This window comes from Helianthus annuus, chromosome 9 (genome assembly GCF_002127325.2).
Source record: "Helianthus annuus cultivar XRQ/B chromosome 9, HanXRQr2.0-SUNRISE, whole genome shotgun sequence".
In the NCBI taxonomy this organism is placed as follows: Eukaryota; Viridiplantae; Streptophyta; class Magnoliopsida; order Asterales; family Asteraceae; genus Helianthus; species Helianthus annuus.
This window is the reverse complement of record NC_035441.2, coordinates 181,112,142-181,180,301: the sequence shown is the minus strand read 5'-3', so window position 1 is coordinate 181,180,301 and position 68,160 is coordinate 181,112,142. Positions and strand designations below refer to the sequence as shown.

Below are 68,160 nucleotides of genomic sequence, written 5' to 3'. Positions count from 1 at the left end.
GGTGGGGGGAGTTGCGGCCGTGTTCCTGTGGAAATAGCCGAACCTGTGAGCCCATCTAGAGAACGCCCCCTCCACCCAAATTTGAGCAATCTTTTTTTTTAACAGCAAGAAACGTGCCAACCACCGTGACACCGACGCTGTGGCCAAGGTCGACTACTCGACCGCTGCCAGCCCCTTGACTCCCCCAGATGCGCAGAAACCCGACCTCCACCCGCCCGAAGGCACATCAGTGGAATAATCAATAAAACCTCGCCTCTCATCCAAGACGAACCGGCGCCATCCATATTCGCCCTTCACCTGGATGCCGCAGGAAATAATGGGGAGAGTGGGATTTAAACCTGAGGCACAAGAAACATCAAGTCTTTCCCCAGCCACTCCATCACTACTTCATTGGCAAATTTGAGCAATCATATTTCAAAAATCAAGATATGCATATATAGTGGTTTCTTAAAATTATCCATATTCACAGTGATTTTACATCTTGATGCATATCTATTGTAGGACTCATGTGGTTTTCTTTTTATTGGGCTTATTATTTTTGCACAGTGAACCTAGGCCCATTCTTTTAAAGCACGGTTCAAAGTCCTGTTAAGCCAACCCAAAATAAATCCTACATTCGCGTAAGCCCGAATCTTGAAAAGCCCAGAAATCCTGTTTCTAATATCATCACAAAATATGATCACATAAAATAAATTTTCTTTTATTTCCTCTTAAATAATACAAGAATTTCTAAACTATTGTCACTTCTCTTGAAATTTAAACTACTACAATCATAAGATTGTGACGTCAGAATTCAATAGTTGAGCCCTTCAATTGGGCAAAAAGGGCGGCAGGGTAATAGTGCCAGGCATCCCCTATTGGCCCAACAAAATTACGATTTTATCCTGTTTTAAAATAACGATTTTGCCATGATTTTAAATTTATGTTTTCGCCCCGCTTAAAAATAAATTTACGCTTTTGCTCCCAGCTAAATATTTCAATTTTGTCCCCCGGTAACAAATTACGATTTTGCCCCGTTCCAACCATTAAAAATACAATTTTCCCATCAGTTCAAAAGTATGTTTTTACCCCCATTTAAAAATTAACCTATGCTTTTCCTCCTGCCTAAAAATTCCAATTTTGCACTCGGTTCAAAATTACGATTTTACCCCGTATAAATTTATAGTTTTTGCCATTGGTTTTTTTTCTCCCAGCCAAGTTACGATTTTACCCTCAACTTAACTTTAGATTTTCCCATCGTTTTTGTTTGTTTTCCTGTTGACATTACAATTTTGCCCCCAGTGTAAAATTACAGTCGTGCCGGCAACTTCCTAGCACTCCCCCGTTGGTCCATTTAGTTTACAATTTATCCCCGAATTAAAATTATGATTTGGCCCTCAGTTAAAAATTACGTTTTTCCCATCGATTTAGTTTTTTTACCAAAACTATAAAGGTTTTTTGTTTTAATTGGTTTACTCGATTTAATTTTTTTCGTCTCAAGGAGTTGCCTAACACTAACTCATTAGTCCTTAAAAATTACACTTTTGCCCCGAGCCCAAAATTACGGTCTTATCATCGTTTTTGTTTTTTTTTCCCTAGAAAAATTATAGTAGTATTTTTTTAATTGGTTGAGAATTATTCGGCTATCGCCCCGCAACGCGGGCGGGGCATCTACTAGTTAGTAACAAACTCAACATAAGGGATTTATTTTCAACCCCAAACATGATTATAAATTAATTAACTCTATTTAGCTATGACATATTAATATCTCAGTATAGTCTCATTATAAATTGACGGTTTATGTCATAATTAATAGTATTGTATATTAGGCATGATTATATTGTGATTATTGTAATTATTCTATATTCATATATAGCCTGTATCTCTGTATTATATATTGTCAAGGATATCAATGAGAAGGATCAAGGGTTCACATTATTTCATGGTATCACGAGTCTGGGTCTCCCTCCTCTAAACCCTACTCGCCGCCTTCCCCCCTCTCCTGCTTCCTCGATCTCTCCTTCTCGGTTACTATCACCATGGGGGACGATGATCTCACTACTTCCAACACCCCTCCCATCACCATAAAATCAGAAATCCACCCCGCCACCACCGTCACAAACATCAAAACCCTAATCCCCTTCACCTTAGAAATCGAATCCAGTCAATACTCCTCCTGGGCAACCTTGTTCACCCTCCACTGCCGTGCTCACTTAGTCGAAGACCACCTCAAAGCCAAACCCGAAACTACCACACCCGAATCATCCGCTGCCTCGGCTACCTGGAATCGCTTGGACGCCATCGTGTTGCAATGGCTCTATAGCACGATCTCCAACGACCTCCTCCATACCATAATCGACAAAACTTCCACCGCTCATGACGCGTGGGTGGCTATCGAGAACCTGTTTCACGACAACAAGGCATCTCGAGCCATCTACCTCATGCAAAAATTAGCTAACACCCGACTGGACGGTTTCCCCAATATCTCGGCTTACTATCAAGCCCTTAAAACACTCTCCGATCAACTTGCTAATGTTGATGCCGCAGTGACTGATGAGCGGCTCGTACTCCAACTCATCGCCGGTTTGAATGACCAATATGAGGGCATTGGCACCATCATAACTCAACAGCGTCCCCTACCCTCGTTTTACAATGCCCGTTCTCAGCTTATTCAGGTTGAAACCCGCAAGAATGAGCAAGCACTTTTAGCCTCCAAAGCCGCCTCCACCGCTCTCACCGCACAAGCAAGCCGGTCCAACACCGATTATTCCCGGTCACCCGCTGAATCCTCCCATGGCCGCGGACGTTCTGGCCGTAGAGGTCGTGGCCGCGGACGTTTTGGCCGTAGAGGCCGTGGCCGAGGAACATATGGTCGTGGACACTCTTTCCATTCAGCTTACTACCCACCCCAATCACACTACCCATGGCCCCCCTATTGGCCCAACCCTCCACCACACCCCTCGGCACAAAACTATTCCTACGGCCCACCTCAGCAGCCCAACACTTGGCCTGCTCCACCTTGCCCTTACCCTTCAACTAACTGGCCCAACCTTCACACTTCACCACAGTCGCAAGCCGGCCTCCTTGGCCCACGTCCTCATCAGGCCCACACTGCATACAGCCCGACTGACATCGAGCAGGCTTTATACACCATGTCGTTACAGCAACTGGACCCCACTCAGTATATGGATACCGGCGCCACTGGCAACATGTCTAACGAGCAAGGTGACTTTCATGCTTTTTCTAATTCTTGCATTGCTCATAATATCATTGTAGGTAATGGTGACACTATACCGGTTCTTGGTCAAGGCACTAAATACCTACCCAAACCATACCCACCCTTTGTCCTTAAAAATGTTCTTTATTCACCCAAGCTCGTTAAAAACCTTATTTACGTCCGTCGATTTACAACGGACAATTCTGTTTCTATGGAATTTGACCCGTTTGGTTTTCTTGTGAAGGATCTCAAGACCAAGATGCCGCTCCTTCGATGCAACAGCAGCGGTGATCTCTACCCTCTGGTGCTCGGGTCTCCTACCACTCAACCTACTGCTTTTGCTGCCATATCGTCTCAACTCTGGCATCACCGTCTTGGCCACCCAGGACGGCCTGCTATGAATAAATTAAAAACTTCTAGCTCTATTTCTTTTGATAAACCTTTGAATAATATTTGCAAGTCTTGTATTTTTGGTAAGAGTATACGTTTGCCGTTTTTTGCTTCTAATAATATGACTTTCAAACCCTTTGATATTGTGCATAGCGATGTTTGGACTTCACCAATCATTAGCTCTTCGGGCCATAAATACTATGTGTTATTTCTCGATGACCTAACTAATTTCTTGTGGACATACCCTCTCACTCATAAATCTCATGTCTTCTCCTCTTTTTCTCACTTTGCTTCTATTATTAAAACTCAATTTGAATCTACCATTAAAACCTTCCAATGTGACAATGGTCGTGAATATGTTAATTCTACTTTCCAAAACTTTTTTACCACCAACGGCATTTTATACTGACTTTCTTGCCCTTATACATCTTCCCAAAACGGCAAGGCCGAACGTAAAATACGCACAATCAATAATATGATTCGGACCTTACTCGCCCATGCGTCGATCCCCTCCCATTTTTGGCACTTCGCACTCGAAACCGCCACCTATTTACTAAATATATTGCCATATCAAAAAACTAAAAATCACACTCCCACCGAATTACTCTACAACACCACCCCAACCTACGACCACCTTCGTGTTTTCTCGGATGCCTTTGTTATCCGCTAACACCGTCCACCACTATTCACAAGTTTGAGCACCGCTCTAAACCATGCGTCTTTCTAGGCTACCCGCCTACCCACCGAGGCTACCGTTGCCTCGACCTTGCCACTAGCCAAATATTCATATCCCGTCATGTTGCTTTTGACGAGACTACATTCCCATTCCAACAATCTATCGCCCCTGTTCCCACCTATAACTTTCTCGATGCACCCTTCCCTCACCACTTATGTCTGCATATCACCCCCTCATCCCCACCTTGTCCGCCGCCTGCCCCCAATGCATCTCCACTTAACCAACGAAACAATAGCCCAGCCCAACCCAACCCACAAAACACTACCCCAGCCCAACCGACCACTCCTATCACTACCCCAGCCCAACCGCCTCATCCAACTCCTACACCAGCCCACCCCGATACCCTTATCAGCCCTCCAGCCCACACCGTTACCGACCCCTCACCCCCTATACCACCCGTACCTCCTGCTCCGTCCTCCCAACCCGCTCGCATAGTCCACACCCGTTCCATGAGCGGGATCTATAAGCCTAAACAACACTTCAACTTAACCACCACCTCCACCCACTCTCCCATTCGACCCATACCTAAGAACCCAACTGATGCCTTGCGAGACCCGGTATGGTTGTCTGCTATGACTACTGAGTTTAATGAACTAATTAGAAATGGTACATGGGAGTTAGTACCTCGTTCAGCTAACATGAATATTGTCAGGTGTATGTGGTTGTTTAAGCATAAATACAGGTCGGACGGAACATTAGAGCGGTACAAAGCCCGATTGGTGTGCGATGGGCGGTCGCAACAGGTGGGCATCAATTGTGGTGAGACATTCAGTCCGGTGGTAAAACCCGCAACCATTCGGACTGTTCTGTCACTTGCATTATCTAAGGGTTGGGCGGTTCATCAGCTTGATGTAACCAATGCATTTCTACACGGGAACTTAAACGAAACAGTCTACATGTATCAGCCTATGGGGTTTCGTGATAAAAATTTTCCTGACCATGTTTGCCTTTTACACAAATCTCTATATGGGCTTAAGCAGGCACCTCGGGCTTGGTACCAACGTTTCACAGATCATGTTCTCAGCATGGGGTTTCATCACAGCAAGTGCGATGCGTCTCTATTTACGTACAGTCATGGTTGTGACACAGCTTACTTACTATTATATGTTGATGATATTCTGCTTGTCACCTCTTCCGATGCTCTCCGCCATCGTCTCTTGGCTAGTCTTGCAGCCGAATTCGCCATGAAAGATCTCGGCCCTCTCAGTTATTTCTTGGGTATCTCTGTTTCTCGGCATGCAAACTCCATGTTTTTGTCTCAGCAGGCCTATGCTACTGATATTATTGCTCGTGCAGGGATGCAATCTTGCAACCCGGTGGCAACTCCGGTTGACACACACACCAAACTTAGTGCCACGTCCAGTGAACAATTTCATGATCCTACTTTGTACCGCAGCTTAGCCGGAGCTCTCCAATATCTTACCTTTACCCGACCCGACATCACCTATGCGGTTCAACAGGTGTGCATGCATATGCATGCTCCGTGTCTCGACCACTGGCATGCGCTCAAGAGAATTCTACGATATGTGAAGGGCACTTCATCGTTTGGTATAACACTCGGCCCTTCACGTGCCACCTCATTAGTGGCCTACACTGACGCTGATTGGGCTGGCTGCCCTGACACTAGGCGTTCTACTAGTGGCTACTGCGTCTATCTTGGTGACAATCTCATCTCATGGTCGTCCAAACGACAAGCCACCGTATCTCGCTCCAGTGCTGAGGCCGAGTATCGAGGGGTGGCTAACGTTGTTGCTGAGATTTGCTGGCTACGGAACCTGCTTCTCGAGCTCTCATTACCACTTACACGAGCTACCATGGTTTACTGCGACAATGTCAGCGCCATTTACCTTTCCGGCAATCCGGTTCAACATCAACGAACCAAACACATCGAGTTAGACATACACTTTGTGCGAGAGCAGGTTCAGCGCGGCAATGTTCGCATTCTTCACGTACCATCCCGATACCAGATTGCGGATATATTTACCAAAGGTTTACCACGAGTTTTGTTTGACGACTTCAGGTCCAGTCTCAGCATTCGGTCACCTCCCGCTTCGACTGCGGGGGTGTAATAGCAGTCGTATATTAGGCATGATTATATTGTGATTATTGTAATTATTCTATATCCATATATAGCCTGTATCTCTGTATTATATATTGTCAAGGATATCAATGAGAAGGATCATGGGTTCACATTATTTCAATAATGATAATAAAGGTTAACGTAATATGCTAGAAAACATAAAAAGAAATAAAGTTTAATTTTGTCATGAGAAATTATAAAGATCTAGAATCTTAAGAAATGTCTCCATGAAATATAATATGGTCGTAAGATATCTCTCATTTATCCAATAATATGATTCATATCCTATATATACTTATCACGTTAAGGTAAAGATTCAAATCCTATATATACTTGTTGTATTAAGTTAAGGTAGCGGCGCAGTTTGTTGTATGTTTACCAACTATCTCGATCTAAATTCATATGCTTTTATATATATTAGATATGCTAGTTAAGGTAATAAATGGATGAAAACGTAAGAAGGATTAATTACGAGAATATGACTCCACGTGCGGGTTTTTTTATTTATTTAGGTTTTAAAATTTAATTGGTTTCCACAACCCGTTTTCTGACCAAAAGGCTAACTAGACTATTTCTTTTCTATTTTTTTTTTTTTTTTTTGGCTACCCCACCATCATAAAAATCCGGTTGACAAATCCATTTTAGCTAGCCTAAAGTCACATTCCAGAAATTCGACTTAACTTTTTTCTAGGCCCACTTCATAAAATCATTTGGTTTACAATTTTGAAAATTACAAAATCAGGGTACCAAGTTACCAACCACGATAATAGATATATAAAACTATTAAGTAACAGAAATTGAATAAACTACCCTTAATTGCTCTTCAAAATGCAACATTTTTCAAAAAAAAATAAAAAATAAATCTCTATTGTTTCTTTCCAATATGAAAATGTGAACACATTAAACATCTTAATTACATTAGTATTCGTTTTCATGTACAAAAGTTATATGAGCAATCATATATTAAAAAGCAAGATATGCATATATAGTAGTTTCAAAGCAATTATTCATAGCATTGATTTGATGCATACTATTGCAGTGTACACTAATGGACTCATGTGGTTTTAAATGGGCTAATTTTGTAGGCGTATAAGAAAGCCCGAATCATGAAAAGCCCCGATATCCTGGTTCTCTAATGGACCAATTCATCATCACAAAAATATCATCACAAAATTCCATTCTATTTTAAGACACCAATTCATCAATATAAGAAAGTTTAAATTCCATTAATATGAAATTAGAAAGCTAACAGCTAACTTTACATAACAAGGCACTCTCATCAGTGTTTCTTTCAGCTCTAATCATCCCATTTACATATGTCTAGAAGAATTAAAAAATTGCATTTTCAGCCCTTCTAATTGAAGTCCAGTTTCATCCTGAACACTAAATCCAACACTTTTTAAAATCTAAATAGCACCAATCCGGCATCTTAAATTATAAATTCTAAGAAACCATATGATGCTTTATGGAAACCGGACTCATAACCGAAGGGCATAAAATGCAATTCCCCAAACAAAAATGACTAATGCATATCTCTCTTTCTATACGTGGATTAATCGTTGTCCAGATTAGCCATATGATCAGCAGACGACCGAGGAAATGGAAAGAGGGTAAGCGAAGGTATTGGCATACTGAAAAGATATCGTATGACCATTAATCAACGGCTTGCCATCGTTAACAAGGCAGTCATTATAACGAAGACGTTTAAAAAGGCGCGGGTTGATGAGGCGAGCAGAGCTGAACCATCCACAAGACACGTGGATACCGGATATGTCACCGCCAGTTGCGCAAACGTTCATGATCTCCACCGTGTAAGTAGGGATGCCATTCGGCAGAGGCGAAGTGGGGCCCTGGTTGATCACAATGTCGGCTTTTGAACATCTGTCCCCCCAAATTCTGTTCGGCTGCACCATTACTTGTCCAGCTGCTGCAGCAGAAAGTGCACATATGACAAAAACAAATATAAAACAAAAAAGTCAGAAATTAATCAATTATAGAGCTGCTTTAAGTAAATTAAAATTTTAAATGAAAAACTTTTTTGACCTTGAATTGTTTCAATATTTCATTAAATTGTATTTGTCGTTTACAAAAAAAATGAAAAATACATAATGTATACGTGTGTGGGGGTAAACGACAAAAAGCAGTGAATGATCCACTGGAATCTAACATACGTGCACCACCAGCACCATACACACAACAGAAACCGTACCCAATTATCCCGGCATATCTGAACGACGCCGTTCTGTTCCGTGGTGGTGGAGCACGGTGGAGTCGTGGAGACAAATCACAAATGACAGCTATACAATTTTAATTCACGGTTATTGAAATAATATTTCTACAGAGGTAAAAACTAAAAAGATAGAATTTAAATTTACCGTCACGATGAAGAAGAAGCCTGCGGTTGTGACCAAAAGGTTCAGTGCTTTTGAGGATTGTACGCTCTGCATTGACAGTTGTACGTCCAAATTGCGTTACGCCTATAGCAAACAATAAACATAATGAAGTTTCCATAATCGAATAATGCATCAAATATTGGAATCTGACTTATTGATATTGATTATTGAGCAAAATTAATCACAAGTTCAATGAATAACAAACCTGAAAAGAACGCAATCATTAAAATCATGAGAATTAATGCAGAAATTGCCGCCATTGCCAATGCAAAATGCTGAGTAGATGATCGTGCTGACGTCATCTAACTACCGATTACACCAGAGACGACGATATTCAATAGAAACTTCCAGAAATTGAAATAGATCTACGTTTAACCGGTGACGTCGATTTTAAACGGCAACATTCACCGTTTAACGTGATTCCGGTAAGATGTTAACAGATCTGGAGGATTTGACGGAGATCGAGAATCAATTTTTGACTGTAGATTGAACTGATGGAGTACACTCGTGCCGTACGATTAAATCACTGCATATTATGTAATAATAAGATAGTAAGAAGCATAAACATCAAATCAAATTTCAAATGCTTAAAATCAAAAGCTCTACCGCCGAATCTGAGCATAAAACTTGCTATAGTTTGACTATAATAACTCTATAAGGTCATTTCTACTGTTTTCCTAATTATTATTGCAAATATGAAGATTTTTTTATATGTAAACAGAAGTGAAACATTCATCTCTGCTATAAAACCGAGGCGGATCAAAACGGAAAGTTTTCCGACAACTAAATCACTGCAGTCTCCATGAAAACCGCCGTTTGAGATATTTTTTCATGGAAATGAACATACAGAAAAAGCATTCAAAGTTTGAAACACATACTGAATCCTGAAGAGCTGAATCAGTAAAGAGTAAGCACAAAAGCATGCAATCACAGTACATTAATAAATGTATAGAGTAACAAATATGGCAGTGTAGATTGCTGAAAGCCAGAAATTAAGGTATAAAAAATAAGGAGAATTAAAAGCTGAATGAAACCTGCTGCAAATAGTAAGTTGTGAGATTCATGGCACTTTTGAGTTTTCTGGCGATTGTGAGATAATCAGCTCCGGTAAGTGTGCGTTTGTATGGAAGTTAGAGAGAGAAACTTTTTTTAGAGAGAGGGAATGTGAAGATTAGGGTTTGAAAATCTTGTAGCGTTGTGGACGTGGGTGTTATTCTGTGTGTGTAGGAGGGAACATTTTATATGTATTAGAGGTTTTTAAATTTTAATCATAGTTTGTTTTTCTTTGCATTTTAATAAGAGTTACTAAATATAAATACTACAAAAAAAAAAAAAAAGAATAGATAAAGAATAACGATATTTCATTTTAGATAATGTACCATGTTAAAATTATCATTAAAAATATAAAACTTTATATCCTTGTTTATCTAGTTTTAGTAATTATGACAAAATAACAGTAAACTAGTAATTAGAACCCGTGTGTTGCCGGAATAAAAAATAGATGTAAAAACGATGAACTACAAAATTTATACAAAAACGTAAAACGAAAAAGAATTTCACGCGTTATAGCAAAGACGTGGCAATACTTGAAATCTTATATAAAAAGTGAAGTGCGTTGCACCGGTACCAATAAACCGAACAAAAACTAGATGTAAAAACTTTAAACAATGCACGCATGTTGCGGCGTGTTAACTTGCAAGTCAAGCGGATTTGAATTTATAAAATAATAATACTAATAACAATAGTTAAATAAGTTTATAAAGTATAGGGTTTATTAAAACTAAAAGTAAACCATAAGGGTTATATGGTACTTATACGTTACTTTGAGGGAAGATTTTACTTTTAAAAGTAGTTCAAGAGAGAAAACATAAATATTATACAATAGATACTTGTACACATAACTTCACTTGTATATATAAATAAAAACATAAATAAAATAAAATAGTGGATGTCAAATCCACTAAATGGTCTATAAATTTCACCAACCAATCAAAACACTCAAAAATTGAAAAGTAACTGTAATAATATTTGATAAATAATCATAAGAGAAAAGTTGGTACACATACATACCCAACTTAGGGGGTCTAAGAAATGGAGAAAAGTTGTGTTCACGGTTATTAGTCCATTTGATACTATTTCTACTACTTTCTAGTTTTAGAAGACAATTTATTTGAACACAACCTATTATCATCTTATTTATATGTATTAAAAAGCATTGATTGATAAATGATGAATAATAACTACGACTCCTTTAAAATGCATACACATTTTTAATTTATTAGTTTACTTAAAGCGTATGGTATCTATTCTTGCGCCAACTACACGAGGCAAACTCAGATCGCACGCAGGGACTATACCCAAAATAGACAAAACCTAACATTTAGTCCATTTTACAAACGAAATGGCGCAGGCCTAAGAAGCGCAAGCTTCTCTGCTCCAGCAGGATGATTTTGGAAAGTACATATGGTACGAATGTTAGAGCAGATAGCCAATGTGCGCACGATAGGCTGTTTCCAGCAATGCTGCACGAGGAACAATCATGCAGGAGACAAAAAGTATACAAGGATACCTACGTGTCACCAATCATTGTGTGACGATCACTGCTCCACAATCTCCATTAAACTGCTGGTGGCGGACCAGACAACAAGGACAACTACCCGGCCACGTGGATCCACTCAATGTGCGCCAATTCTTCTTTTGCCTGTAATTACAAACGGTCGTGCTCGAGGAGGCAAAGAGGATATTCCTTGTTGTCGATGTCAGGCCCAAGGCCCATCAGCTCATCTCCTTCACAACTCCCTCCTGCTATAAATAGAGAACTTCATCTCTATGTTTAAGGATCGCTCTTTTATTCTCTCACTTAATCCACACACTTTTATCATCAAAACAAGTTTTTATTCTCACGCCGGAGGATGGTTACAAGGAGAACCCCCTCTATTCTCTGCCTTGTAATGAGCTTCACGGTGTTGTGGTTGTTTTGCAGGATCGTTGCGGTAATTGAACAAGGAAGAAAAAAGATTAACCTTATTTAGACGAGACACAAATCAGAAGTTAACCCTCGAATTAACTTGGTGTTTCTTTATTTACCGTTCATTATGTTTGGAAATTTGATTGTTCGTTCTTTTTTACATAACAAAACTACATGTAGTTTTGAAATTTTCAATAAATAAATATTTGTTTACAAAATGTATTATAGATTAGCAAATCAACTTTTCCCATTAAAGTTTACTAGGAATTTTTTTTCAAATGTTATAGTATCCCAAAACATCCGAAGTAATTGAAATCTATACAAAGATTGAGACGATGAGGGAGTGATTGATGGGTAATGCATCTAATGACCGCATGCTCGTATTAAAAAGCAGGATCTGGGACCATACCCTTTCAGGACAGGAATACAGGACTCGAGAAGTTATCCAGGGATAGGAGAATGATTAATAAGTCTAGAAATTCGTATAATGAAGACTTTGATGAAAATAAAAAAGAAATAAAAGAAAATAAAAACTCACAAAAAACCATGAAAATAAATGACAACATGAAAATAATATTTGAAAGAGACCATCATATTATGGTCCTCCTGAAGTTGAATTGTATATGAGAGTTCAGATATTGTACAAATAGTGCCAACTATAAGAATCGTAGGAACAGATATGAGTTATTGATAGTTTAAATCAAAGGTTGCTGTTGATTACAAATAAAATCCTTACAAATATTAATTAGTACTAACAAGTTAGGGGTAATTTTGTAAAATTGCTAATTTATATTAAATAATATGATCTTTTATTAATGAGTATTTTAGTCATTTAGCCATTTTCCATTAAATACTAATTTCACCAAGGTTTTTTTGAACTAAAATAATTTTTATATACTTCATAATTTTTTTTAAATTATAATATAAAATCAAATATTTTTTTATCTTTAATATGAGTACAATATTGTTATACCGTTTTTATCTATAAAAGTGGCTTTTAAAAAAATGTGTTTTATAATTGTGCTAGTTATGTAGTTGGAATATGTTAATATGAAAAATGTAATGTGTTGATTTTAAATCTATACGCATGTTCTTATTTTGTTGTGTAATTCTTATGAGGATCAATATCAAAACAACTCACCCACATTAATCCCTTTTGTGCGATAAGTTCAATTCCATATAAAACCCTGTTATGCTATCAACCTCGAAGAGGAACAATAAATTGAATGCGAACAAGCTAAACAAGTTGGTGTGCGTTCAGCCTCGAAGCAAACGTCCAGTGATAATCAACAATCAGCATCATCACCACATATTTGGTAGGTAAAATATGTTATAATGCGTTTTTGTATGGGTGTATAATGTTTGAGGGTTTTTGTGTTGGGTCGGATTGTGGGTTTTGTGCTGATAAATTGTTAATTACCATAGGGTTTTGTAATGTTTGATATATTGGGAATTTTTGGTGGTCTGTGTGTTTTTCTGATGGATTTAATGTTGGTTTTGTGTTGTTAAAGTGTAAATTACCATAGATATGGGATAGATGTGTTGGTTGTTCATGTGGTGACATAGTACATGGGTGTTTGCTGATTATGTGTTAATTACAATAAAGTACAAACAAACACCAAAAGTAAATATAATCAACACATCTGTGTTAAATCTGAAAACCAAAAGTAGATTTAATCAGCACATCTGGTTGGGTGTTTGCTTCTTTTATAAGGTAAAGAGATTAATTAATTTAATTATTTTAATTAATAATTTGTTAAAATAATACTTGTAATGACCAAATTACCCCTGAGTAAAAGGACAAAACATCAATAATTTGAGGAATTTGAGCCGATTTCACTTTTGGACCAAAATGGCAACAAAACTGAAACCACAGGAACCCAGATGCAAAAGGTTTGAGATTTGGATTAAAGTGACAAAACTGCCCAAACCTCAGGGACCAAAAGGTTTGAGGTTTGAAATTTACTCATTATTTTTGATGAGTTATAAAAGGGTCAAAGGTCTAAATTACCCATAAACTAATTTTTTATTGAGGGACATTTGTCAATTATGTGTTGGTTCTTACAGTTCTTACAAACATAAGACCGTCCGTAATGGGGCGGTATGTACCGCCGGAATGCTTGATCGCGCCCCATAGCGCCCGGCCACACCGCTATGGCCGGCACTATGGGTTGGTTTTGTTGTCTCCGCGCGAAATACATAACGCTGCACAATGTTCCTCCCCCACTCACACACATATATGTATGTATAATTGAAGGGGTTATATAACCCCCTTACCACTACACTCTCTTTTGATATAAAACCACATAAAGCCCCCTCTTCACTTTTCGTGCTTTATGACTAAACATGGTGTTTGTATTTGATCTCATTCCTTGTACATGATATGATCATTAAGTTCACCTGTATGTTAATCATATTATCAGATAAACATGATAAAACGGTCTGATCCGAACCAAATGCTTACCCGACCTGCATATAACCTGGATGGACCCAAGACCAACCTCCTCTTTCCGGATCTGGTCCTAGGGCTCCAGATTTACAGTTATACAGACTCGGTCCCGGGCCAGTGTTGACCCGTTTATCACCTCTTATATTCTTTGTTGTCCCAAATAAGTTTACACTATCAACAAATAGAGCACGTGCCATAACCATGTGAAGAAATCCCAAAGATTCATATTTTTGATTAAAAAAAACAGTTTTAACCGTTTCCTTCAAGAGGGTCTAAATCTTTAGCACTTGTCAAACGAGCAGTTATCAGCTTCTGAATATAAACAAACTACTTATAGGTAAAATAGGTTGTTTGAAAGTTGTTTATCAATTTGTATACGTCAAAACACTCGAATAAATACTTATTACTTGTCTGCTTTATGTTTTTTTTGTTTCAGTTCAAAGCAATTCTAGACAATCTCTCTCTGGTTTTAAGTTTTGTTAGAGCTGACGCAAACCCGAACCCGAAAATCATGTCATACACATGAACCCGAACACGACCCGAATATTCGCGGGTTGACCCGAAGACTCCCCCGTTCAACCCGATTTTTTTATTTTTTAAACTTTTTTTTTTCCACAAATTAATATATTATAGTTAAGTTTTACTACAAAAAACATAAAGAGTAAATTGCCATTTTGGTCCCTGTGGTTTGGTCACTTTTGCAACTTTAGTCCAAAACTCAAACTTTTTGCATCTGGGTCCCTGTGGTTTCAGTTTTATTGCCATTTTGGTCCAAAAATAAAATCAGGTCATATTTGTCTTATAAGATCTTGCTATTTTGTCATTTTCCGCAGGTGCAAAATGATAATTTCTTTTTTATAAATAAATACCATATTTTATAAGACAAATATGACCTGATTTGCCCCTGAGGAAAATGACAAAATTGCAGCATTTTATAAGACAAATATGACCTGGTTTCATTTTTGGACCAAAATGGCAATAAAACTGAAACCACAGGGGACCCAGATGCAAAAAGTTTGAGTTTTGGACTAAAGTGGCAAAAGTGACCAAACCACAGGGACCAAAATGGCAGTTTACTCAAACATAAATGTCTATAGTATAATCTCATTTAAATTACAAAATCTTATATTAATTTCTCTTTTATAGTATCCGAACCCGTTTACACTAAACCCAAACCCGCAATTTTGTGTTAGGTTCGTGTCGTTTCCAGGTCGTGTCAGAAATTCACACCCCTACAGTCATTATTCATTTTTGCTTCTCTTAAAAAAGCATAATAACTTTAATAACCAAACTTAACATCATAACTTGTATTCAGTATAATAAATATTACAAACACTCAGCAAGAATAATCAAGCTTTAAACCAAGATGTTATGTCACAACAAATTTCATCCGAACCAATCTCGACTGTTACTGATGTCTGATTGCCGCATTATTCTACATGAATGCTAATATAATTCGGATAAATAATGACAAAACGACATCGTTATTTATCCTCAACAGATACTACCATAGCCATATTACACTACGAAAAACCACACAGCAGTTTGAAATCATGGGAAAATGCGCTAAGGACCAACAAACGTAAACATAGTAACATACCTGATTAAGCTTAAATCAGGCAACCAACTAACCGACCAACAAAACAAATCTTTAAAGCTGTCGAAGAACCTTTTCAGCAGCGTCTATTGTTTGTTGAATATCCTGATCGGTATGTGCTAAGCTGGTAAACCCAGCTTCAAATTGAGAAGGAGCAAAATAAACACCTTCTTCCAACATTCCTCTATAGAATTTCGCGAATTTAGCAGTATCGCTCTTTTTTGCATCCTCGAAATTATAAACCGGCCCGTCTGTAAAAAAGAAACCAAACATTCCGCTTATATATCCTCCACTAATAGCATGCCCGGCTTTCTTTCCAACGTTTAAAATTCCATTAATAAGTTGGTTTGTAACTCTATCCAAATGTTCGTATGTTCCCGATCCTTGAAGCCGTTTAAGCGTATGGATGCCAGCTGTCATAGCAAGCGGGTTCCCACTTAACGTCCCGGCTTGGTACATGGGTCCCGCAGGCGCCACCATCTCCATAATATCCCGTCTTCCACCATAAGCACCCACCGGAAGCCCACCACCGATGATCTTTCCCAATGTGGTCAAGTCCGGAGTTATACCAAAATACTCCTGGGCCCCACCATAAGCCAGACGGAACCCCGTCATAACTTCGTCAAATATCAAAAGGGAATCGTTTTCTTTAGTGATTTCACGGAGGAAACTCAAGAACTCGGGTTTCGGTGTAATGAAACCCGCGTTCCCAACCACGGGCTCGAGTATAACGGCAGCGATTTCTCCTTTATTGGTATTGAATAATTCCTTAATCGTTTCAATGTCGTTGTAGGGTGACGTTAAGGTGTCTGTAGTGGCTGCTTTTGGAACACCAGGAGAATCGGGAAGTCCAAGAGTCGCAACACCACTTCCCGCTTTGACAAGAAACGGATCTGCGTGACCATGGTAACAACCTTCGAACTTTATGATCTTTTGTCTGTTGGTGTAAGCACGAGCAAGCCGGAGCACACCCATGCACGCTTCCGTCCCAGAGTTAACAAACCTAACCATTTCTATACTGGGTACAGCCGAGATTACCATCTCAGCTAGCGTATTTTCTAGAAGACATGGTGCACCGAAGCTGGTTCCCTTTTTCATGGTTTCAGCCAAGGCTGCAAGCACCTCATCGTCTGCGTGACCAATGATTGCCGGTCCCCATGAACCGACATAATCTATGTAGTCATTTCCGTCAATGTCACGTATGTGAGACCCCTTGACCGAATCAAATATAATAGGTTGACCGCCAACCGATTTGAACGCGCGTACTGGCGAATTCACACCTCCTGGCATCAACTCCTGGCAACAGAAATAAGCAAAAGGAAAGCAACTCAAATCAATATACGTATGTAGATATTTGTAGGATATCAAGAACAGAATAATACTCGTTTGAATACGAACAAACAATAAGACACAGATTGTGGTTAAACGAATAATGATTTCGATTAACTTGGTGCCTAACGATAATCCTGCAATGTTCAAACAATATACATGACAGTTTGGCAGTTAATCAACAACCGTTAAATGGCTGTTAACAAATACCAACTGCAACTGTCTTGACCTAACCGTCATTAACTAACTTATTACATAGATTACATACGAAATAGTGTTCGGGAAGAAAAGTAATAACATAATGTTTATAATCTTCAACAATGTTTTCACACAGTAATCTCAAATAATATTCATAGTATTCATGGCAGCAAAAATGATTCATAAATCCTTTAACTAGGGTTTCAAAATTGAACTTATCTTGCAAAGCAAAATTGTTATTCGGAACAAGAATATGAGTATTTCAATTTAATTATACTAAACTAGTAAACTAAATTGAAATATAATACAATCTGTACAACAGCTAATTGCAAAAATTAATAAAATATTAAAGAACAAAATTAACATGAAACTGCAATTACGATCCTAAAACAAAGCAATCAAGTATGTGTTTAACAAAAATCAGATCGTACAAATGCAAATAAACAAATAAAAGTGAATATGTTACCTTGGCGGCGTTAAAAGCGTCTTCAGAGTTTTTAAGGGTGAAATTCTTCTTCTTTTCGTCAACGGAAACGGTCATTTTGACGGAGGATGCACAGCAGCGGGTAGCAGATCGGCAAACGGCAGATGCGTGAGTTGGTCTCTCGGTCAACTTTGACGGCCACGATAACCCTATGCCTGCCATTTCGTTTCTGCTTCTCTGTGAACGGAAACTGTTAAAACGCTATTTGACGTTGAAGATAAGAAAAGCTGTAGAGTAATCCGTTGAATATATTATACTAGTAGATGCGTCGCCCGCGTTGCGGAGCGATGGCCGAATAATTCTCAATCAATTAAATATAATTTTGCTATGAGAAAAAAAACGATGATAAGACGGTAATTTTGGGCTCAGGGCAAAACTGTAATTTTTCAGGACTAATGAGCCAGTGTTAGGCAGCTAGAGTTATGCGCCGCCCACATTGCGGGACGCTAAACCGAGTATTTCTTAGGTTAATAACATGTACGCCTTTATGTCGGTTAGTTATACATGCTACCTATAACACGATATGAAAAAAGATACATCAAGTTGACCAATTAAAGAAAAACAGTACCATAGTTATGAAAAAATTAATTAAAACGATGACAAGCGTGTAATTTAGTAGTATTTAGCTGCGGGCGAAATCGTAATTTTTAGCTGAGGGCAAAATCGTAATTTTAAACTGGGAACCAAATCGTAATTTGGCAGGACTCTAGCTGAGGGCAAAACCATATTTTTATTTTGAACTGAGGACAAAAGTGTATTTTTTAACTGAGGGCAAAATCGTAAATTTAAGCTAGGACAAAAGCAAAATTTTATTTTGAATCGAGGTCGAAATTGTAATTTTACATCTGGGATAAAATTGTAATTTATCATCACCTATAAATAACTATTATATGAAAAAAGAAAAAAAAAAACAAAATTCAAGTGCCGCAAAAGTGGCCAATCATTTCATACAACTGTTGTCTGACGTCATCTCAACTTGAGATTGTATATGTTGAGAATGCTTGTTTGATTAACCGGTAGCGGGTATGCCCTTATGTACAAATTTGGTCCACTAGTTTCGTTCTTTGCGCTTTTGACCCATATTTAACAATGCTAGACAAAAAAAAGATATCTGATTGTAAGAACCTAAGAGCATGAGGTGTGGAGGGGCTTAGATTAGGGTTAGCGGTATTGCTTAACAGTTGACACGTGGTAGATGTAGGCTTGATCAGTCCACACCTAAAAAAGTGGAATGTAAAAGGGGCGTGACCAAGCCAGCATTGGGGTGCTATGTGTTTTTTTTAAGTTGAACAATTATATAAAAAAACACAATTTATATTAATTTAAAAAAAATAGATAAAACAATCCTAAAAAATAAAAACCTACTTATTAAATCCTAAAAAAAACTACTTCTTAAATCCTAAAAAAAACTACAGAGTACGATAAATATTAAAGTGGACAACCCACTTAAAATCCGTATTCTCATCGTGCATGTACTCGATCTCGCGATTTCGAGTCGATCGTCGTGGGTCAAGTCGCCGCAGGGACACGGTCGAAGCAAGCTTTGAGGCGATCCAACTTCGGTTTGAGCTCACGCCATTTGTGTTGACACGTGTTTAAGTTGTGACGTGTGTTGCCAACATGTTGTTGGTATTATTGAAACGCTCGACCCTAATACGCGGTTTGACCGCGTTGTAAAGTACGTTGTGCATCGACAATTGATGTAACAAGTGTGATTTCTTCCTCTTCGGTCCAATGCACCATGTTCGGTTTTTTTTTTTTTTTTTTTTTTTTGGGTGTGGGTGAAGAAGAAGGAGAAAATATGGTTTGGGGTTGGGTATTCACATATATTAAACGTGTTTTTTTTTTTAAAAAAAAATTGGTTTGGCATAGCCGCTACCCCCAATGGCTTGAACCAACCAACCACAGCCCGTCATGTCACCCAGCCCCCCGACCCTAGTGGTGGTCACATGCATTTAAGTTCCACCTATGGTGGGCCCGGATGAGTTTTCCCCTCCAGGTCTCAAGTTCAAGTATGGGTGATAGAGGTTTCACATTGAGGGGTTTAAATTGGGGATCTATTGTGCGAGAGGCTCTCTAGCGTGGACCCGGTTAAGACAACGTATGCTAGACCTCCGGACATTCACGAATAATTCACACCTTTAAAACATGTATTTCAACCTAACCCCTAATTTACTACATCTACATTCTCAAGATGCGGTAATAGTGCTTTTCAATGATTGGGTTAAATGGGCGGTAAAAAAATAGTGTCTGGCAGCTGTCTGGCACTTCTCTATTGGCCCAACAAATTTACGATTTTATCCCTTTTTAAAATTACGATTTTGCCATTACTTTAAAATTATGTTTTTACCCCAACTTAAAAATAAATTCACGCTTTTGCTCCCAGCTAAAAATTTCAATTTTGCCCTCGGTTAAAAATTACGATTTTGCTCCGTTTAAATTTACAATTTTGCCATTAGTTTTTTCCCCTTAAAATTACGATTTTGCCATCAGTTCAAAGTTATGTTTTTACCCCCGCTTAAAAATAAATTTACGCTTTTGCTCCCAGCTAAAAATTTCAATTTTCCCATCGGTTCAAAATTATGATTTTGCCCCTTTTAAATTTACAGTTTTGCCATTAGTTTTTTTTCTCACAATCAAGTTACGGTTTTGCCCTCAATTTAAATTTACATTTTTCCATCGTTTTTTGTTTGTTTTCCTGTTTAAATTACAATTTTACCCCCAGTGTAAAATTACAGTCATGCCGGCAGCTGCCTGGCACTCTCCCATTGGTCCATTTAATTTACGATTTTATCCCTGAATTAAAATTATGATTTCGCCCTCAGTTCAAAATAACGTTTTTCCCATCGTTTTAGTTTTTATAGCAAAACTATAAAAGTTTTTTGTTTTTATCGGTTGACTCCATTTAATTTTTTTCGTGCCAAAGAGCTGCCTAACACTCGCTCATTAGTCCTGAAAAATTACAGTTTTGCCCTGGGCCGAAAATTACGGTCTTATCATCGTTTTAGTTTTTTTGTAGCAAAATTATAGTAGTGTTATTTAATTGATTGAGAATTATTCGGCCATCGCCCGACAACGCGGTAGAGGCATCAACTAGTTTATAACAATTTCATATTTTTGATAAGTTCAAGTGTGTAACAAGTTTAAAATATTATTTAAAGTAAACTGCATTTTTTGAGTCCTTGTGGTAAAAGGCAAGTGACACATTTAGTCCCTATTTAAACAAAACGTATGGTTAAGTCTTCACTCTCCAGGTTTTCCAAAAGCCATCAACGTACCCCCTTTGTCAAGTCAATATCAGTTTAACCGTTGATGAGAAGGGTATTTTGGTAAACCACCGCCAATATCATTCTTTTTAAACCCTAAAAAGTTAAATAAACATAAACTGCACCCACTCTTGTTTGTTGTTCAATCATAGGACAAAGAAACATCTCTCACAATAAACATAAACTGCATCAACTTAAACCAAAGGTTATTTCGATCATCAAACATTAGAACAAATTTGCTCATAGTCGATATTGGGGATCATAAGGGCTAGGCAAGCTTTCTGGAATAATGGGTTTGCCGGTGAACGGGTCAAACTTGAAAGGTTGACCAGTAAACGGGTCAAATCTCATAAGGTTAACTACTAATAATAAAATAATTTGAGAAATCCATCTCCCATCAAAATATACAATTTCCTTTCACAAAAATAACTTAAAACATACAAACTTTTGTTTACTATTAACTTAACTTTGTATAAACCTAATCTAAGCTAAATCTAACGATCACAACGATAAAGCTTAAACATACTGTGAAACGTGTTTATACCAGATATAAGATTATTCCAAATTACTTTAATGGACTTTGTATTCTTTACTAACATAGTAACATTATATGTATTTAAAGTGATGGTATAAGCAGTGTTCTTTATATCAAGTTTCAATTTCATTCGCTCTTAAACTAAACTTGGTATTGAAACAAATAAGAAAAAAATTATTTTTATATATTGGTTACTGAAAGCCCAATTAAATCAGTGATTCAACTCAACAATAACAATACACTATAAGATATAATATCTGGTCAGCTACTCAATACATAATCCATATCGATTACACCGCAAATAGTTGGATCAAAATTGGCAATTGATATGAACAAGTAGACAGAACTGCATCTTTCTGTTCATACCTTTTCATCTTGTTTGGGTTGAATATCTATTCATAGTTTACTTTACCAGACCATCTCCACTTCGTTTCTCCAACAACGATTCAAGAAACGCAGAGCAAAGCTTGGTGAGAGGAGGTAGACTATGCGACGGCCCACTAAAGATAGTCTCCCATGGTCTTTCCGAAGGCGTTACAGTCTCTGCAGATGCTTCGATTGCGTTCAACTTGAACTCTGGTAGCTTCCCATAGATAGATGCATAGCCACTTTGACCTATCAAAAATATCATGCAATTAGAAAAAAAAAAACTCGAATTACTAATAATTTAACCTTGTTTGTTGACTAAGTCAAACCTGTCACTTCCAAGCTGGGCACACTGTCTGTGTGTCTGACTTTCCGTTCTTGCGTCTCTAAACCATGTGGGTTAAAAATCGCATACTCATGATCACCGTTTACGTACGCAAGCAAACCCGAGCCTGGGTTATCGTTTTCATCCATGTTATCATCTAGGGATCTACTTTGAATAAATGCAAGCCCTCCTCCCTTTGCCTGCATCATACCGCACAAAAATTAGAAACTTAATTATAGTCCAACACCGTTTGTTTATAATAATAATATGCTTACCTTCGTCACAAACCATGACGCAACCGCAACAGGTTCTCCAGCGTTGAAAAGTAAAATAGCCCCATCGGCGTTGTGGGATGTTGCCACCTCAGCATTCGATGGCTCGGGAAGAAGAACAAGAACAGCGAAATGGGAATCTTTATCGGAACTTGCAATAGCTGGCATATAATTTACACATGTAAGAGATTAAGTATAAGGTTTGCATTATTAATTAAAGAGCAAAATGCCATTTTCATCTCTGAGGTTTGGCCATTCGTCCAAAGGTTTGTTTTTCCACATCTGGATCCAAAAGGTTTGAAATCTTGCCATTTTCATCCGGCTCGTTAACTCCATCCATTTTTCTCTGTTAAGTCAGGGGTATTTCCGTCTTATTGTTAACTTAAAGGGCAATTCGATCTTTTCCACCTTATGTAAAAAACCGAATACCCATGAAAAAAACTGAATTGCTCTTTAAGTTCACAAAAAGACAAAAATACCCGACTTAACAAAAAAAATGGAAAAATTTCAAACCTTTTGGGTCCAGATGCGGAAAAACAAACCTTTGGACAGAAGTCGCAAAACTGGCCAAACCTCAGGGACGAAAATGGCAGTTTACTCTTAATTCATGCGTTAATAAAGAAGACCTTCTACGTGAAGCTTGTACGACCAGGATACCGACAGCTTCGACATATCCCAAACAGAAAGCTGCGGATTTGCACCGTGTGACGCAGATGCAAGAAACCCCGAATCTCCAATAAATGAAAGATTTCCAATTGGCTGCAAAATTAAAGACGATATTTATAAAGAGAAAACGAGAGTATCACAGAGTTAACACAAAAGCTGCAGGTCTCACCTCACGAGTAGATCCGATCACAGCTACAAGAACATTCTTCTCTGGGTCCCACAACGTGACGACAGTTTCTGCGGCAACCGCCAATACAGAACCGTCGTTTGAAAATGCAGCAGCCGTCATAGGTTTCTTCTGGTATGAACCAACAGCATGACATGCCCATCTAGTCCTTTGAATCAACTTATCATTCGGTTGAATATCATGATTGCTAACCCAAACCTGCATGATCATAAAACAATTATAAAAATCCCGCTTCACAATTTTCTAATACACAGAAATAAATATAAAATAAAGAGTAAAATGCCATTTTTGTCCCTGAGGTTTGGCCACTTTTGCGACTTTCGTCCAAAGGTTCGTTTTTTCGCATCAGGATCCAAAAAGTTTGAAATCTTGCCATTTTCATCTGGTTAGTTAACTCCATCCATTTGACTCTATTAAGTCAGGGGCATTTCCGTCTTTTTGGTTAACTAAAAGGGCAATTCGGGCCTTTTCAGTCTTTTTACATAAAGTGAAAAAAACCGAATTGTCCATTAAGTTCACAAAAAAGACAGAAATACCCATGACTTAACGAAGAAAATGGATAGAGTTAACGAGCCAGATGAAAATAGCAAGATTTCAAACCTTTTGGATCCAGATGCGGAAAAACAAACCTTTGAACAAAAGTCGCAAAACTGGTCAAACCTCTGCGAAGAAAATGACATATTACTCTAAATATAGAAAAACAAAAAAACTTCTCATGTTACCTTGAAGTCACCACCATAAGAAGCACTGGCAGCCATGCAACGAGTAGGGTGAAAAGCAACCGCAGAAACACCAGCATCCCTGTAAAGCATTGTAAGTTTATGTAACGTCACAGGTCACTACTGGCAATATTAAAGAGAATCAAATAGAGATAAAGGAAACCTATGTGGCTCATATATAATGGTAGACAAGTTATAATCATTGTTTTGGGATCGGCGATCCCAAAACTTAAGTGTTACAAAGCCTCCAATTCCTTCTTCAGCCATTCGGGTTTCAACAGTACACATCACAGAGCCATCAAATGAAAGTGCAACTAGATTCAAAATCATCTACAATAACGAAATAAGCGTATTTAGATACTGATGGTGTTCTCGATTGTATTACTTGTACAAAATAAAAATCTTAACTTAAATTTTATATTCAAATTACCGTGACATCATCGCTTGGTTGATGATTTCTTTCACATACCTGAACCTGCAAAATGAAAGTTAAAAAAATGAGTTAGCAAGACTTACTTGTGGTTATAAAAGATACAAAAAGTTTTACAAAACAAAGTCTTCAATGATGGCTATGGTTATAAACCGAATTCTTGCACGCGTTCTAGTTTTGAAAACTACTTTTAGATACGTATTTTTATCGACACATAACAGAAGAAAATGGTAAGAAAAAACTAATGAGCGGTTATAAACAATACAAAATATACTGTGTACCTCTGATATTTCACGATCATCAAACAAACTGTAGAATTGAATACAATAATTCTCTGTACGAACAGCAACCAATCCCGCAGTACGGTCAAACACAAAGTCGTTACATGACCCTCTAAACATATCTGGGACAGGAGTAGGAAGCTACAAAATACATGAACAGACTTGAGCTTTTACACCAGTTAAGTCTCAAACATCAAGAAAACATGTCTGATTAACAGCAAACCTTAATCCCAGAAATCGACTTCAATATCTCCATTCGTGGCATTTTTAGAATATGAATCCGATTATCTGCACAGGATATCTGAAAAAACATCAGTAAGAGATAGTTCAATACAAAATAAAAATTTTAAAAATTTGGAGTAAATTACGTTTTTGGCCCCTGTGGTTATATCACTTTTACTATATTAGCCTAAAATAAGAATTTTTAACATATCTGCCCCCATGGTGTCTATAACTAACCATTTTGGCCCCTAAGTCTAACCATTTTGGCCCCCATAGTCTCTATAACTAACCATTTTGGCCCCCATGATCTCTAGACTTAGGGGTCAGTTATAGAGACCATGGGGGCAACTATGTTAAAAATTCTTATTTTGGGCTAATATAGTAAAAGTTATATAACCATAGGGGCCAAAAACGTAATTTACTCAAAAAATTGTCTTACTGATGAAAGAGAAGAGTCTGGTGAAGACGTAAAACTAAGAAGTGGTGTTCCTATTCTCGGTAAGAATTTCTTCTTTCCGGTATCTAGCTGCCAACCCACAAGAACTCCTTCTTTACCACCTATGATTTAACGAGTTGCGTTAACATTAGTATAAGTGTATAACCATAATCAAATATTCAAATGTATAAAATAAACATAAAGTTTATCTTTTTCCGTTACCCGAAAACAAATAAGCGCCATCTGAAGAAAAATACAAGACTTTGACCTCTGAAGAATGCCAGTGCCACGTAGTGCAAGAATCGGCATCACCTTCACCCCTAACACCGGGTTTATCATCTTCATCCTTTGAAACTTTTTCATTTTCTAAATCCTTATCGGCAAATGTCTTATCACCGAAACCTCTCCACACTAAAATTCTCCCAGTCGCATCGCCAGCTGCCACAATCCTGTCCGTAGGATGAAATGCAATACAGCTCAGATTCTTGGTGTGTGTGAGTTTTATGTTCCGGTGACTAATGTTCTTGCCGTCTTTTGTCGGTACTTCCCATACCCGAATCTTGCGTTTTTCATGAACTCCAAAGTATTTTCCGTTTGATGAAATTGTTATTTTCTCAGGTTTTTTAGTCTGTGATAGTTAAAAACACAGAGAAAATTAACTAAAGCACTAATAGTTGCAAACAGTATATATGAAAGTTATTGCGAGGGACCCACCTCTGACAATATCGCTCCACGAACCAAGCGAGACTTGGATAAATTACACTTTCGGATCTGTCCTCTTAAATTTCTTTGCTTATTTTGTTCGGTTTTGGTATCTTCCACAGAGATATAAGCATAAGTATCAGGTTGTGTTTCGCTATTCTCTGACTGACGATCGAGAAAAGATGGAATTACCTGAAAATCAAAGTTAATGATGTTATGATTCTCGTTACATGACTAACAACTTTAAGCTATAAAATATCAGCTGTTAAAACGTAAAGAGAATCTTATCAACCAATATCGAAGGGCAAAAATGTTTATTATACACATTATGTTAGCTTCATGATGAACACATTATTTAAAGACAGATAAGTTTATATTATTTGACCACTTTCAAAACTAATAAGCATGGTTGTAGCTGTAACTTGTAAAAATCCCGACTAGTCTCCGATTAGGTGCCGATTAATCACTAATCGGAGTTTCACCGATTAATGGCCGATTTATCGCTAGGCGGTCAATGGCGGTCCTATTCTGGCCAAACGCCGGCCAAATTTCGACCAAACCTTATAAATTCCTTCCAAATACTTTAAAAAAAAAATGGTCAATGAGGGGTTAAAACATGTCTACTTTAAAAAAACTACATATAAAAGTGTGTGTGTGTATATGTAACTAAAAATTACATATAAAAATCTCAATCCGATTAATCCCTGTTAATCCCGATTAATCGCTACCACACCGCCCGACTAGCGCCTAGCGATTCTTACAACACTAACAAATCACAGAAATTACCATTGAATAGACTGGAAGCTGAATATCTACAGTTTTAATCAGCTCAGAGACCGAGAAATCCCAATATCTGATAGTGCCATCGAGTGAAGTGGTCCAGCAGTAACATAAAAGTGCGTTTGCAGGCGTGGATGAGGGTACAACTATCACAGATGTCACTAGTGCAGTATGACCTTCCAAATCTGCTACCTGTTATAAACGAAAACAAACATCGTTAATATTGCAGCACGCTCGTTAAATGCTTCAACAATACATAGCACAAAAACATGATGAAGAAAAAAAACTGTCAATGAGAGAACGAACCTGTAAACCAGTGTCGGTGCTGAAAACGGAAACCGTGTTTCCTGTGCAAACCAGAAGCTTCTTTGCATCGTTTGAAAACGCAGGCGGTGAAGACACAAAGCTTTTTCCTCCACGTATCATCTCTATAACTGTAGAGATTAAAAAAATCTGTAACAATTAGGGTTCATGATGTTTAATTGCTTATAACAGACACATATGTTGCCTGAAACTCTCATTTAATCACTGCTACAAACAAATATTGTATTTGAGTAAAATAACCTAATGGCCGGTTACATTCAACTAGAAATAAATTGCGTTATTCTCTTCTGGTTCAAGCAACCAATGATAACTCACAGTGTTCTCTAATCAGCTGCGATTGTAAAACCCTAGTGGAAAACTACCTTGTGATTTTTCAGAAATAATATCCAAAAATTTGGTAAAAATTGGCGAAAACTAGAAACAAATATAAATTAAAAAATGAAAGGTAACCTGGTTGATGCTGCAACGGACTGCCGGACCCAAAGTTGTTGGTAAGCGGCGGGGTGGTATCGGAGTGGTGTGGTGTGGTGTCTCTGTTTTTGAGTAAGAGGGGAGAAGGGTTTAACGTGTCGTCTAAACCTCCGCCACTCAGCGCGTTTGATTACATGACGAACCTAGCAGTCCATGGTCCAGGCCCAATCAGCCCATCATATTGAGTTTGGTCCATATGTTTTTGGTATTTGGGACTAGAGGTGCACGGGTATTTTTAATAACAGGTTTCGGTTTCAGTTTCTTGTTTTTTGTTTCAATAGTTGGAACTGGTTATTGCTATAATCGGTTTGGTTTTGGTTCTGGTTCTGTTTCTGATTCTTGTTATTTGACTAAAAAATCATATCCTATGTGCCCTGTTCCAAGTAGGGTTCGGTTCCGGTTCTTAACATACCTATTCGGGTTTTGTATATCCTCATTTCTGAGTTTTTCGGTACCTTATTTTCAGGGTTCTTTAATATTCTATTGCATTTTTCTTATCCTGTTTCTCGTCTTTTTGTTTATTATTATTATTAAATATCCATTGTATAATGTAAAAATAAAATAAAATAAATACACTAACATAAATTTAAAAAGATAGATAATATAATTATATATCGGGTATAATCGGTTCCGGTTCCGGTTCTTATCGGGTATAATCGGTTCCGGTTCTGGTTCTTGTCTGGTTTCGGGTATGATTGGTTCTGGTTTCGGTTCCAGGTATTGAGATCAAAATGCATAAGCTATCTATGCCCGTAGGTAGGGTCGGTTTCTTGTATAGAATACCCAAGTATTAATAAAACCGGTTTCGGGTTTTTTTACAAAGTCTGATTTTTTTTTTTGCACCTCTAAGTTGATCTTTTATAAAGTTTGGGTTCATGAATAGGTTATGAGAAGTTACTCCCTGATTGAACTTCTACTTTAGAACATTTATAAAAATATCGGTTTAGGCCAATGGTAGCGTAAGCATAGGTTGGTTTACGTTTTAACATAAAAAAATTCCATAAATAAGTTCGGTCAAATATAATACATTTTCGTGCTTATTTTTATGTACATTTTTAGTTGGTCTAAGTTTTAACACTTTTTTTCGGAACCCCATGGCAACGCGCAGGCCCATTTACCGGGTTTTTTTTTCATCAAACTCTAACATGTTCTACATTAAACATGCATATTTAGTTTTATTCATCCTATGATTGTTTATGTTTATAAACCATATAATACATAGTTAGGAACTTCCCAAAACTAAATTTGACCACCAACTTGAGTCCATAATCACCATTTTTTTCATAATCATTCAATTAAGCACAAAGTTCACTACAACACCCTATCTTTGTTCAAATTTGACCGATTCAAACTAAAAAGCAACTACAAACATGCACTTATACTTGTAAAATGAACAAAGATAGACACTTCTCACATTTAGGACTTAGGAATCACAGAAATAACATATCATAGGATGTCACAACTAGATCCTAAATTAAAAACAACAACCAGGGGTTCTGAAGGCCACTTAAAACTATATATATAAGAAGTTAATCACTTTCAAGTACTTCTTAATTAAAGCGATATTAACATTCGCAAATAAGTTATGCGAACTAATTTTTAAGATTTTTTTTAACGGCTAAATGTTACACTTTACAGGTATTGAACCCATGAGTCTACTTCTATTTAAACACCTAGAGGGTTTTCCCTCTACCACTAGTCCATATAATCTTTTGTCAATGTTTAAAGAGCATTTTGTCAAGGTCGTATAATCTTTTAAAGGGAAGTCAACGCGCAGGTAGTGCGATGTTGATAGTGTGTCATCAACTTTGGGCTTACCTTTAACTTTTTTTTTTTTTTGAAAAGAGAACTTCATTAAAAACACACCTCCGACCCAAACGGGCAAAAGGCTAAACAACACACACACCCCCGACCCAAACGGGCAAAGGGAAGAAAATTGTGCTCCAAGCTAAGTCGAAGACCATTCAATCAAGATGGTCCCAAAAGCTTCCTTAGCAGTGGGGCTTTGTCAAGGTCATATAATCTTTTAAAGGGAGCAAATCCCGTCATGTGTACGCCCCCTAAGCAGTGGGGGCTTTGTCCTCCAAAACATAAAAAGCGTGGGGTGACAGGCAAAGAGGCATGTTATTTTTTTAAATTAAATCATTTATTAGATCATTGATTGGTCAAACCCTACAAAACCACTCGGTCAAACCCCAAATATGCCCCCGCACCCATGAGAATTCCGTTGCCCAAAAGGGCAACGCCGCCCATATATCATCGTGGGGTGGTGTTTGGGACGTGAAAGGGCTTGCCCTCCCCTCTTCATGACCCACATCGTTCAGCCAAAACATATATAAAGTGTCATGATGTACAACTTTTACAATAAAAACATAGTGCTCAACTTGCTTTAGCTTAAAAGGTATGACTTATGCATATCAAAAAGCAAAGTCAAATAAGAAAAGTGTTCCTCTATGTCATAGACAAGCACATGCTCACTAATCGCTAATTTTTTTAAACGCTAGAATTATATAAACATCGAGAGAGAAATGATTACAATGTCAATAATGGTGTTGAAACTAATTAACCCATTTGATATTTAGTCTTTTTATTCCTATTAACATACCATACGAAAGAATAATTAAGAATATCGTGACAAATTTTGGTGGATATTTCCCGTTAAATCTAGGTATAGATACCTCATAACCAAAGCAAATAAAGTGTGCAACGACATGTGCTCAAACTTAATCCTAACCAAGGTAGACTCAAGGACATTCTATCAGCTCAACACCACATATCACTAGTCAAAGCCCCTATGTGTGGTTTACCATTTACCAAATTATTTGTACGTTCAATAGTTTGAGTTATTTGTGAGACTTATCATTCAAATAACATGTTTAGTTTGCATGCGTTATTTTATTATTCTTTAATAAATCCAAATACAAAAGATTAGTGAAAATTTATTTAAATAGGCATGTTGACTGAACATATTAGCAAATATAGGCATTGACTCTTTACATTTGTTGAAATAAGCATTGACTTTTCTAAGTGTGACCTACTAAAATAAGGAATTATCAAAGTATGGGCTATGGAGGTGTAGATGGTTCTAAGTATGGGCTATGAATGTGTCGAAATATTTGAGTGCGGGCTATGGAGGTGCAAACGATTAAGAGTGTGCGTTATGAAGGTGGCAAATAATCGGAGTGTGGGCTATGACGGGGTGTGCAATAACTAAACCGTTAACTGAAAACCGACTAAATTGAACCGAAATTAACCGAAAGTCGATTATCGGTTATTTCTTGTACCATTGGTTAACCGAAATTAATCGAACCGAACCATTTATATTTTCATATATTTCTAGCATTTATACCTACATTTCATGTATTTCATGTTTTCTACTTTCATTTCATGTATTTATACCTCCATTTCATCTATTTATACATCTATTTCATGTATTTATACCTCCATTACATGCATTTCTAAGCAAAAATCTTAGCCCTTGTTTGATTTGGTTATTAATCGAAATTAATCGAACCGAACCGAAAACCGACAAATTAACTTAACCGATTAACCGATGACTTCGATTACGGTTACGGTTAATGCTAATAACCGAACCAAATCAAACCAAACCATGCTAATTTGTCCTATGATTGATTATTTTGAATTGGCTACTTGAAAAATACAAAATAAATTGTTGTTTTGGATTGCCTAATTGAAAATTATAAAAAAAAAATCAATTCCTATTTTGCTAATATGTTTAGTCAAACGTATATCTATTCTCATGATTTCCCATAAAATTATCATATATGTAGTAGCAATCCAAATATATCTTGTCAATAAAGTAGCAAAGTTTGCAACTTACAACAATAATAATTTAAACTTAACACACAAGTAATAGACTTTTCAGAAAAACCAAAAACAATAACATATAAACTCTCATTTTCCCACATATTTAATACAACTTCAGTGTGAATTCAGCATCCAATATATCATAATCCATATAAACTCTGTAACAAACAATAAACATAAAAATGATGAACAAATAACAAATACACTTCAACAGACACAAACCCCATGAATTATGAAACAACCTTAAATCAATCAATCTTAAACACGCTTCATGAGCTCCTCAAATGTTTTCATAGCAGAAACAGGCAATCCAAGCAACACATTCACACTTTTCCTCTGCTCACCATGAGACAAGAACAATATCACTTCCTTTTCAGGTAACGCAACCGGACCCGACATAACCGGCTCCCCCCAACCGAAATCATTAGCGTGAAACGACAGCTTCGACCATGTTGTAATCAACAATGTGGACGATAATGACGGTCTAGCTCGGGTCACTTCAAAATAATCAATAGCAGATCTCATGTAACCGTCTGTAATCATTTTAACCGCGTCATGGACTAGTTTAACAGTAAAGGATAGCGGGTTTTCGATTTGTTCTCCCGCTGTGCATATAGCGTTGGTGAGAACAATGCCGTTGCCAGAGTATGCTTCTGGCAACGGCGGATTGAATTTAGCCCGTCCATCAACCGCGAACAGAAGTTTAGTCTTCTGTTCGGGTTTCATTTTCAACGATTCGGTTCTGGCTTTCCAGACGAAAGCTGATAGAGCTTCAAAAGTGGTGCAACTGGACATTGGTCCCTCTATGATGGCTTGGGCTTTTAGGTTTTCGAGATCTTCTGGCGAGAAACAGAATGATTTGTAGGATAATTCTTCTTTGTAGAGATCAGCAGTGTTTGATATGTCTTCGATCTCTAAGAATTCGTCGTGAGGAAATTCGACGATTGGAGGGTTTCGGGCCTTGAGAAGTGTCCGGTCGAGGAATGGAGGTTGTTTTAGCGGTAATCCTCTCGCGATTCGACTCCATGAATTGATGAATTCCATCGCGGCGATTCCGTCGAAGAGGTTGTGGTTCATGCCTAATCCAAGCACAAATCCTCCACATTTGAATTTTGTCACCTACCAAAGTTTAAATATTTTTAGCCAAATTACAAAGATCACGTTAAAGTGAAATTACACTAATTTTAACATTATTTTACTAATTTCGTGAAAAAAACGTTACAAGCGGCGGACGATTAATCATGCATCATGTGGTGGCGTTGATAGCCGGAAGACAAGGGTACATGCACTAATCGGCCTTTATCCCGATTGTTGCTGAGTGTTATGTGCCTTTTGTCCAAGACTTGATGCAAAACTACTATCGAGTCGGAGGTCTCACTAGAAGCAGTCTCTCTGTTTCTATGGGATAGGGGTAAGACTGTCTACATCTTACCCTCCTCAGACCCTGGTGGGATTTACTGAGTACGATAATGATGAGGAGCCAAATTACAAAGATCTATGTTTGATATTACAATATCTAATATCAGATTTTATATAAATTTTAGCCAAGGTTTTTAAATAGTGTCACCTGTATGTTTTAACCACAAGAGTGTGTTTAGTACAAAAACAATTTTTAGTAGAAAACTGTGGGAACTTTCTAATACTAAAATGCATTTGTGTGGTAAATAAAACATGAGTTAAAAAGAGAGTGGGTAACCTGAACAACAAGAGGAGGGATCTCAAGAATGTTTTTTGCACCAGGAATGTCATAAACTAATTTGCCAAGAGTGACTGGATCAGGCTTTGTATGATCACCAATATCTTTGATATTACAGTTAGCTTCGGCCTCAACAAAAACAGCGCCTTCATCGGTGCAATCCACAATTAGCTTCCCCTCGGGGCTAAGTGTCAACCTCCCCGCAGCGGGGTAGTAATGAACAAGAACCTTAGACAAAGCGTCTTTGATCACTTCAGCGGCTGTTTCGTTTCCTTTTTTCTCTGACTTGAAGCAATAAATTGTGCGTACTATAACCGCGATGTTTTGGTCCAGGTTGGATAGGAAATAGAGACCCTTTTCGGTTTTCTCATAGGGTTGCACAAGTGTTGGCTCTTCGGTCCTTGTGACAATGAGTTCGACCCCTTGGTTGTCGTTGTTGGTTTTCGTACTTCCCATTATAGCAAAGTTGATGATTTTGGAAATTAAGCCTGTTACATGTTAAACCATCAAAAGTTGTTAACAAAAAACAATATGTTATTAAATGTATGAACAAGTGAAGATAAGTGTGAGTTTGAGCATGCAAATGATCATACTACTACCACATGTGTGTTTCATGAGTGTGTACCTGATCAAATGGTTGAGAGCTTGAAATCAGGAATGGTATGTTCATTTGGAAGAAATCATGGATGTTATATAGAGTTGAAAGAGGAGATGGGAAGATGAACAACACAAAGTTTTGGTTAACAATAAAGTTGAAAATGACTTGTGATTGAAATTGAAGTTTTTCTTTTATTTACTAGTTTACTCTAATTAACATGATTAGATTATTTACTAGTTTACTCTAATTAACATGATTAGATAAGGTGGAGAAGACTTAAATTATTGCAACATTTAATTATTTATGTATCGAGTTTAAATATAAAATATTACAAAAATGTTTTTAAGATAATGTATATTAAGGTGGGTATGCAAAATTGGTTATGAAATTGTATTATATAGTTTTGCATGAAAATTCAGAAAATTTTGATTGGTTTTTATTGTGTTTTTTAAGATAATGCATATTAAGGTGAGTATCCAAAATTGGTTATGAATTGTGATGATTGTATTAAATAGTTTTGCATGAAAATTCAGAATATTTTGATTGGTTTTTATTTGCTTAAACTGGGCAAAAATGTTAAATTATTTTAACTTACAAGTTAGGGTAGTTTTTTTATGTAAAAAACTATTTAATGGCAAAAAGGGTTTAAGATATTTTAATTGCATTATATTGAAGAGGGTGGGTAGTCTACTACAAATTTGCGGTCGAGTGTATGGTTTGGTGGGGGTTGGCGTCCTATATTTGGTTGCTTGACAAACTTTCTCACCCAATATTTCGAAAAATAGAACGATGGACTCTAGTATATTTTATTTTATTATGAAAAAAAGTAAACGTATTAGATTAAGGAGTTATTTTATTTTGAAAGAAAACTAAAACGTATAAAATCAAAGAGTTATTTAAGTTTGGTGGTAGCACCATGTTCATATGAGGAAGGATCTAAACCTCTTTATTCACATGTTCGCCTAAAGAATGACCTTCAACTCGTTTGTTAAAAATTGCTAGCAATAATAGATTTTAATAATTACAACTATTATTTTAATAATTACAACTATTGTCCGTTGGCCGGCAACGGTCCTAACTTCAAAAGTTTCCACTGGTGGTCCCATCTTTTCACATATTGGCATTCAGTGGACCTTGACTAACAGAACCCTAACGCCATTAGCCTCCGGTCGCGGGAAAAACGTTTTTGGTCAGAAAAAAGTTCCTAAAGATCGATCTATGGTTACAAACAAGTTTGGGACGACAATTTTGAGTTTTCCGGCTAAAAAGTTGAGTTTTCCGGCCAAAAGAAGTTTTTACGGCGATCTTAATAATTTTGGGGTTTTTTTACTAGAAATGTTTCCTAAAGGTGTGTAATAAGGTTACAAAGAGGTTTGGGACGAAAAGATTGAGTTTTCCGGCCAAAAATGAGTTTTCCGGCCAAAAATGTTTTTCTGGCGACCGAAGAAAAACGGCGTTAGGGTTCTTTTACTCAAGGTTCATTGAAGGCTAATAATATATGAAAAGATGGGACCGCCAGTTGAAATTTTTTAAGTTAAGATTGTTGCCGACCAACAGTCAACAGTTGAGATTATTAAACTTTATTATTCCAAATTACCATTCTTCAACTAGAAAACATGAATATAGAGTAAATTACAAGTTTGAGTTGTTTTTTTTTTCAAACTTATTAAAACCCTAGATGGAGAACCGCCGCCGGACTCCAATCCCGGAAAACATTCAACGTCGGATTACCAAATTCTTCGTCAGCAATCTCCCGGAAAGATGTAGTGGTTCTGATTTGGCTGCTGAAGTTCGTGTGCACGGACATATTTTCGATCTTTATATTGCAAGAAAGAGGGATAAAGGAGGTTACAGATTTGGTTTTATTTCGATGCTTGATGTTAAAGACAAGGACGATCTATTGAAGAACCTTCGTAACATTCGCATGGGGGATTATAAACTGTGGTTTAGTGTCGCTCGGTTTGTTCTGGAAGACGGAGAGATTAGTAATAAAGATCCGGTAAAAAAGAAACTGGTTCCTAATATTACTAACAATCGTCAGGCCTTTGAAGATAACAGGAATGGTGGTGCATCATCGTTTGGTACAGGTGAACGTTCTTTTAAAGATATGCTTGTTGGTAAATCGATCAATATTGATAGTAATGTCAACGCGTTTTATGGGGTGCATGGGAGAGCTGTAATTGCAATAATGGTTGATGTTAACGCTTTGAAGAACATTAAGGTTACAGTTAGTGAGATTTGCCCGTTTCTAGAAAAAAATCAATATTTGGGAGGTTTAGATGTAATGCTAACTTTCGATATTCCGGAGAACGCTGTTGTGTTTCGAGATGTTGTTGTTTTGATGGTCGACAAGTTTTCTATGGTTAGTATATAGGAAGGACAAGCTTTTGGGTTTGAGAGGTTAGCATGGCTTAAAGTTCAAGGAATTCCGTTACGTTTATTAACGAATGAAGTCATTGATGAGGTTGGAAGTTTATTCGGTAAGGTGGTTCATCATGCTGATAGATCTGAATCAGACCTTGATTTATCCTATGAATATGTTGGAATTTTGTTGGGTGATGGGAAAAAGGGTGTCGGAGGAGATTGTTTTGAACTGGAAGGATATGAAATTTCGTGTGTGGGAGCCTTCGAGAATATAATTTGAAAGGTATGAAGTATACTTATACGACGAATAGAGGAGGCAAGTGTAAGATGAGTAGAATTGATCGGATGCTCATTTGTTGCAATGTTTTAATAAATGGCCAAATGCTTGTGTTCGCGCTCTAAATAGAGAATTATCTGATCACTCGCCCCTAATTCTGTCACTCGTTGATACCAATTTTGGACCAAAGACGTTTCGTTGTTTTGATTCTTGGCTTGATTAACCGGGCTGCGTTGAGATTATTACTTCGGTTTTAACTGGAAATAATATGGAGGGTACTTCGGAGCTCAATCTTAATAATAAACTAAAGATGTTGCGTAACAGATCAAAAGTGTGGTATAAAGCGTGTAAATGCAATGAAAAGGAAGAGGAAAAAAGACTTCGTAAAGAAATAGATGAGATCGAGAGGCTGATGGAACAGAAAGATTTAGAGGAGTCTGAATTATGGGTGTGGTCCGAGTGCAAAAAGAGTCTTGAAGAGATTGAGCTGTTTAGATCTCGTGACATTCGTCAAAAATCTCGGGTGAAATAGGCGGCTCTTGGGGATGAAAATACAGGTTTCTTCCATCGTACGGTGAATGGTAGAAAGGCTAGGAATGCTATTCCGGGCCTCCAAGTGAACGGGGAGTGGGTTTCTAAACCGACTTTGGTTAAGAAGGAGGTGTTACGATTTTTTATAGCTCACTTTAAAGAGGAATGTTGTTTTCGGCCGGATTTATTATGCTCGGGTATTAATATGGATGGGGATTGTGATTTTTTAACCGCAACTTTTTCTAAACAAGAGATTAAAGATGAGGTTTTTTATTGTGGTTCGAATAAGGCCCCGGGACCTGATGGTTTCAACTTCCGTTTTGTTAAACGGTATTGGAATCTTTTAGAGGATGATTCTTTTCGGATTTTGGTGGAGTTCCATGCGACAGGTATTATTAATACAGGTTGTGGCTCATCTTTTATTACTTTGATCCCGAAGGTTAAAACGCCTTTGGGTCTCAAAGATTATCGGCCCATTACACTTATTGGGATGATTAGTAAGGTTATTTCTAAAATCCTTGCTAACCGTCTTAAGAAGGTGTTACGGAACGTGATATCCGAGTCTCAATCGGCTTTCTTGTCAGATCGTTTTATTCTTGATGGTCCTCTCGTGGTTAGTGAATTAATGGAGTGGTTGAAAAAACGGAATAGAAAGGCATTTCTCTTAAAAATAGATTTCGAGAAGGCGTATGACAATGTCAATTGGAATTTTTTGATATCTATTATGGAGCAAATGGGTTTTCCATCGACGTGGTGCAACTGGATTAAAGGTATTCTTATATCCTCGCGGGCCGCAGTTTTAGTGAATAGCTCTCCGACATTTGAATTTAAAATTGAAAAAGGTCTCCGTCAAGGAGATCCACTTTCGCCTTTTTTATTCTTGATTGTCATGGAAGCTTTATCTTGGATGTTGAAAAAAGCTAAGGTGATTGGTGAGTTAAAGGGCATTAATTTTACGGATGATGAAGCCGACATTACCCACCTTTTCTACGCGGACGACGCTCTTATTTTAGGAGAGTGGTCTCGTGAGAATCTTCAGAGCACCGCCCGGATTCTTCGTGTTTTTTACTTATGCTCGGGTCTCAGGATTAACCTTCACAAGTCTAACTTGTATGGAGTTGGTACCCAAGACAATGAAGTTGATAACATGATGGAGGTGTTGGGGTGTAGACGAGGTGCTTTTCCGTTTGTTTATCTAGGGATTAAAGTGGGAGCTAAAATGTCTCGTATAAATAATTGGAACACGATGATTGATGTTCTTAAGGCTCGGCTTGTGTCATGGAAAGCGAAAACTTTATCTATAGGGAGTCGATTAATTCTTATAAAATCGGTTCTTGAAAACTTACCGATTTATTATTTTTCTCTCTATAAAGCCCCGGTTGCGGTTATTGATAGTATCAAAGCTATCATGAGACGTTTTTTATGGGCGGGTTCTAACCAAGAAAAAAAGATACCTTGGGTGGCTTGGGATGTGATAACAAGACCGAAGGATGAGGGTGAATTAGGTATGAATAAACTTCAAGATATTAACGACGCTCTTATTCTTAAATGGGCGTTTTAGCTAACGCACAATAATATTAAATTTTCTCTTTCCCATATTCATGATTAGAAGGAGATTCAAAGATACGTTTCAGTTAACGTTCAGTTTAGGTCCTTCATCATTCCATATAGTCGGGTTTAGTCGGAGGTTTCTCCCTCCACGTAGACGGGATTAGTTGAAGAATTGGACACGTGTCAGCACATAATTGGACGGAATTTTCGGGGTGTTACAATCATAAATTCTTAATTGTTGCATATGATTATATGACTCCACTAATTACTTAAGTCCATGTATAATGATATTTAAGTGGATACAGTACATGACATAAGATATACTTAAGTGCGGTATAAAATGATTGTTTTGAGTTAAATATGATTTCCTTAACTGGAAACATCATTACATTAGTTTGCAAATTTGTTTTTTTTTTAATCATATCAAATATTAAATGAGAAAATACAAAGAATATTTAGGTCATATGTTGTGATGAGGGGATCTGACATAAGTGGTAAAGGGATTTACGAGGTGGTATGAAAGGTTACAACGGACTGGTGGTAAGTTAATTGGCGAGAGAGTAAAATAGGAACGTTGATTGTTCGTGGTAGAAATGTAGGTGGTTTGCGATGTTCCACAAGGTTGTGTTTTAAGTGTTAGGGTGGTGAGTAAAAAGGAGAATCTTGGTGGTAGATTGATGGTAGAGCCACCTTCTTTGATAGTCAGCGACGTTTTGTAAAGTTGTTTAACACAATGAATGAAGGGATATGCGTGGTGCGAGAGGGGGGGGGGGGAGTGGTGAGCGATATTAGATGTCTGAGATTGATAACTGATATTGTTACGAGGAAGTTCATAGTTTTTTTTTTAACGTCAACTAGTAAAAAACCGAAGTATACTTATGACTCATGAGTGAACAACGTGGACCATAAATGTAATTTGAAAAGAAAGAGCAAAACCCACACTATGACATTTCCACATGATCATTCATGTAATTTAGGTGGGGGGGATAACTAGAGATAACGTTTCGCCTAACACATGTCGAAATAAAAAGCCCAAGCAAACCCTTGAAAGTTCAAACCCCGTGACACCACAAAGAAAAAAGCCCGAGTTCACGACTCGGCTGACTCAATTTTTATAACGAAGACTCACTCGCTGCAATCCATCCAAGATGGAGAAGCCCTCAAACCACCAATTTTTAAAACCATTCATTCCCGCCGTCGATCACCGCTTCGAATTCGAACTCTACACCATCCCCACCGCCTCCGGTAAGTCCCAATTACTCTCTCATCTTACAAACCCTAACCCTAGCTTAATTCTTTACAATTTCTGTATCTATAGGTTGGTTTTCATGGGATAACATTCACGACATCGAGAAAACCTCATTACCAGAGTTTTTCGACGGTACCTCCTTCACTCGAAACCCTAGGGTTTACAAGGAGTATCGAGATTTTATCATCTCCAAGTATCGCGAAGATCCTTCTAGAAGGTTAACGTTTTCCGAAGTTAGGAAATCGTTAGTTGGAGATGTGAGTTATCTTATGAAGGTGTTTGTGTTTCTGGAGAAGTGGGGGTTGATTAATTTCGGTGCGGTTAAAGAGGGGGGTGACTGTGATTTGGGGAGGGAGGATGAAGGTAGGTGGAAGGTTAAGGTTGAGGAAGGGCCTCCTCATGGAGTTAGGGTTGTTGCGGGTCCGAATTCGTTGAAGCCAGTTTCGGTGCCGCTTGGTGTGAGTGGTGGTGATAGTGGATCTCATGTTGGAGTGGGAGAGAGTGGGTTTAAAACGCCGCCGTTGGCTTCGCATTCGGATGTTTACCAGGAGTTGATTGAGTTGGTGTGTGCGAGTTGCAAGCAGCGGTGTGAATCTGGGCGTTACGAGGATGCGAAGGTAATTTATTAGTTTTGTACTTTTGTGTTGCTTGCATTGTCGTTGGGATTTATGGTCGTAGGACTAGTTTTAGTATGTGTTTATTTTGTCGGACTGATTGATTGCAGATTTTTAATAGGGTAGTGTTGTAGATATTAGATACACAGGGTGACATGTCATATCGGCCGAACAACATGGGGGAAATGAAATGGTCATGCGAGCCGTTGACTTTGTCAATGGTGTACGCTGTCACGTTAGTCATGTTTTTTTTGTCATTATACCACAGCATTGATGTATGATTGACGACGCCACCTAATACGACCCGTATAGAACATTATGGTTTGTATGATGCGCCAGTGGCTGTAAACGAGTCGAGCCGAGTCGAGCCAGGGTGGGGTCGAGCTCAAGCTCGAAATTAATTCAGGAGGCTAAACTTGGCTCGAGCTTTACGTCGGAGTTAAACGAGCCTAAGAACGAGCCAACGAGCCGAGCCATGGGCCGAGCCGAGCTTAGCTCGAGCTGGGCTTGGTTACAAAATAAGCCAGCTTGGTTCACGTCATCTCAAATTGAGTTTTTTAGCTAGTTTTTCTCGAGCTTCTTTCGAGCGAGCTACGAGTCGCGAGCTTTATGAACAGCGGCCAGTCTAACACGTCATATGACCCTTCATGACTATTTTCTTCTTGTCATGTGGCCCATATGACACGTCAATGATGTGTGGATAACGTGTCAGTGGTGTTTGTTTAGCTTTACCTTGGTAATGTTCATAGAGGTTCAACCTGTTATTGCAGTTGGACGTTGTAGAAGTTGTTAAATGCGTGTGTGATCTGCGTTATTTTTTGCCATATGTGATTCAGAAATCATCGTTATCTGTTATATTACTGTCATTTGAAATAAGGCATTTCTGACTTTATGTAATTGCAGTTGGAAGTTCTAGAAGTTCTTAACTGCGCGTGCAATCTGTGTTATTTTTTTTGCCATATCTGAGTCAGAAAACATCATTTATGTGATATTACTGTTTTAACTAAGACTATGGGGTATGGAGCGGGGGTTGGGGCGTGGGTTGGAGAGAAGCGCCCAAGTCACCACCCCGGGTGGGCTTGGGTTTGGGCGTGGCCCCTTGGGCGGGAGCTAAGGCCGGGCGTGGGGCATGCTAGCGATCCTATGTGGGCGGCTCTTATTGGCTTGTTGGCTAGGGCATAGTAATACACCTGGCCAAGCCACGCCGGGCTAGCCACGCCCCACCATACCCCACGGACACGTCACTCACCAGCGGGGGAGCTCGAACTCCACGTGTCAACCCATGCCCCAAAATCCCGCCCCACCATACCCCATGGTCTAAGGCATTTACCTTTTGAAGTTTGAATCTTGACTTCATCATACTGGAAGTGTGGCAGTCAGTCACTTTTGTGTCAGTGTACCACATCATACGGCCTGTATGATTTGACGGTGCCAACTAATACGGCCTGTATGAAACATTTTGGCCCGTATGATGTGCTAGTCGAACACGTCATACAACCCTGCATGACCATTGTCTCCCTGTCACGTGGCCCATATGACACGTCAGTGATGTGTGGATTACGTGTCATTGGTGTTTTTTTTAGCTTCACCCTTTTAATTTTGTTCATAGATGTTCAATCTGTAGTTGCAGTTGATCTGTGTTTTTTTCTATATCTGAAAACATCGTTATCTGTTATATTAATGTCATTAATGTAATTGCTATATCTGAAAACATCGTCATCTGTTATATACTTATATTACTATCATCTAATTTGACTGTATCAGGACGGGTGTTACATCATTTGTACCAAGTGTTTCAAAAATGAATCCTATGGAAATAACAAATCTGCAGATGATTACAAGTTTATCGACCACACTTCCGACAACAGGGCCCCTGTTGCTTCATGGACCGAATCAGAAACGTTACTTCTTTTAGAATCCGTGTTAAAGCATGGAGATGACTGGGAACTTGTAGCTCAAAGTGTGCAAACAAAGAGTAAACAAGATTGTATTTCAAAACTTCTACAATTGCCTTTTGGACACCTTATGTTGAGGTCAACAGATAATACCCCTGCAAACAATGGGAAACAAGTACCTCCAGTGCCTCAAGAGATTAAAGACACCGGAAGTCAACATGTTGAAATCGGAAACAAAAGTCAAAATGTTGAAGCTGAAAACAAAAGTCAACATGTTGAAACTGAAAACAAAAGTCGAGATGTTGAAACTGAAAGCAAAAGTCAACATGTTGAAACTGAAAACAAAAGTCAACATGTTGAAACTGAAAGCAAAAGTCGAGATGTTGAAACCGAAAACAACAGTCGAGATGTTGAAACTGAAAACAAAAGTCAACATGTTGAAATTGAAAACAAAAGTCAACATGTTGAAACTGAAAACAAAAGTCAACATGTTGAAACTGAAAACAAAAGTCAACAGAATGGTGATGCGGATATCGAAGGGCCCCCTTTGAAGAGAATATGCATTGCGCCAGTTACAGATTCCAGCGACCCAAAAATGGATCAGGTGGCGGTTACGTGTTCATAAGTCTTATGTTAATTAAATATTTGGATGCTATGCAGTTATTATCGGCAGTATATCGGTTATCGGTCCCCATGTCAAATATCGGTCAAAATATCCATACTGATATTATCGTCGGCGATATTGACCGATGTAACCGATATATCACTTAATTGTTAGCGTTAAATTGCTATATATATAAATTCTGCATGATAATATAACCGATATATCACTGAGTTGTTCGCGTTAAATTGCTATATAAATAAATTCTGCATGATATTAAAATTACCGATATCCCACCGAGATAACCTATGTCTCAAATATCAGTCCTTGACTGATATCCGATATTTTACCGCATTAACTACATAGTTTGGATGTGCGGAAATCTTTTTCTGGATTGAATGTTAAAACTGTTGATTTCTTTGCAGACAGATAAAGAAGATGAGCACGTAACACCTTCTGTACCGATTACTGAAGAAATTAGAGAAAAAGATGGTGAAATTTGCGAGTTTAAGAACCGGAAACATCTTCCTAACATCAGTAATTCATTGATGCAGCAGGTACATCATTGTGACTAAAAATTAATCTGAAAGTGGATAATGTATTGTGTTAAAATTGATAACTTTTACTTTTACATATCAGTCAAATAGTCAATTACTCATCAAAAAAGCGTACGGCTTTTTTTGTCTTTTCCTGTTTGTTAGGTTGCTCATATCTCTGCTATGGTTGGTCCACATGTCACTGCTTCTGCAGCTGAGGCTGCTATCATAGCCCTTTGCGACGAAAATGAAATTCCAAGGGAAATATTTGACAGCGAAGAAAATGCAAACGAGCTCTCACTTTCCGCAAAAACTTTCGAGTCCGAGAGGTTATCCATTTTTTACCTCTCTTTCTGGTTTGTTATATGGTGCAAACGAGCCGAGCCGAGCCCAGCTCGACCAGGCTCGAGCTCAAGCTCGATTAACTTATGAGAGCTCGAGCTCGGCTCATTTCGAGCTTTGTTTTCAAAGCTGGAGCTCAGCTCGTTGGTAGTTTTTCAAGCTCGGGCTCGGCTTGTTTATTGTTTTTTAATTAGTACATTAAATAAATATAATATGAATAATAGACTCATTTAGGCTCGCGAACTTGATAAGTGAAGCTCGGGCTCGTTTACTAAACAAGCTTATTTTTAGGTTCAGGCTTGGCTCGTAAACAAGTTTAAATAAGCTTGGCTCGGTTCGTTTACTAGAAAACTTTAAGGGGTAAATGTTATTATATAATAACGAAAATCTTATATTATACTAAGGCTCGATAAGGCTCGACGAGGCTGACGAGCTTCACATGCCAGGCTTGAGCTCGGGCTCAATAAATAAACGAGCTTTATTTTAGGCTCATGCTTGCCTCGGGCTTGATAAGGCTTGGCTTGTTTCGAGCCGCTCCGCTCGTTTGCACCCCTAGCAGTTAGGTCAACTTAGGCTTACCTTATTAGAATTAACAATCACATTTTTTATTGCTTTCAGGACCGCTCAAGACAATGGTTTAGAGATGGATGCAAGGCCCAGCGAGTCAGGTCTTGCTGATTATGTTGTATCAAGAGACGCTCATTCGTTATTGCTTTCATACAAGGAATATTAACAGTATAATTTGTTTAATGTTTTGACAGAAAAGGGGGTAATTCCTTTACCTTTACGAATGAGAGCTGCAAGTGCAACAGCTCTTGGTGCTGCTGCTGCACATGCCAAATTATTAGCGGTTCAAGAAGATAGAGAAATCGAACGCCTAGTGTCGTCTGTAATTAATACACAGGTGAGCTCCATTTTCTTATATGATAATAAATAATGTTGTGGTTTGTTTGTTAAATGACACGGGTGCTGATTTTATATTAAAATAGCTGAAAAAGTTGCAATATAAGATGGTGTTATTGAAGGAGGCGGAGATGATGATGGAAAAAGAGTATAGTGAGATTGTGGAAGTTGAAGATTCACTTCTAATGGAGCGAATGGATGTTGTTCAGAAGGTGATTGATAGACGGAAGGACATGACGACGGTGAAGCCCCAAGAACAGATTATACTCTAAATCATCATCATCATCAAGTTTAGATTAGTTGTTTATTAGTCATTTCTAACTATCAAATCTGTAAGAAAATGTAGAATCTGTATGAACAGTAATTTATTTTTGAACACAGCTAAGATTAGTTGGCTGATTTTAATCATGGATTCATGGGTGTTGATGAAAAAAACCAGTTTCAAACTGGTTTTCTAGATTGGTTGGTTCTTGGTCAAATCCGTTTTAGTTTGAAACTGGTTCGGTTCCTCCCGGCTTGGTTGGTCTTTTAGACCAGTTTTTGTTCAGTTTCGTTGCACGCATTTTTATAACCGTTTTGATTAAAAAACATAAAATACGAGTTTTATTATTATTTTTTATAGTTTTTGAACTATTTTAGGATAAAGATAACAAGTTTTTTTATTATAGTTCTCTTTTGAAATTTCAATAAAACCAAATAACTGGACAGGTTTGAAACTTGTTTTTCTGGGTTGGTTTCCGAACCAGTTTTGGTTCGGTCTTTTGTCTGGAGAGGTGAAACCGGTGTGGATATCGAACCTAACTGGTTAGTGTGATTTCAGTTCTGAACCGGTTTGGTACTTGAAAATTGGTTTTAACTTTTGCTTGTGTATAAGGGAGGTGGGGGCGCTACGTGATGGTCCGTGGTGGCTGGGTGACCACGCGTGGAACATCGCCGCCACTCATGGTGACCACGCGTGGTGGTGACAACGCATTGTGGTGACCATGCGTGTTGAAAGTTACTGTTGAGGAGGAAATTGTTGGGTGTGATTGGGTGTGGTGAGTGATGTACACCTCCACTAAAATCCATCACTAGTGATGGAGTCATGGAACCAAGTTCGATGATGTGACGGAAAAAGATTGAGTGTGGTAAGTAATGGAAAGTGAAGCACCCCCACCCCTAATTGTTTTCTCTTATGTTAAAAAAGCACAAACTAGAAACAAATGCTACGTAATAGATCATATTTAGTTATCTACTTTACTAATCGTGTATTGTCAAGAGAACATCAATCATACCCAAGAATCATGCACAAAACATCTAATTTATGCAAGTTTGAATGAGTTGAGACTAGTAGTTCGCGTGATTACATTTCTACCTTTTTGAGGTCAATCTCATTGACATCGGCTTAAAAACATTTTCGTTTATTCGAAAGCATATTATCAAGTCATTGGCTAGAAAATTAAAGTATTTGGACTATTGATTAGCCTTCAATAGTATTTATACTACAAAAACTTTATGAGGGAATAGTGCCAGGCTGCTGACTGTCCTTCCTCATTAGCGCATATAAATTACGATTTTACCCCCAGTTTAAAATTACAAATTCGTCCTCTGCTTAAAATTACGATTTTGCCCTGGTTCAAAATTATAGTATTGCCATCACTTTAGCTATTTACAAATTACGATTTTTCCTCAAACTCAAAATTACAATTTTGCCTTCGTTTCAAAATTACAGTATTGCCACTGTTTTAGTTTTTTTAGCTAAACTACAAAAGTGTTTTGTTTTAATTGGTTGACTCCATTTAATTTTTATTTGTGTCAGGCAGTTGCTTAATAGTCGCTCACTGGTCCTGAAAAGTTACAGTTTTGCCCCAAGCTCTAAATTGAGTAAACTGCCATTTTGGTCCCTGACGTTTGGTCATTTTTGCCACTTTAGTCCAAATTTGAAATCTTTTGCATCTGGGTCCCTGTGGTTTCACTTTTATTGTCATTTTGGTCCAAAAATGAAATCAGGTCTTATTTCTCAAATTAAATCCTGGTATTTTGTCTTTTTCTTTAGGGGCAAAATGGTCATTTTTTTATTTTATTTAAAGCTTTAAAAAAAATAACAAACGTCCTTGTACGACTTAATCTATCCACATCATATCATTGTTGCAAATTAAAGTTCTAGGGTTCTTCCAATTCCTTTGCTATATGATCCTCCGATCACAATTCATCACACTTTCTTTCCCATACAATTCTTCATTCACAGATTCGTCTCAATCTCACAACAGATCGACAGATTTTAGCTGTATACGCTTCCAGTTCATCTTATAAACCCTAAGTTTTATCCAATTTAGGGTTCCATAATCAACCTCGATGATCACTTCAGTTTCAAAGAACAAAAAAAGAGATGGAGAAGCAGGCGAATAAGGTCTCACTCTGTGAAAAATGGACAAAACATAAACATCTGTGTTCAATTCAATAATCACAAAAGCTAAACAAAGTCGGCGGCTGGGTAAAAAAAGGGCACGAACATGGGAAAGGAACATTCGCATTCATCGAACTGAATGATGGATCATGTCCGGCTAACCTGCAACTTATAATACACTCCGATGTGGGGCCCTTAGGGCAGTTTACTCCGATCGGCACGTGCCTGCACATGGAAGGTGTGCTTTAGATGCCGCTGGAAGATAAGCAGGGTAAGCAGGCGATTGAGATGAAAGTGGTGAAGGTGTTGGATGTTGGTAGTGTGGACCCCTGCGTTGTGCCACCGGAGGACGCCGGAAAACTGAATCTGCCCGCTCCTCACTTACACATTGGTTTTGACGAAGATGGTTGGAGGCGGCGGTGGTGGTTGATGGTTGAAGAGAAAAAGTGGGGGTTGTGGTGGGTGGTGGTTAACAGAAAAGGAGTGGAGAAGAAAAAGGGTGGGGGCCACTCAATTAATAACTAGTTTAATACCCGTCCGGTGGACGGGTTACGTTGACATTGTAACAAACAAAACAAAGATAATCTATATTAAGTGGACAATCGAGTAGAGCTAGTTCCCAACCCTACGTAACTGCTGATTTGGATTTAGACCTGAAAACACAATGAGAAGATAAAATTCTAAGGGGGTTCGGGGCGTCTTCGGGGGATGAAATCGGGGAAGGGTTTTGCCGAAATGGGGGGTACCGCCATTAAGGCGGGGGATGAAATCGGGGAGGCAGTTGGGGGTGGAGGCACCGAAGAGAGGGGGAGGAGAGAGAGAGGAGAGAGGGAGAGGGGACCAATCAATGCTTTTTTTTTTTTTTTAAAAAAAAAAAAAAAAACAATTCACCTAAGAGGGGAGTGCCGCCATCAATTTAGGGTGTTAGGGGAGTTTAAGAGGGGAGTTGACGTGGCACACGAGTATTGGTTTGGCGTAAGAGAGGGGACTCACCTATTAGGTGAGCACCCCCTTCACCCTAAGATGAGCATCACTATAAGGGTGCCATGAAACTTTTTAAGTAGCCCGTACGGCAGTGTTCGTTTTGAGGTAGAGATCTGACATTCTAACCCAACATAGATCTACATGCAAATCAGTAGAATAAAAGTGCTTTCAAAAGGGGAGTAGTAATGTCAGACAAATAAAAGTGCTTTCATATTTTATTAAATACATACAACAGCACTATCATTTGATGAAGAACTCCCATATTTTATTACATACATAATGCATAACCCACTTGATCCTAAGTGGTGTTTTTTTAATGGATAGCGTGTTCAAGGAACAAAAAAGAACATGGAATACACTTTCGACCACAAAGCACAAATTAAATTGTCCAAATATGGATCATTTGGCATACCAGATCAGTTAGCTCATGAAGTGCAGCATCCATCCATGTATATATTTAAATTTCGTCTTTTGAATACAAAGTCTACGTGGCTGTGATGACCACCGACCTGTTTAAAACAAAATGCAGTCTTAAATCACCAAAATAGGGACCAGTAACCATTTTACATTTTCCAATATGCACCAATTATTATCTTGAATGAGTATGTCAAACAAAACTCTTACCTTGAACCCCATGTGGCATCACCATAACAACCAGCATCTCCTGTTGCAAACCATGCCTGGATTATTTTTTACAAATACATATGAGTCACCTTCAAAAGCTAGTGACATGATCATATTTTACATGGCGTTCTACTTGATGTGGTATATAATAGTCTTCTAACTTTGACCCATTCACTTATGGAAGTGTAAATTCAAGCTATATTTCATCTCAAACGGGTCAAACACGTAAAAATATAACTTAAAACGAAATGTGCCAAATAGTAATTATTTGCAAAGAAAATTTAATAAATTTACACATAAAAAGCGTTCGGTTAGACCTGACCTGTAACAAAAAGTTGCACCTTCTGGCCTTGTCAGTCCTGCCCATTTTACTACCTCTTATATATTGTGAAAAAGGACAGCATAGAAACTTACCTGATGGTAACGTACAGCGTGTTGGTGTTGCAATCGGGAAAGGTTACAGGACCCATCTAATCCACAAAAAAACCAGTTTCGACCCTTCAATGCAAAGAAAGTCTTAGATAATTCTATTAAAAGTTAAAAATATTACACTAATAATAGTTTCTGTAATCGCATGTCAACTCACCCGATCCAACATGCTTGGACCCACCCTAAAAATAGTATCCGTTTTAACAGGTTACGCGACCCAACCAACCCCCATGATGCCACCTTAGACCGTGTATAATATAAAAAAACATTATATGGCAACCTATTACAGTGGTACTATAATACTATCAGACCTTTTTTCTAGAACCCGTACCTTAAAAAATTTTAGAGTTTTATAATTAAAGGACAACAAAAACATGGCGTTGTTAGTTCTTTAACACCACCTGATCTTGTTGATATTCTCCTCAATTTCCAAGCTTTTTAGATAGTCAAACCGAAGATACAAGCACCAACAGTAGAATTAATTCACATGAAACGAACCACAAGGAATCTAATTTTGTTACAAGAAAAAGATGGAGATAATGCATACCTTTGGCTCATGACTTTGGAATTCGGTTATATAATGAAATTCAGGGTGTGGGCTGTGGGAACATTCCATTCCTTCTAAAACTCTTCTATAACACCACATCCTATTCTGGGTTTTAAAAAGTGCGCCTGACGCGCGAGGCGCAAGCCTTGGCGCCTTTAATAGCCCGAGGCGCGCTTCTTACAAGAAGCACCAAAAAGTAACAACAGTACAACACATGTCAGTGTTTGAGAAAAGTTGACTAAAAAGTCAACATGAATATAGAATGGAGAGATTTGGTCATACTAGGAGAAGTGCGGAGATCATAAGAGTAAAGAACTTTTTGTAGTTCTTCTTGCCTATACAGTTATTCAGCCACTGCAAAATAATCATAATAACGTGTCAAATGTCTGCTTCAAAAGTAGACAGTGTTCATAGAGTTGTAATTCATAATTCTTACATACCCTGCAATGATGATCAAATCGATCGACACATTTGTCACAAACTCTACAGTCTACAATGCTTGTTGTACTTAAAACCTGCAGCAAACCGATCATGTACATATATTTAGAGTCGTAATTCTTGATTCTTGACAAGATTTCTTGACACGACACGAACGTAACCTGGTTTTGGGTTGACATTTCTAACCCGTTTAATAAAAAGGCCGTGTTCGAATTGACCTATTTAACGATTTTAATTAAAATGGGCCTACCCATGTCAACATGTTTTAAAATTATAATAAAAGAATATACTTAATAAGGTCAACCCTTTAACCCATTTGACACGTTTAGATAAATGAGTTAAACGGGTCATGTTAAGGTTACACGATTTCAAGTATGTCCAGGTTAGGGCTGATTTCTTTGACACGGATAAATATACGGTCGTGTTCGGGTTCATTGATTCAACCCGCCTTTAAAAAAAATTGAAGAATTTATGCTAATTTTTGAAATTTACTGTATGATTAATTTTTTATCTCTTTTTACAGCAAGAAATTTACCTCAACTTCACACAAACTACAGTAAAACATGCCATCTTCACTTGTCTGAAGCTCCGTAGATTCATCATTCGAACTCGAGCAACCGCACATCCAAGCACAAGGAACCAAAGCCACAAACCAACACGGTTTCGCCATGCTCTTTACAGTTTCCGACACATTATCATCCGTTCTCGAATCCAGATTCTTCACGTTCTTGACCGACTGTTTACTTCCAACACTTGCAGCATTTGCATCTTGATTGTTATATGTTGCTGGTACTTCAATGGTCAACTTTTCTCAACATACAATTTTTATTATTGCCCATTCTTTTTCTCGGTTGCCAAATTCAAAAGTAAACATATTATTTAAAATCAGATCAAACATCCCAGGCACATAACCATCAGATTCATCCAAAAAGTAATCATATTTGAACAAAGAGGTCTATAAAGTGAAATAATCCTAATCCAGCTTTGATAATATTTGAACAGGCAGGTCTACAAATATCTTGATAAAGGGAAATAATCCAACTTTGTGTAGCTTTAATCTATTGATTATCTAACTACATTATCATAGTTTCTGAGTCTTCACATCAAAATCATACAATAGCATATCCCAATATCAAACATAAGTACCTTCTATCATCAAAAATAGAAGTAAAACACACCCGCCTCGTATTTCAGTAAAATTTTCAAATCCCAAGAACAAACAACTTACAAAAAAAATAAAATATTACATGGAAAAAATATTGGTTACCTTATAACAGTTGAAGTGGATGCTCTACCTGCAAAATTGAGAGAAAGAGGGCAAAATTACATTTTTTTTTTGGGCGAAATCATCGGATTTCAATATATTATAAAAACAGAGATGATTTCATATTCTTATGTTCCCCTTAATACAAAACTGATTTTGGACTAATCTCAACCATTAGATCATTCTAAAATAAATTCCTGACCATTTAAAATCAAAATTTGCTTCTAGGAGCAGAGGTTAAGAGGGCAAAATTAGGGTTTGAATATAGTTTGAATAGAAAACCAAATCAGAGAGCAAGAGAGGGATAGATTCACCTATGTGCTGCCACCTGCTACCAATCGAATAAACTAATTTCATGCTAACGAAATTGTTGCTGAAGAAGATGATAGTGATGGCTAAAACAACATACATACAAGGACAATAGCAAGATTATTCCCTAATCAACTGTATATGCAATCAAAGTATACCTTAATGTCCCTAATTTCTCGAAGAGTCAGCTCTCGAATCTTGCTCTTCCTCTTCTGCGTCTGGAGAACCAGAGTGTTGGATGTATGGTTTCTATAAGAAAAGTGTACCGCAATTTTGGGTAGTGGGGGTTGATAGAACTGCACTTGGAAACTGTTTTATAACCTCTTGAGTCAAATTCTACCGATTATAAGATTTCTAATTAACAGATAATCAAAAGGAATGAAAAACAAAGTTAAAACGAACCTCGAATTGGGTTGCACAGATAATCCAAAACACGTTTGATTGAAGCGTTCACCTGATACTTTCCAGCAATGGAGTACGATTTATGGAGGAGCGTTCACCTGCTGAAAACCCCAAACAAAATTTGGGCCACCCTCCATCATGTAATATATGTTTTAGAATGAAGAAAAAAGTGAGGGTGGCCCTCCATCATAATCCACCCTCCAAAATTTGGGCCACCCTCCATCGTTGCTTGATTTCACATCCGTCTCTTCTTTTATGTTAAATGCATTGTGATCACATGGAGAACCTTCTAATTTCACCAATTTAGATGTGAGTTCGAGAAGGAAGAAAAAAAAATTAGGGCTTTGTGTAAGAAATAAGAGTGAGGATGAAGGTGATTGAACACAATTTTTGCTACAAAAGGAAGGATTATGATAAGCGTAGGTTGCATATGCAGTTTTCAGCGAGGTGGGAGGAAGATATGGGGGGCGATAACTACCTGTAACTGGTTGGGAAACATTTGTAGGAGTGATTTGTGGAGAACATGGTCAGGAAAACATGGAGCTTAGGAAACTGTAGTGTGAACTGCCATTACAGCAGTTAAAAATGTGAGTTTAAATGGTCAGGATTTAATTTCAGCAAGATCCAATGGTAGAGATTCATTTGAAAGGTGGTTAGACTTAATGGGTTCCATATATATATATAATTTATTAAAATAATACTTGTAATGACCAAATTACCCCTGAGGAAAAAGAGAAAACATCAAGATTTAATTTGAGAAATTTGAGCTGATTTCACTTTTGGACCAAAATGACAACAAAACTGAAATCACGTGGATCCAGATACAAAAGGTTTAAAATTTAGATTAAAATGGTAAAACTGTCCAACCTCAGGGACCAAAATGGCAGTTTACTCCTCTGAATTATAGTCTAGCCGTGTTTTAGATTGATTTTCCTAGTGCAGGAGTTGAAAAACTTAAGAAGTTAAAACCCTATTCCCTTCGATATAAAATGATTTCAAAATCACACCAAATCTGGAGGGAAAAAACCACTCGCCATTGCAGACTAAAATGTCCTCCAGAAGGCGTCTTCGAATAATCTGTTCATCCGACGAAGAAGACGACGACGACATACAACAACCACAACCACCTCTTCAACAACAACAACATCATGATATCGAATCCGAAACCCCCAATCCCTCAATTTCTAACCCTAATAACCCACCTCATCCCATCCAAATCGAACTATCCGACGAAGAATTCATCGACGCAACCGAAGATTCTCCCAATTCACCGCCACTTCCATCATCACCTCCGCCTCAACACCACCAGCCTGTTTATACTTCAGAATATTCTACTACAAGCACTGTTGGTACGAATCAAGCTTCTGACAGTCCTATTGGTAGGGTTTTGGGAGAATTAGGGTTGAGATTGAAGGGTGAATGGTTGGATTCTTGTCTTCGTGGCCTCGAGACCGCGGTCCCTGGATTCTCCAGCCTTGATGCTACACAAAAGGCAAAGCTTTGTTTTGATAAGTTTTTGAATGCTGATATGAACTACTGCGGTGCTGGATCGCTTCCGAATAATGTGCATCAAATGCACCTTGTTGATCTTCCTGGACCGTTTGTGTTGCAGGTATTTTGCATCTTTTTGTTCGATGAATATTAATTTGTTTGGTTTTTTTAATTAGTGTGTATCAAGTTTGTTAGAGTAGCTTAATTTTGGGGATTTATGCTTGTTTTGAGTTATTATCTAGTCAGGAGTTATATTTTAGCAAACACCTCGCATATGTGATGTGCGTGTTTTGCGCATCACGCACCGGCTTTTGGGATGAAAACGTATCGGATCGCCACACGCTTTTAAAAACAAGTTTGGCTTGAAATTTTATAAAATTGCACATTGAGTTCACATTCTATTTGAAAGGTTTATTTATGCAAGTTTTTATCTATTGTGCATATTGACAAGGTACTTGGCGGTAGAGTTAACAACATTAATGCATTTTCTACAGGTTGATGAGATAGTAAATATTAGTCAACATCTTCGAGAGCGTTACAAGAAGGCAAATGCTGGCTTAAAGAGATGCCTAAAACTATCAATGACCGATGGTGTTCAACGAGTTTTTGGCATGGAATATCAGCCTATTAAAGATCTAGACGTTCTAGCTCCTGCAGGACTGAAGGTTTCTATATTATATTTCTTGTAGATGATCATACTTGTTAGTGATGAAAATCTCCACTTTATTTGTCTAAAGTCTATACACTTTATTTGTGCATAACAACTATTTTGTGATTAAAATTTCCTTTTTAGGTTGCTATTTCTAACGTAACTGTAAGGCATGGGCTCATAATGCTGGTTCCAGAAGTTTTTCAAGTTCTAGGAGGTATAGTTGAGGAGCTAGATGCAGCACGACAAAGAGTTGTTACTGAAGTTAATAAGCCTCCAAGGGGAAGAAGGTATTCAGTTTTCTTAATTTCATTTTAATCACTGATCAATAGTAAAACTACAAAAGAAGATGACTCGTAAAGTTGTCTTGATGCATGGTTACTAGTTATTCATGTCATTAAACAATTGATATTATTTATTCAAGTTAAATTGATTATTTAGGAGATTTTAATTTAATTTTAGGACAAGAACAGGAGTTGTCCCCCCTTTAGCAACTAGAGCTACTCGTGCAGCATGGCCTGCTAATGATCCCGTTTCTCAAAGTACAACTCCAATGCAGGGGGATAACACAGGTACACGTGTTGGTATATTTCTCACAAATTAACAAGTTTTAAAGTTCACATCATCATTGTTAACAAACCTTAATATTTTGCAGTTCCCGTTAATGGTAGAGCGTCATCAAATTCTGGAGTTCCCGTTAATGGTAGAGCGTCATCAAATCCTACAGTTCCCGTTAGCGTTAGAGGGTCATCAAATCCTTCAGTTCCTGGTGATTTTAGAGTGTCATCAAATCCTGCAGTTCCTGTTGGCGTTAGAGCGTCATCAAATTCTGCAGTTCACCTTAGCGTTAGAGCGTCATCAAATTCTTCAATTCCTGTTAGTGGTAGAATGTCAAATTCTGCAGTTCCTGTTAGTGGTAGAGTGCCAAATTTTGCAGGTCCAAATGAACATCAGCCACCAAGAACCGGAGTAGAATCTTCTGTTTCCGCCCATAGGATGAATACCGAACCGTTTCCATCTACGGCTGCAACGGAAAATTCTGTTAATATGAACTCAGAAAATGCTACTTTTACTGTTCCCATAATTAGGGAAACTGTGGAAACAACGCCGTTTAGGGTTCGAGAAGAAACCACCGCTCCCGTCCACCTGGCATCACCTGTGGCGTTTTCCGATGACGACGAAGATGTCCACTTGGTGGCTACAAGTAGGGAAAAGCCGTTCACATACTTGGCCCAATTGTCAGTTAAATGGGCTGAATCGAAAGATAAATCATCTCATGTTGAGGGCAAAATTAAGGTGATATTATCTTTTCTTTTAATTATGTTATTATTTATGAATATGGATTTGTTATATACTTATATCATTTATGTAAAACATTTCAGTGTTTTGTGACTGGAGTTAAGGTATTCCAGTATAAGAAAAGGAGCACATATGAGCTTCAAGTATATGTAGATGATGGTAGTTTGATATCCGAGATCCTTATTGATCACAATGTAAGTTCATATTATTCCATTAAAAATATAAGAGTAAAATGCCATTTTCGTCCCTGAGGTTTGGCCAGTTTTGCGACTTTCGTCCAAAGGTTTGCTTTTTCGCATTTGGATCCAAAAAAGTTTGAAATCTTGCCATTTTCATCTGGCTCGTTAACTCCATCCATTTTTGTTCATTAAGTCATGGGTATTTCCGTCTTTCTGGTTAACTTAGAAGGCAATTCGGTCTTTTTCACTTTATGTACAAGCGTTTAGCATAATGTACAAGTTATTAAACGACCGAATTGCCTTTTAAGTTCACAAAAAAGACAAAAATACCCCTGACTTAACGGAGAGAATGGATGGAGTTAACGAGCCAGATGAAAATGGCAAGATGTTAAACCATTTGCATCCAGATGCGAAAAAACAAACTTTTGGATAAAAGTCGCAAAACTGGCCAAACCTCAAGGACGAAAAAGACATTTTACTCAAAATATAAAAATCCAAATGTTCAAAACATGTTCTTGTGTTAACGGTTTGATCTATCAGATTGTACAGAAAAAGATAGGCTATTCTCCGGATGAGACAAACACCGCGTTGTCTTCTTCAGATCAGTCTAGGGTTCAAGACATGAAGAACATAATGAAACAGTTTCAAGTTTATTTAGTGAACTTTGAGGTACACAAGCCATTTTTGAATCTATTTATAAATAAATCTATTGAAAAAGGTGTTTATTTTGTTTGGTTTATGTGATTGATTTACAGGGAATAATGGTTGTAAGGATAAATGAAGCATCAAGTCTTCCAGTTGCAATAGAAATGCAGCAGGGTTGTTCTTTATCTGATGCATGGTCCCTTCTTGGAAGATTGAAGTCTAGTAACGATGATCAACGATCACAGTTGGATCCAATTATTTTATCCCCGTAAATTCATTATGACTTTGTTGGTACATTTAGTAATTATTTTTTATTGGTACATTTCAGTTGAGTTAGTTGGTAGTTTATTACCTACAATTTTGTAGGTGCTAACTAGGTCTATTATTTGATGCAAGCTTTGATAATTATATTTAAACTATGGTGTGTGGAGGGGTTTGGGTTGGGGGCATTGCTCGACACGTGGTGAGTGTTGGATCCACAAGGTAATACTCAAAAACAAGGGGTGTGGTGTGGCGTGACTTCGGCTGGCGTGGTCAGCCATGTGGATTTTGTTTTTTTTTTTTTGTTTAAAGTATTTTAAACTTTATTTAATTAAAAAACACACTAATTAAAATAGAAGAGAAGATTACATATTATATTTTTATAAATTACAAATAAAATAAAAAAACTGCATAAAATTTAAAAAAAAGCTACATAAAAAAAATAAATAAAAGCTTCATGATTACTCCATGTTATATTTTTTCATGATTTCTTCTTTCATTTCCAACGTCATTGCCAATTATGGGCCGGTAAGGTGATCAACAAACATGGCGAGAAATTTCATAGAATCAGATTGGGAAAGGTTATCTGGAATAGATGAATCGTCGTATGGAAAGTTCGTGTATACACGGTTTCCTAAATACCATGCAATTCTGGCTAGATCGGGATATAGTGAGTATACTAAACCATGTGGCGGTTGTTGTGGATGGCCGTGTGTAAGGGGTATTTGGGTCGGGTTTGGTGGTGGACGGTTTGGTGGCAGGCTAGGGTTCGAGTTTTCTTGGTATCCAAAGGGGTTATTTGGGTTGTAGCTTTGGTTAAAAGGATGCAGCGTTGCTTGGCAACCGCCGCTAGCCCGGTGTGGTCTAGCCAGCGTTGCTTGGCAACCGCCGCCCCCAACCCACGCCTCACACCTCGCGGTCTTAAGTTTAATTTACCTATATATTAAAATTAGAACACAATGAACAATAACATCATCAAGGGGATTAGCAAATGGTATCGGGTACCGGTACCGGTATCAAATTTATCAAACCGGATATATTTTTGGTACCGAATCGGTACCAACTTTTATCATTTTCGGTATAGGTTCGGCATTGGTATTCACCGGTTTTTACCCTCAAATACCGGTACCGTACCAGTACCGACCGGTACCGAACCGTACCAGGTATATTCGGTACCGGTACCCACTTTGGGGGATTTTTGGTACCGGTTGGTACCCAGCTCATCAAATCCTGTAGCAACATAACAACGCAAGTAATTGCACCGTTTAGATTACTTTTCATACACACTGTAAGTAAACTGTATTTCGTTTGAATGAGGTTTTATATACAAAACAACTTATTTTGTTTTCTTTTTTGTCTTTTTCTATAATGAATGAATTGTAGCATGTAAAATTAACTTGGATATTTAGATTATTGATGAGCAAATCATATCAAATCCTGTAATCAAACCGGTATCGTATCGGTACCAAATTTACTATACCAATCATTTTCGGTACCAATTTGGTACGCACCTTTTGGCGTTTTCAGAGTCGTTACTTTCGGTTCGACACCGGTCTAGCACCATACCTGTATTTACTGATTTTTACCTTCAAATACCATACCGTATGGTACCGAGCATTTTCGGTGCCGGAACCTAATTTCGATGATTTTCCGGATCGGTACTTTCGATGCCGTTACCGGTACCGAGCTCATACATATTTTAACGTGTTAGCACCGTAATAACTAAACTGAAAACAACCGAATTTTCAATGTGCATCCTATTATTATATATTAGATTATTTAAAATCGTTTTTTTAAAAGAAGTGACTATCGTTACCACGTTATTTTTATTTATGTTTTGATATTTGGTATCTGCTTGCCGTTGCCGACACGCGTTTTGCAAATATTAGGTCCCGCCGCAACGCGAGGGCGAAAAATCAACTACTTTATTTAAAGAATGTGTTGGTAATTTTTTGGTGAGATTTTCTATTGGTTGACGAACATGAACTATATATTTTTTTAATTAAACATGGGAAGACATTATTCTCGAAACTGGACCTGCCTATCACAGACCGCAAACTTGCTAGTTGCTACATAACAGGTTGCGTGAGTGGTCAGACTGGATTTTGTTACTACAAAAATCTCCTTATGACTATTAAGAAAATATATAACTAATTTTTTTTCTGGAACTACAAATTAATCTACTTCTGAATATTTTATAATTCTAGTTGTAGCTTGCATAATTTGAACCCATCCATATTGTAAAACTAACACAATCACCTTACCAATGATTCTATTGGGCTGGATCTTTTAGACTGGGCTAAATATTAATCCATCTATGCATCCAACGTGTCTTGTTGACTTTCTTCAGCCACGTGTTATGTCCTGAGGCCGACACCAAGCTTCTGAATTTTGACCTTTTGACTCACCTCTGCTTCTTCTTCACTGTACATGATCACCATCACCATCACCGTCACCATCACCTTTACCTCCATCAAGCAATCATGGATTTCGTTCACACTCTCCTGAATTTACTCGCTTCAATGGCAACTATCGGTGCCTTATTCTTCCTCACACCACTCTATACTTTTCTCAAAGCTTTCTGCTACATATATACTTCCATTTCCAAAGAAGACGTCGCCGGAAAAGTCGTCTTGATTGTTGGAGCATCTTCCGGTATCGGCGAGGTTCGTATATCCTTCAATCCGTCTAGTTTTTAAAAAGTTTAGTTTTCTTATTTAAGCACAGCTTGTTGTCCGTTTACCCTCTATATTTGGATGCATTAGTTTAATATATTAATGAAATTTCTATTTCATTTTAAAAGAATATTATTGTAAATTCTATAAAAAGTATATTCCCCAACCAATTTGGGGATGATAGTGAATTAGTCAGGGCTTATGTTGATTTAAATTGGTTTGTGCGGTAAATTTGAAGCATGTGGCGTATGAGTACGCCACAAGAGGTGCATGTTTAGTTCTGGCAGCTAGAAGAGAGAAGAGCCTCGGTGAAGTTGCCGAAACCGCTCGATCACTCGGTGCGCCGGAAGCGATCACCATTCCGGCTGATGTTTCCAATATTGATGACTGTAAGCGACTAATCAAAGAAACTATCAATCATTTTGGACAATGTATGTAAGACAATTATTCTCATCCATATATGATATTTGTGATTGATAATTAATATTATCTTTGATTATTATGCTACAACTAGGTAACTAATATCATATGTTGTTGAATTAAATATTACAGTGAATCATTTGGTGAATTGTGCTGGGGTGACTCCAATGAGCATGCTAGAAGAGATCACAGATATTACTAGCATCACTCCAGTCATGGTAAGCAGTTTAGGACTTTAAACTAAATCTTGTTTACTAGAATTAAAAAGTCAATGCGGAAACATAAACTAAACTTAGGAGCATTTATTTTATGAGTGTATGTAGTGGGATTATACAAAAGTTTTCAAAGATTTAAATAACTTCATGTGCTGCGGCATCATATCTTTGTAGGACATTAACTTCTGGGGCTATGTCTATATGACATATCTTTCAATTCCACATTTGAGAAGGAGCAAAGGGAAAATTGTAGTCATTGCTTCATCTGCTTCATGGATACCTGCACCAAGAATGAGCTTATATAATGTAACCATTAATATATAATTATATATATATATATTCATGTTTGTTTTAAGTTTTACTATTTAATGTTATCTCAGGCAAGCAAAGCAGCTGTTGTAAGCTTCTACGAGTCATTGAGGATGGAACTTGGTTCCGAAGTTGGAATCACAATCGTGACTCCAGGGTTAACCGAATCAGAAATCACTCAAGGCAAAATCATGAATAAAGACGGTCAGATGGTTGTTGATCAAGATTTGAGAGACGTGAGTCATGTTTTGATACATATCATTGTGTTAATAATCTTGATTGATTTAACCGAGTGATCATGATGTTTGTTTTTATGGTGGGTGATCATAGGCGGAAATGAGCATTATGCCAATAGAGATGGCTGCAGCTACTGCTCGGGGTATTGTGGAGGGTGCTTGCCGAGGAGATGTTTACTTGGCGGTACCATGGTGGGTCCAGACGACGGTGTATTGGGTGGCGTTTTTCCCAGAGTTGGTTGAGTGGGTGAACCGCTGGTTCTTGTATGTGGAGCCTGGGGCCTCACCGTTGGATGCACCTAGCAAGAAGCTATTGGATGTGCCTGGACTGAGGCATGTCTCGCAGCCATCTTCTGTGTGGTCTTCTGAGTTGAAGGAATGATTACATGTACTCATTGATGTTAAGTTTTTGTGGTTGTCGTGTGTGGGTCGATATTGTATTATACAATGCCAGGGAGGAAGCTTATATGTCAAGACTAAATGATATTAATTAAAACCCTTAATTGTCTTGTGTAGGTTCGTTGCTAGATCCATAATATTATGTTCCCGTTTCTGTTTAGAATTTCCAATGGTTGGATCTTTCCATATAGTGTGGTTTTTGTTTTTTCGCCTTAGCTTAAGTAAATCCGACTTGTTTTAATCTTGATAGCCAATATTCATGGTCTCGTGTGACAGAGGCGTGAATCTGTTGTGGAGGTCTAGGAATCAAACCACAACATCACCCGATTTTAGATGGGGCACGTGATTTACCTTCCTCGTGTGAAGAGGTATGATCCCAATTCCATGCACACATGACAGAGACCACACCTCCTTTTTTATCCGACATGACACCTACATCAGCAAACGTATCCAGAAGCTTCTGGAAGCTATTGCATGTGGCACCAAAGATGCTCCTCCAGACAAAAGGACAACACGTGTCACCAATGATCAGACGCCATATGGACCTACAGTACGATCCTAGGACAGGCCGACAGCTGCTGATACAATTCCCTATCCTGGACAAATAGTGGCGCGCCACGTCACCCACCACTCTGAGTGCAGCAGAGGAGACCAAGAGGATATTCCTCTTGGTCGGACAGCTGGCGCCCGGTGGCAGCTGTCAAGGCCTCTTCCCCCTCCTTCATCCTTCGGCTATAAATAGGACCTTCATTCATTCAGGTAGGAACATTCTGCTCTCCTTATATTTCACCTACAACACACACTATTTCTCCTCAAAGCAGTACTTATTCTCACGCCGGAGGGTGGTCACAAAGAGAACCCCCTATTCCCCTCCTTGTGGCGAGTCACCGGTGTTCTGTTTTGCAGGATTCCAGTCGTCGACGAGTGGAGAAAGAGTTGAACCCCACATACGAGACGACCCAGGTGGTTAGCCTTAGTGTTAACTAGTGTTTCATCATCGTGTTATTCATAAGACCGCTTGGTGGGGATGCCAAGTGGTGTGCACATTTTTTCCAATATATTTGTCTTTAGAAACATTATCTAAATTAAAGAAAACCTACATTTAAGGTGGACATCACTAACATTTATTTATTTATCTATTTTCCAAAGGGAAACACAACAAAACTAGACAAAAACTGCAGAACAATCACATGAACACAAGAACACAACTTATCCAAGTAAAAACCAAGCGAGTAGACACGTTAGTCAGATTTCACCTCCGACGACTGAATGCTCGTTGGGTACAGAACGCCTTGGGCACCGGTCATGTTCATAATCTTCTTCCCCAAAGTATCATAGCGAGGATCACCACCAACCGTCATCATGTTGGTCAAGTGGTTCATCCACTCCACCGCTTCCGGCCACAACACCTTCCACACGTAACTCATCCTCATCCACGCAGGTTCCGTCACATACCGTTCCCCTCTTAGCGCTTGTTTCACTATCGCCCTTGCAGTTCCTTCTACTTTCGCAACCGGAGACAAGTTCACTTGCATCTGATCATCATCATTTAATTACTTTTCGTAAGACTAAAATAACAAGCAAGTAATTAACATTTATACGTACATCTCGCGCCTCATAGTCCACCACCATCTTTCCTTCGTGTGAAAGGAATTTCCCTTGTGTAAGTTCAGACTCGATGAATCCGGGAGTCACCAGGGTTATTTTAACATCCGACCCGAATTCTACCCGCATCGTTTCAAAGAACTGTGCTAGCGCTGCTTTGCTTGCCTAATTCAACGTGACATATATCGACAAATGACAATTTATGCAATATGATCGACCGAGAGAGAAAAAACGAAGCAAATGATAGAATATTACATTGTACACACTCATTCTTGGAAGAGGAATCCATGATGCGGCAGATGAAAGCGCGATGATTCTGCCACCACAGTTTCTGAGGTGTGGAGCTGCAAATTTTGTCGTATAAACGGAGCCCCAGAAGTTTATATCCTGGGGAAAAAAGGCGTTTTGGGTTGTTAAAATTTGAGAAAATGATTCATGGACTAGCACAATATATTTGCATATTAAGCGCGCACATAACAGAAGTTTACCATGACCGGTCGTAAATTTGTAATATCATCTACTTCTTCCAACATACCGATTTGGGAAATTCCAGCATTATTTACCAAATGATCCACTGCCATCAAGAGTTAACAAAAAAAAGTAGGATAAAAGGTGTTGAATATAATCAAGACATATTTAGGAAAAAAGTGTTTTTGTGTACATCGATTGAAGTGGTGAACGGTTTGATCAACCATTCGTTTACAGTCGTGAGGGTTGGAGACATCAGCGCGGATGACTATAACATCTGGCGATCCGATGTGCTTGCACCGATCAGCAACTTCTCGGAGACGATCATCTCTCCGAGCACATAGAGCCAAGCATGCTCCTCTGCTAGCATATTCATAAGCGATATGCTGCGTATCGTACAATTTCAATTTGTCGATTCAATTACTACTTTACTTATAACACATATTTCTAAATAGAGTTGATTACTGTTTTCGTCCCTGTGGTTTGTCAAAAATCACTATTTCAGTCCATTAGTTTAAAAATTGCGATTTCAGTCCCTGTGGTTTCACTTTCGTAACTATTTCAATCCTTGTGGTTTCACTTCCGTAACCATTTCAATCCATTTATTCTGTTAGTATAGGGACTGAAATGGTTACGAGGTGGACTGAAATAGTTATGAAAGTGAAACCACAGGGACTGAAATCGCAATTTTTAAACTAATGGACTGAAATAGTGATTTTTGACAAAACACAGGGACGAAAACAGTAACTCTTCTAAATATTTCAATCTGTGTTCGGAATGCTATTAGTCAATGCAGTACAGTAATTTTGTTATTAAGATTTGTTGGCTAGGATGCGTTGCGCATAGAAGTCGACCGCAACATCATGAAATTTTTACTTTTAGTGTTATATACACTATAAAATCTCAAACACCAACCCCATTTAATTTTGAAAACAAGTAAACGTCCCCCATAAATATTTGACCACGACCCTAATAAAAATGATTCAAATTTTATAATTTTAAAAAGAGTTAATTACTGTTTTCGTCCCTGTGGTTTGTCAAAAATCACTATTTCAGTCCATTAGTTTAAAAATTGCGATTTCAGTCCACCTCGTAACCATTTCAGTCCACCTCGTAACCATTTCAGTCCCTATACTAACATAATAAATGGATTGAAATGGTTAAAGAAGTAAAACCAAAGGGACTGAAATCGCAATTTTTAAACTAATTGACTGAAATAGTGATTTTTAACAAACCACAGGGACGAAAACAGTAATTAACTCTTTTAAAAATATGAACATAGGATTATCGAAATATCAAATAAGAAACAACCAATTTAAATAATTCAAGCCTATTTTAAACAATTAATTTGTTCAAGCCCACGTTGATTTTTAAACCAATATATAAATTAGCCCATTCTAGAAAAAATGAACTAAGGGGCTGTTTGGCAACATCTGAATGGTTAAGTGCTGAACCAGTAACATGTCTGAACCATTAAGTGCTGAACCAGTAGTAAAAGGTCTAAACCATTAAGAGACCGTATAATGCTTAACCGTTCAGAGACAAATGTCTGGTCAATTTAGATTAGAGGTCTTAACCATTCAGACTCTGTATAATGCTTAACATTCAGAGGCAAATGTCTGAACCATTCAGACATCTACTCGTGAAACAAACAGTCTGAACCATTAAGTGCTGAACCAGTAAGAGGTCTGAACTATTAAAAGCTTCGTTAAGAGGTAAACAAACAATACCTAAGCCGGTTAAGAACTAAACCCATCTTAACCTTAATTCTAGGTAATATTATTATTTTAACTTTTCTTCAAATTTTTTACTTTATTAGTTGATCACTAGATGTCTAAATTAATTATTAGATTATAAACTATTGATAATTGGACTGCTTAATCGGCCTTTGATAGCCGAAAGACTAGGGGTACCCAATTAATGAGTGTTATCGGCCCTATCTCCAAAGCTTGATGCAAAACTACTATCAAGCCGAGCTCAAATAGTCTCTCTGTTCCTACGTGATACCTGTGCTACAAATAATCTTTATGCTAGTAAATAGAATTTCCATTCACCATGCATAATGTTTTTATTGTAAAGCTATATATATATAATTTAAAATGGCACCTCGCCGATGCCGGAGGAGGCTCCGGTGATGAGGACGACTTTGCCGGAGACAACTTCAGAGAAAAGGTTGCGAAGGATGCGGATACAGAATTTGAAGAAGATCCATGGAGGGAGGAAGAGCAGCATGTTGAAGAAGGTGAAAGGAGGTGCTACAAGATTCAAGAAACTGTTTACCAAATCCATGGCTACTGTTTGTTTGTGTTTGAGAAAGAAGAAAGAGATGGTGGTGGCGAATGATATTAAGCTTGAAGTTTAGATTAGGAGGTGGAGACGGTATTGCATTATTTGCATTGCATGGAGAGATCAGGGAGTGCCACGTACGTAATGGTGTGTGCTTTCCTAAAGCGGTGAGGCTACACATATCTAGATCAACGTTATATAATTAATAATAATTTGTTTGAAATGGGTGGAGATATAATAGAAAGTTTATTTGGCTAGGAATGATAGGAAGTGATCTTGACCATCCATTAAGTTAATCAAGTGCTAAGATTAAATCAGGGAAATTGAAAGGAAGAAAATAGGCGCGTGAGTTTGTTCAAGGGCATTCTAGTCAATCCAAGCCAATAGTTTCTCTCTTCTCCAGTTCCCCCCATTTTTTAAACGTTAATAACTCTTTCATACGACATTATTTTTTTATAAAAATTGCACCAAAAAAACGAGCGTTTTTTTATCTTTAAAACGAGTATACTATTGCTATATTTAAAAAAAAAATTAAACCCAGTTGCGTAAAACGCAATAGAAAAACAACGTAAAACGCAATGAAAAAAAACCTAAAAAATGACATTTTTCTAAAACGCAATGCACCAAAAACACAAAGAAATGACTTATTTGTAAAACGCAATGGCCAGAAAACACATAAAAATGTCTTATTTGTAAAACGCAATGGCCAGAAAACACATAAAAAAGTGTTTTACCTAAAACGCAATGCACAAAAAACACAAAGAAATGACTTATTTGTAAAACGCAATGGCCAGAATACACTTAAAATGTCTGTTTTCTAAAACGCAATGGACTGAAAACACATAAAAAAGTGTTTTACCTAAAACGCAATGCACCAAAATCACAAAGAAATGTCTTATATGTAAAACGCAATGGCCAGAAAACACTTAAAAATGACTCATTCTAAAACGCAATGGACTGAAAACACCTAAAAAATGTGTTTTACCTAAAACGCAATGACTAAAAACACTTAAAAATGTGTTTTTTTCTAAAACGCAATAGCCAGAAACCACATAAAACTCTCTTATTTCTAAAACGCAATGGACACATAAAACTGTCTGTCACTGTGAACTGTCTGAATTGTCTACGAATTACTGTCTTCGAAATGAGCCAATTTCTGGAAAATTAATTTTTCTGATGCGTTTTTAGTACAGCAATTTAATCGAAAAATGAGCCAATTTCGAAATGAGCCAATTTCTGGAAAATTAATTTCTCTGCCCCTTGGACCCCGCCAGGGGCTGCCGCCCCTGGGACCCCGCTACCGGGGGGCTGCCGCCCCCGGACCCCCGCAAAGATCGTAAAATGCAATGACTAAATCATAAACCCAGATCATGAAAATGAAATTAAAGAATTTCTTACATGGATTGAAGCCGATTTCTTCATCAATTGACGAAATTTGAATGATAGAAACACTTATCAACGCTCGAATCGAACGAATCGAGTGATTATCTCCAAAATCACCGGAAAAACAAGATTTTTTTTTATGAAATTAAACTGGGTTTTCTTCAAAAAAAAACTGAAGAACACGTTGATCGGGTTCTGAATCATTGATTGGTGATGAAAATCGCACTATAATGTAGTGATTATTGAGATAGAAAGTGAAGAAATAGTTGAAGATGGTGGGTTTTGAAAATGGTGGGTTTTTGAATTTACTGGGTTTTGAAAAAGGAAGAAGAAGGAGTTGGATTGACTAAAATACCCTTTCTCTTTATTTTAAAATTTGCCACATGTCATAATCCTATGGCTTCCTATCCTTCCTAGCGAAAATTAACTCCCTATTTGATCTTTTCCCTTGGTTTCAATCGACATAATATCGATTTTGTTTGGTGTGATATTAGTTTATTTCGTCACGCTACTAGTTCGGTATTGACATTTACTATACTTTATGGTATAGAAGTGAGACTCTATCGTGAATACAATTTCATTTCTAACAAAATTTATATTGGAAACTATAAAAACAAATATTGGTATTTTTACCAAAATTGTGAGAATGGTATCGATTCGGTTCATTACAGTAAAACACAAAAATCAATTATATTAAGACTGTTCGATTTAAAAAAAAAATCAAACGTAGATAAATTTAAGCTCATCGCAATGGTCGATTTAAAGTTTTACAAAACATTACATTATACTATTTGAATAACGAATAATGATAAACAACGTCAATTATTACAAAAAGAGTAAATTACTTTTTGAGTCTCTATGTTTTAACGGTTTTAACCATTTGAGTCCAAAATAAAAAAAGTTTAACGCCCTAAGTCTCTAACTGTTAATTTTATAACGTTTTGAGTCCCTATGTTTTAGTGGTTTTAACCACTTGAGTTGAAAATCAAAAGTACAAGTGTTAAAAGTTGGACTCAAAATGTTATAAAATGAGTGGTTAGGGACTCAGGGCGTTTAACTTTTTTTTTTTTTAATTTTGAACTTAGGTGGTTAAATAAAACCACTAAAACACAAGAACTCAAAAAATAATCTACTCTTAAAAAATGTCTAAATGTGAAGCAGCTTTGATAATTTTATGCTTTGATTACTTGTATATTACAACTCACAACTCGGTTCGAATTATTTATTTTACATCAAGTATGCAACAAGTAGAAACATCAAAACGACATCCTAAGAATTTGAATAAACATCATTTCTTAAAAGTTAAAAGAAAAAAATATGTTAAAAATTAATTATAATAATTATATAATAAAAAAAATTAAATTATAATTATTATTACTATATATTACTATATATATATATATATATAAATGAATTGAAATTTACTATATATTTACTATACGAATTGAAATGAATAGTGATTTTAATATT

At 37.7% G+C, this 68,160-nt stretch overlaps 9 protein-coding genes across 27 annotated transcripts; 3 read left to right on the top strand and 6 right to left on the bottom strand.

The window, feature by feature from the left end:
- Positions 1-7,599: 7,599 nt before the first annotated feature.
- Positions 7,600-10,024, bottom strand: LOC110875070 (TPD1 protein homolog 1). 2 transcript variants are annotated; one of them, XM_022123313.1, is made up of 4 exons: positions 9,830-10,024; positions 9,001-9,321; positions 8,778-8,879; positions 7,600-8,329 (listed from the first exon to the last, which is right to left on the bottom strand). In XM_022123313.1, exons 2-4 carry the CDS (start codon positions 9,095-9,097, stop codon positions 7,983-7,985), a joined length of 546 nt encoding a protein of 181 aa, XP_021979005.1. In that variant the 5' UTR covers positions 9,098-9,321; positions 9,830-10,024; the 3' UTR covers positions 7,600-7,982. The 2 variants fall into 2 exon arrangements, with proteins under 2 accessions (XP_021979005.1, XP_021979006.1); XM_022123314.1 differs by having other exon boundaries at positions 7,600-8,326.
- A 5,462-nt stretch (positions 10,025-15,486) lies between these two features.
- Positions 15,487-18,079, bottom strand: LOC110879944 (glutamate-1-semialdehyde 2,1-aminomutase, chloroplastic). Its single transcript, XM_022128495.2, has 2 exons — positions 17,803-18,079; positions 15,487-17,105 (listed from the first exon to the last, which is right to left on the bottom strand). Exons 1-2 carry the CDS (start codon positions 17,980-17,982, stop codon positions 15,864-15,866), a joined length of 1,422 nt encoding a protein of 473 aa, XP_021984187.1. The 5' UTR covers positions 17,983-18,079; the 3' UTR covers positions 15,487-15,863.
- Positions 18,080-21,812: 3,733 nt separating this feature from the next.
- On the bottom strand, positions 21,813-27,932 carry LOC110879943 (WD repeat-containing protein 75). Its single transcript, XM_022128494.2, has 16 exons — positions 27,782-27,932; positions 27,314-27,441; positions 27,014-27,199; positions 26,240-26,419; positions 25,748-26,153; positions 25,529-25,647; positions 25,091-25,168; positions 24,868-25,008; positions 24,587-24,631; positions 24,320-24,486; positions 24,160-24,238; positions 23,420-23,635; positions 23,211-23,343; positions 22,588-22,745; positions 22,317-22,512; positions 21,813-22,236 (listed from the first exon to the last, which is right to left on the bottom strand). The coding sequence occupies exons 2-16, from the start codon at positions 27,431-27,433 to the stop codon at positions 22,025-22,027; spliced, it is 2,436 nt and encodes an 811-aa protein (XP_021984186.1). The 5' UTR covers positions 27,434-27,441; positions 27,782-27,932; the 3' UTR covers positions 21,813-22,024.
- A 3,757-nt stretch (positions 27,933-31,689) lies between these two features.
- LOC110879942 (omega-hydroxypalmitate O-feruloyl transferase) lies at positions 31,690-34,086 on the bottom strand. Its single transcript, XM_022128493.2, has 3 exons — positions 33,952-34,086; positions 33,327-33,814; positions 31,690-32,749 (listed from the first exon to the last, which is right to left on the bottom strand). The coding sequence occupies exons 2-3, from the start codon at positions 33,780-33,782 to the stop codon at positions 31,889-31,891; spliced, it is 1,317 nt and encodes a 438-aa protein (XP_021984185.1). The 5' UTR covers positions 33,783-33,814; positions 33,952-34,086; the 3' UTR covers positions 31,690-31,888.
- Positions 34,087-39,679: 5,593 nt separating this feature from the next.
- Positions 39,680-45,199, top strand: LOC110879941 (SWI/SNF complex subunit SWI3A). Its single transcript, XM_022128492.2, has 8 exons — positions 39,680-39,892; positions 39,966-40,513; positions 42,275-43,009; positions 43,432-43,563; positions 43,708-43,871; positions 44,503-44,552; positions 44,646-44,788; positions 44,874-45,199. Exons 1-8 carry the CDS (start codon positions 39,796-39,798, stop codon positions 45,057-45,059), a joined length of 2,055 nt encoding a protein of 684 aa, XP_021984184.1. The 5' UTR covers positions 39,680-39,795; the 3' UTR covers positions 45,060-45,199.
- Positions 45,200-48,345: 3,146 nt separating this feature from the next.
- LOC110879939 lies at positions 48,346-52,744 on the bottom strand. Of its 16 annotated transcripts, none has more exons than XR_004868091.1 (9): positions 52,171-52,742; positions 51,927-52,077; positions 51,774-51,854; positions 51,463-51,490; positions 50,731-51,000; positions 50,198-50,272; positions 49,758-50,111; positions 48,782-49,279; positions 48,346-48,666 (listed from the first exon to the last, which is right to left on the bottom strand). XR_004868091.1 is itself a non-coding variant. In XM_035977950.1 (7 exons), exons 4-7 carry the CDS (start codon positions 50,863-50,865, stop codon positions 48,578-48,580), a joined length of 336 nt encoding a protein of 111 aa, XP_035833843.1. In that variant the 5' UTR covers positions 50,866-51,000; positions 51,463-51,490; positions 51,774-52,077; positions 52,171-52,743; the 3' UTR covers positions 48,346-48,577. The 16 variants fall into 16 exon arrangements, 1 of the variants encoding a protein (XP_035833843.1); XR_004868092.1 differs by having other exon boundaries at positions 51,774-51,832; XR_004868097.1 differs by having other exon boundaries at positions 48,782-48,837; positions 49,104-49,279; positions 51,463-52,077; positions 52,171-52,744.
- A 371-nt stretch (positions 52,745-53,115) lies between these two features.
- On the top strand, positions 53,116-56,769 carry LOC110879938 (recQ-mediated genome instability protein 1). 2 transcript variants are annotated; one of them, XM_035977949.1, is made up of 9 exons: positions 53,116-53,782; positions 54,156-54,326; positions 54,455-54,600; positions 54,773-54,882; positions 54,966-55,113; positions 55,150-55,606; positions 55,693-55,803; positions 56,329-56,457; positions 56,544-56,769. In XM_035977949.1, the coding sequence occupies exons 1-9, from the start codon at positions 53,219-53,221 to the stop codon at positions 56,703-56,705; spliced, it is 1,998 nt and encodes a 665-aa protein (XP_035833842.1). In that variant the 5' UTR covers positions 53,116-53,218; the 3' UTR covers positions 56,706-56,769. The 2 variants fall into 2 exon arrangements, with proteins under 2 accessions (XP_035833842.1, XP_021984181.1); XM_022128489.2 differs by having other exon boundaries at positions 53,117-53,782; positions 54,966-55,606.
- Positions 56,770-59,096: 2,327 nt separating this feature from the next.
- LOC110879937 (11-beta-hydroxysteroid dehydrogenase 1A) lies at positions 59,097-61,244 on the top strand. The gene is made up of 6 exons (XM_022128488.2): positions 59,097-59,360; positions 59,608-59,800; positions 59,922-60,007; positions 60,179-60,310; positions 60,385-60,549; positions 60,644-61,244. The coding sequence occupies exons 1-6, from the start codon at positions 59,178-59,180 to the stop codon at positions 60,929-60,931; spliced, it is 1,047 nt and encodes a 348-aa protein (XP_021984180.1). The 5' UTR covers positions 59,097-59,177; the 3' UTR covers positions 60,932-61,244.
- Positions 60,209-65,392, bottom strand: LOC110879936 (11-beta-hydroxysteroid dehydrogenase A). 2 transcript variants are annotated; one of them, XM_022128486.2, is made up of 7 exons: positions 65,128-65,392; positions 63,215-63,407; positions 63,042-63,127; positions 62,809-62,940; positions 62,554-62,718; positions 62,205-62,483; positions 60,209-60,284 (listed from the first exon to the last, which is right to left on the bottom strand). In XM_022128486.2, exons 1-7 carry the CDS (start codon positions 65,308-65,310, stop codon positions 60,258-60,260), a joined length of 1,065 nt encoding a protein of 354 aa, XP_021984178.1. In that variant the 5' UTR covers positions 65,311-65,392; the 3' UTR covers positions 60,209-60,257. The 2 variants fall into 2 exon arrangements, with proteins under 2 accessions (XP_021984178.1, XP_021984179.1); XM_022128487.2 differs by lacking the exon at positions 60,209-60,284 and having other exon boundaries at positions 62,050-62,483.
- Between the last annotated feature and the right edge of the window lie 2,768 nt (positions 65,393-68,160).

Bases quoted from the DNA above. Each gene is read 5' to 3' on its own strand.
- LOC110875070 (XM_022123313.1), bottom strand. From the start codon at position 9,097: ATGACGTCAGCACGATCATCTACTCAGCATTTTGCATTGGCAATGGCG. The intron at 8,880-9,000 runs GTTTGTTATTCA...TGTTTGCTATAG, and splicing joins AATGATTGCGTTCTTTTCAG to GCGTAACGCAATTTGGACGT. The intron at 8,330-8,777 runs GTAAATTTAAAT...TTTCTGCTGCAG, and splicing joins GCTTCTTCTTCATCGTGACG to CAGCTGGACAAGTAATGGTG.
- LOC110879944 (XM_022128495.2), bottom strand. From the start codon at position 17,982: ATGGCAGGCATAGGGTTATCGTGGCCGTCAAAGTTGACCGAGAGACCA. The intron at 17,106-17,802 runs GTAACATATTCA...TTCTGTTGCCAG, and splicing joins ACGCTTTTAACGCCGCCAAG to GAGTTGATGCCAGGAGGTGT.
- LOC110879943 (XM_022128494.2), bottom strand. From the start codon at position 27,433: ATGATACGTGGAGGAAAAAGCTTTGTGTCTTCACCGCCTGCGTTTTCA. The intron at 23,344-23,419 runs GTGAGACCTGCA...TTAATTTTGCAG, and splicing joins TGATCGGATCTACTCGTGAG to CCAATTGGAAATCTTTCATT. The intron at 22,746-23,210 runs GTCTTCTTTATT...ATTATATGCCAG, and splicing joins GTACAAGCTTCACGTAGAAG to CTATTGCAAGTTCCGATAAA.
- LOC110879942 (XM_022128493.2), bottom strand. From the start codon at position 33,782: ATGGGAAGTACGAAAACCAACAACGACAACCAAGGGGTCGAACTCATT. The intron at 32,750-33,326 runs GTTACCCACTCT...AAACTTTGGTAG, and splicing joins TCCCTCCTCTTGTTGTTCAG to GTGACAAAATTCAAATGTGG.
- LOC110879941 (XM_022128492.2), top strand. From the start codon at position 39,796: ATGGAGAAGCCCTCAAACCACCAATTTTTAAAACCATTCATTCCCGCC. The intron at 43,564-43,707 runs GTACATCATTGT...CCTGTTTGTTAG, and splicing joins GTAATTCATTGATGCAGCAG to GTTGCTCATATCTCTGCTAT. The intron at 43,872-44,502 runs GTTATCCATTTT...TATTGCTTTCAG, and splicing joins AAAACTTTCGAGTCCGAGAG to GACCGCTCAAGACAATGGTT.
- LOC110879939 (XM_035977950.1), bottom strand. From the start codon at position 50,865: ATGGCGAAACCGTGTTGGTTTGTGGCTTTGGTTCCTTGTGCTTGGATG. The intron at 49,252-50,730 runs GTAAATTTCTTG...TTTGTGGATTAG, and splicing joins GTAGTTTGTGTGAAGTTGAG to ATGGGTCCTGTAACCTTTCC. The intron at 48,838-49,195 runs GTAAGTTTCTAT...AAAATAATCCAG, and splicing joins ACGCTGTACGTTACCATCAG to GCATGGTTTGCAACAGGAGA.
- LOC110879938 (XM_022128489.2), top strand. From the start codon at position 53,219: ATGTCCTCCAGAAGGCGTCTTCGAATAATCTGTTCATCCGACGAAGAA. The intron at 54,601-54,772 runs GTATTCAGTTTT...ATTTAATTTTAG, and splicing joins AAGCCTCCAAGGGGAAGAAG to GACAAGAACAGGAGTTGTCC. The intron at 54,883-54,965 runs GTACACGTGTTG...AATATTTTGCAG, and splicing joins AATGCAGGGGGATAACACAG to TTCCCGTTAATGGTAGAGCG.
- LOC110879937 (XM_022128488.2), top strand. From the start codon at position 59,178: ATGGATTTCGTTCACACTCTCCTGAATTTACTCGCTTCAATGGCAACT. The intron at 60,008-60,178 runs GTAAGCAGTTTA...ATATCTTTGTAG, and splicing joins CTAGCATCACTCCAGTCATG to GACATTAACTTCTGGGGCTA. The intron at 60,311-60,384 runs GTAACCATTAAT...ATGTTATCTCAG, and splicing joins CAAGAATGAGCTTATATAAT to GCAAGCAAAGCAGCTGTTGT.
- LOC110879936 (XM_022128486.2), bottom strand. From the start codon at position 65,310: ATGGATTTGGTAAACAGTTTCTTGAATCTTGTAGCACCTCCTTTCACC. The intron at 63,408-65,127 runs GTGCCATTTTAA...TACGATACGCAG, and splicing joins CCTCCTCCGGCATCGGCGAG to CATATCGCTTATGAATATGC. The intron at 62,484-62,553 runs GTACGTATAAAT...GATGATGATCAG, and splicing joins TGGACTATGAGGCGCGAGAT to ATGCAAGTGAACTTGTCTCC.